The sequence below is a fragment of the Coturnix japonica genome, chromosome 17, assembly GCF_001577835.2.
Source record: "Coturnix japonica isolate 7356 chromosome 17, Coturnix japonica 2.1, whole genome shotgun sequence".
In the NCBI taxonomy this organism is placed as follows: domain Eukaryota; kingdom Metazoa; phylum Chordata; class Aves; order Galliformes; family Phasianidae; genus Coturnix; species Coturnix japonica.
Genome location: NC_029532.1, coordinates 2,495,520 through 2,567,608, shown reverse-complemented (window position 1 = coordinate 2,567,608; position 72,089 = coordinate 2,495,520). Strand labels below are relative to the sequence as shown.

Here is a 72,089-nt window from a genome sequence, read left to right as displayed (position 1 = left end):
TAAGACTCTTTGGCACAAAATAAATATGGCTCTGGTGAACATTTATCACATCTTTAGGGTCCCTTCCAACTTAAGTCAGCGTATGGTTCTATAAGTGTGAATGGCAGAGATTATAAGGGATATACATACATATTTTCCTCAAGTGTATCTATATTACAGATATCAAAAGCAAGAACTTCCACCATTAATAAACAACAAAAGGATGAAAAAAGGGGATTGAGTTGTGCAGAACAATGCAGGATGAACATGTTGTGCAAGGGAGTTGTGGCAGCTCTTCCCATCACTGGGCATCCTGGGCCCGATCCTTTTCAGCTGTGCAACATCTATACCTGTTTATCAAACCTGGAGGGGAAATATGCTGAGGAGACAGACCCATGGGAGAAAAAAACAAAAACAGTAACAGTAACAACAGCAAAAATGTGGCAATGGGTTAATTGCAGAACAAGGCTTGGTTACCCCTGGTTATGTTATGTTATTCCTTCTTGTGGTCATTGAGGTTGTTTGGCTTGGCTAGATATTTATTAGGAGGCATTAACTCAAAGTAAAACGCCAATAACCATCCCACAGTATTAGGAGAAGTTTGCCACCTTGAAGAATTTCCTATCAAAAACATCCATAAGCAGGACACTAAATGTAGTTTATGAGGATAAGAAAAGCCATCTAGGGAGCCAGTACAGGGAAGCTGCTCCTGTGGCTGGGATGCTGGCTAGGAAGCAGGAGTAATGTGGTTGGTTTGTATGCTCCGCAATGTGTCTTGCTTTTGAACAAGTCCATTTTGCTCAATCAGTAAATTGTAACTAACAGCACTTTCTGTTTTGGGTGTTATTCCTAAAGCCTCCCTGCAGCCTGCTAGGGACTCAGATGCTATGAAATGAGGGTTTGTATAAAATATCTAAGACAGATAAATTCAGATATAAGCCTGTAAGCATTCTTACATGGACAAGGCATATACCTAGACTGCCTGTCTGCCTTTGAACAGCTGCTAAGTAAAATGATTTTTTTTTGCAATGATTGATTATAGGAACCCCATTCCTGTATCCCTAACATATTTTACAATCACATCTTCTTTTCATTTGCAAGGGCTGAAAAGAATTTTCATCTCTTTTCTGCTCCCCCCCCACCCCCCTCCCCGTGATTCATCATTTCTGAGGCTGAGCCTGTTATCAACATGGGTTCACACTAGAGCTCCCAGAAGTCATAACACATTAGCATGTCTTATTAAAGCTAGGCTGTGGTTAGAGCTGCAGAAATAGCAGCATTCTTTCAGAAGAAAAGGAAATAATAAAGGATCAAATTCTGCATTTATTAGTTCTCCTGGCAAAGATCTCTATGGATATCGATTGCTTTCTGCTGTACTGTCAAGGGCCACATAAAACAATTTAGGTGGGATTGAACTAATCATATTCAGCCCATCTAAAAGTTCGGTACTTAGTCTAAGGAAGCTGGATTCTTCCTGTAGCCAGTGGAGAGTTAGATGGTTCATCCCACCATGCTACCAAACAGAACATGTTCAGTGCAGATCAGAATGCTCCCAGAAGTGCCCCTCCTTTGCAGCTGCTTTGCCACGAGTCCAGCTGCTCAGCCTGTATCTAAGCTGACCAGATTCTAAGCAGCTCATGTCGAGTCTGATTAAATTCTGTCTTACAGTTTGACTCAGAGCACATTGGCACAAACAGGAATTGACCAGAGTGAGCCCTGGGACAGCTTTTGATGTTTTGAAAATAGGCAAATCCAGCCCCTTCCCTGCTGAGCTGATCAGGGTGCCAAGATCTTGTTCTCTTGTACCTGCACTGACTTTGGAAATGACAAAAAGGCCCAATGACCTGAATGGGATGCTCCTCTGAGGAAGAGCAGCAGGACTGTGATCCCAAAGAGGACCATTTCTGAATTAATACAATGCTAAGTGGCAGAACCCCATCAAAAGCATCTGAAAGATTCCCAATGGGAGTTAGTTCAGATATCACATTAGGTAACAGAGGTGTTCCTTTTGCTTTTGCAGATGAATCATGGTTCCTGTGGGTCTAATTTTACAAACTCCCTACAGAGATCAAAACCAACCTATCTGCAATGTGATCTTCCACATGCTACTAACTGTGTCAGTTTGCTCCGATGGGATATAGCTTCCTGTTCATTATAAGGGTCCTTCTTCTAATCCATCTCTACAGAGGTATCTTAAAGAGCTCAAATGAGTGATTAGAGGCATTCCTGCTGTCACTTTAACACACTTCTAACAGAAAAACTCAGTCCCAGGCTCCCATCTTCTAACACAGACCCTTGGTGCCATGGCAGTGGGTAGGCTCCAGAGCCCCCTGGGAGGTGGCCCATACCTGTGCTCTCCTTGGTCTTTGTTTGATTTTATTTATAGATCAATTGCAAGTTAGTTTAGTCTTCTGGCTGCATCTAGAAAGTGCCTGCATGTCCATGGAGGTGTTGGAGCCAGGAGGGTCAAAAGGTGTGAATGTCTCCAGTGCCTGCAGTCGTGCTCTGCTGCCCAACAGCATGGTGTTATCTCTTGGTCTTATCACGATGTGATTGTTGCCTAGAAGTGAGCCCACTTCAGGACTTCAAGACAGTGGAAAAGACAGCAGTTGAGAATCTCAGAAACAGCCTGATCTTGTAAAAGCAGCATCTCACACACCATAAATCTGTGGCCTCCAGTGTGACCTCTCCCATCCTAATGGTGGTTATTAAGAGGAGTTTGTTTGTGCCAGGAAATCAAAGCAGAGGTGGAAAGGATGTGCTTCAGTGATCCACCATAGTGAGGGGATGGATAGGGAAAACAACTGGGCAAAAAGCTGATCTCCCATGGGAGGATCCAGCTCCATCACCTGCAAAGTTTAAGATGGCTGATGCAGAAACATTTATAACCATCATGACATGGAGGAAGATGAAAGGCTGGAAGAGATCCTGGCTTATTTGCCTTCCATTTCTCAGAATGGAAAAATACAGGGGGATGAGGGGGAGGGAAAAAAGGGTGGTGAGACTGGGTGTGTAACATGAAAACAGAGCTGGTCACCCCTGGGTGTTCTTTGCACTTGCTGGAGCCAGAGCTTTGCCTGCAGAAGGGCACCAGCTTATTTTGCTGGGTGAAGTGGGAACATGAATGTCAAGATGCTGCTGACTTCAGGACCAACCAAACTCCAGAGCAGGGCAGGTGAGATCTCAAACACACAGCTGGGCTCCAGATGCCACAGTTCTTAAATTTGCTTAAATCTCTGCAGTGCAGTAGCACATCCTCCTGCCTCGTGCCCAGCCAAAGAACATGGGAAGCTTTAAAAATTGAACCAGGCCGTGTAAATCTCAAGGTAAACAAGCCTAGCAGTTATTGGATTCTAACTTTGTCTCTGGTCAAGGACATTAAGATGCACCTCTTTTGTGCAGCATCTCCTTCCCCCTGTGTAGACGGAGTGCTGGCGGCTGCCAGGGATCCTACAGCCGATCAGAGCCTGGAAGCTGCTGACGTACTTTGTTATTGTAATTTCTCGTTCATTGTTTCCTGCTGAGCACAACCATGCTGTCCAATTGCCTGTGGCAGCAAGCAGGTGAAATGAGGCATCAAGGTGAGAGCGAATAGTACAGCTACAAAAAATCCCAACAGCCGAAAATACATTAGTACTTCTATGTTCCCCCTTCCCCATACTCTCTATTCATGTCCATCTTCCCCCTACTGCTGTCTGGGTTTTTTGTAAATGTGATGTGAATAGCAAACAGCCCCACAGGTAGCTGTGCTCTTCTGGACACAACTGTTCAGATGCTCCAGCTAATCCTCTGTAATTAAGCACAACCTCCTCCATCTCAGAAAATCAAGGGATGCATTAGAAACCCGGAAAAACTTGGAACCTGGAATAATCAATGTTAAAAGACTGAGCTTCCTAAGCAACAACTTCCCGTGTTTGGAAACTAATGTATGGACTCTGATGACTAATGAGAGTAGCAATTGCTCCAGTCCCTCAGCAGCCAATTGTTCCCTTAATTGCTCTCCCAACTCAATGTAAAGCTCAGCTTCCTTTTGACTCCTCCAAAAGAAAAGTTTAGGTGCAAAATCTAAACATATATGACTGAAATAAACTCTATAAATAAAGATCCCTAAAGTATTTGTTTAATGTTTCTCCAGTTCTGAATCCTTTCCTTGGCAGCCTGTTCTCTCTGTGAAGTGAAAGGGCTGGGACTGCCTGCCAAGTATTTGAAGACTTCAGAACAGTACATGGGAGATTGCATCTTAAGGATGGAAGCAGTGCAAAAGCCTTCTCCCTGCATCCCACGTCACGGGTGAAAGATGTTCCCATTCAGCTAATGAAAAATAAGGGTTTCTGCATGTGCTTTCATGTGAGTGCGTCATGCATCTGTACTTTTCTTGAAAGAAAAGCTTCCTGGGAACTGTCTGCAAGGTCCCCACTGTTCTGCACCTTGACATCTTTTATTCCTGTATTACTATTATTATTATCATTTGCTCCCCGTAGAGTCGCTGCTAAAGTGCTGGCTTTGAGATTTGAAGTCCTCATTTCTTGGATGGGAAACTCTTTGTGGTTTTGAGCTAAGAGTCATCAACTGGGATTTATTTAACAGATAAGTTCTTTTGTACTTTATTAAGAAACAGAGGCACTGGGTATTTGGATTTAAGAATGCTATATCTCTAATAAAAAACACCCTGTGTATACCTGTATTCTGTAGATACATGTACTTCAATAGACAGTGATGTATCTATGAGGGCTGGTCTTACCCTAAAGCCTTTCTCTAAAGTAAAAACCAAGAGAAGAAAAACATACCAAAAAGAAAGAAATAGTTCTTACTTTCCTGAGAGTTGGTTTAGAAGTTAACAGTGACAATTCTCTCAGGTTAGGATCCTTTGCACTCAAACGTGTAAAGAAAAACTAACTTCTGCAAGGAAATAACTGAAGATAAGGGGGCTGGTCTAGCTCTCAGGCACCACAGACCTTCTGAGAAGTTGCTTTTCAGACAGAGTAGAGCTTAAGTCACATTTTTTAATGGTAAACATCTATTTTTGCTGAGCCCTGTAAAGTTGAATTCATGACACTTAAGTCTCAGTGTTGCTGAGCTGTTTCCATTGCCAAATATTCCAGTTATTTCTGTACACTCAGTGTACATCCTACTGACAGGAGAGTTGTATTTAATAGCTTTGCTATCCATGACACCAAGGCACCTGGGCCATGAGCAGGGGTTGGGCAAGTACCTATAAGTTTCTTCTTTCCCCTGCAAGCTGATATTCTTCCAGGCAGTGTGGCTGCAAACATGGGCTGTGACCCATCCCTTAAAACCCCTTGGAGTCCTCTGTGAACAGCAAGAAGCTCCATTAGCAATGTCAGGGCTCTTCGGCATGCTCTGTGTCATCTCCTTTTCCATCCTTCCCCTATTTCTCCCTCTCCAGACCTCCTAATTAGGTCATTAACTCCTAAATCAGGCACACCATAGTGTCCCTCCATGGGGGATAAGCAGACCCAGGGAACCAGAACCAGTTGCATCTCAACCACTGTGCGCAAACACAGCGGTGCTCTACAGAACCTCCTGGCTGGGGAATGGAAACCCAGTGTTTGCCACTTGTTGAGAATACTTTTTCTCTCCGTAAGCCACCTGGGTTCTATATATACATGTATATATTTATTCCTGTTTTCCCCTCGCTTTCCTCCCCCTGCTAACTTGCACGCTGCAATTATTTTAAGTGAGCCGTCTACAGTGTGCAGAGCAGGAGAGCTGCCCGCAGAGGCGAGGCTGGGCCTGTGATTGGAGATGTGGAGCTGATAGCACTCTTCTTGGCACTCAACCATTTCTTTTGACTTCAAAGCAAGAAACAAAAGATGTTTCAAGGGCTTCTTTGGAAAATCACCATTAGATATGATGAGGCTTAGGGCCGTTTCCATGGAGATGGAGCCTTTTTACATTGTGATCATTGCTGCAAAATGGAAATGTTCTTTTGTCTCTGCAAGTCTGTTCACTTATTTATATGTGTGTATGTGTGTGTGTGTGTGTGTGTGTGTATTTCATTCAGCAACAAAAAATAACTGAGGTAATTAGATCTCATGGCAGGTTCCCTAAACTGAGTCACCTTCTCACCCTCGGAAGTTTCTCTTCATTCTCCAGACTCCTGTATCAAAGTGAAGGCTTCACAAGGGTTTGATTTAAGTGAATATTGGTTATGTAGGCCAACAAATTAACAACCTTTTAACAGGGGGGATAACATGCTGTTGTCCCAGTAGACTGGGAACATGACAAACAGTGAGTGATCTGGTGACCCAAAAGAGCAAATCAAAATCTCTGTGTGACTGCATCACCTTTCCCATCCTGCGGTTCATGATGACTTTGCATCTGTTGCTTCATCCTATTACTGTCTCACCACAGATCATAAGGGGCTTGGGGATGGAGCATGTAATCAAAACCCTAGGCTCCCCCCAGATTGTACGGTATTCCAGGACAGTAAATGTCTTTATTCAGACATGGGGTGGCCATTTGAACACACTGTAAGTGGACCCTGCCCTTTTGCTCAAAGTATCTCAATTTTCTCTTTCCGATGAGCAAATTATTGTTGGGCAGGATAAAAGTACAGCTGTGGGCAGGTGAGAAGTATGGCTCAGAGTCTAAAGAGTATTCAGTTCTCATTCTTACAGTATTCATTCTGTTTCCAGTGCAACCAAATGCCACATCAGGCTATTCAGAAAACCTGAGATAGCATTTGTATATACTTCCCCATCTCATAATGGCCCATTCTGGATCTTGCCCAGGTCATTACTTAGAACTCTGCATGAATGGCACTGTCCTGCGGTATTGACAGCCAGCTCTGTGATCCCAGGGATCCATACAGTGTGGGGTGCAGATCTGCAGTGTATGATGGACACATCCATCCCAGAGCCTTTGCACTCTCACAGCATCACTGCTCTTCCTCACCACCCATAAGTGCGCTCAATAGCCTTCCACTCATGATAGCAGCTGAGGAAGCTGCCCATAAAAACAAAGGTTTATCTCCTGCCAGTTTCCCCGTTTGTTGTTTTATTGTCATTTCACTGCCAGTTAAACGGGGTTTTCTTCCACTCTCGCCTCACGCTCCTTTTGCTTGCATAAAACATGATGCTGTATTGTGAACAGTGCAGGAATACATTACATAAATTTCTCTTTGATATCCAGCGTGTTTCCTGCTGTAATGGAATCAGAACAGAGCAACCTCTCCTCCCCGACATGTCAGATAACTCTCTATCCTCTCTCCATTAGGACAAATGTCTGCAAGCCTTTGAAGAGCTAAAGCACCATAAAGGAAAAAGAAAATGTTAAGGGTGCTCCAGTGGGTATCGCTGGAAATAATTGGGTTGAATTAAGTGAAGGGAAGATTTAGGCCAACTAACAGAAATAAAAGAGCAAAGACTGTTAGGCTGAGAAGTTGTCTCCAAAGCTATTAGCCTCGGGAATAGGCTCAAAGGGAGATGGTGTAAACTTTAAAGAGCAAAATGTATGATTTAGGGAGACAGTCTCTGAAGACAGTTGGTGAAAAATGTATGGCTTTGAGTCATTTCAAGCTAGACTGAAATGAAGCACTTCAGTCCATAATAGAGCAAAGAACATCTTGTTAGGCTGCACAGAAGATGCTGACCTGTTGAAACTCTTCCACATTGACTCCTTGTGCCTTGATAATTTGGAGAATAATTCTGTGTTCTCTCGTACAGTATATACTGGCTGTTAGCTGAGATGTGCCAAAGCAGGCTACAAATCCTGCCTGGAACACAACATAAGCCCAGGGAAATTATGTGTGTCACTATTTCCCTGGTCTGGTTGCTTATTCCTAGTTGGAAAGCACACACCCTGTCAAGTTGTTTGTCAGCAGAAACCTGAAGGCAAAATTCTGCTCTTTGACTTATGCTCCCTTAGCGCTCTCTCCCACGCTGCTCTGGGCGATGGCACGAAGCAGCCTGTTAGATGTCATTGAGATATGCCTGAGCAGGTTGGCATCCCACATGCTCTAATCCACGCAGATTCAATGAGATACTGGAAGAAAAATGCTCAAGTGCCACCCACACTTTCTGATTCTGACTAGCAACTGATATTGGAAATGCTACAGATACCTTTGGAAAGTGATGGAAGCAAGATTCCTCCTTTCATTTAAAGGTTTCTTCTTTGAATCTTCTCACTATTTCTTGTGATATAACATGTAATTGAGTTTTTATGTTAAAAAGCCTTCCTTTTTTTTTGTTTTTTTTTTTTCTTTCAAACTAGAAAACTAATTCTTCTCCCTACATTACTAGGCTTACTGATGCTGTCTCCGCAGATCCCGTGTCTAATTTCTCATCTCCATCTGGTGAAGTTCCAGTTCACAGTTCTTACCTCCGTATCTTTGTCCTTCACTGCCAACCTCTCCTTATGTTTTTCTTACATTTCTTATTCTGAAGACACTTCCAAAATCACAGCTGCAGATCAAGACCAGAAAATGAAAGGCAGGCTGGGCTCATTCCGTATCTCACATTGCCCATGACTCGGACCTGGCTGATGGGATGTAACTCTCAGCTCTGCATTTCTCTCTAATCATGTGGAATCCATGATTCTATTCCCAGCTATTCATAGGAGTGAGTTACACCCAAGCTTTGCTATCTGGGACTCTTATGTCTGGATATTTTTGGCTGGTAACTGCATTCATTCATCTGTAGCGTCATGCATCTAAAGCTATTAGTAGACATGCTCTTTCAAAACTCCTGTGTTCTGGGACTCTCTGTCCCCTTTACCATAATAAGCACTCAAAAATTCTTCCAGTTTACTGCTTTCATCCTGTCTCCTGGGTGCTTGCTGATCAGATCTTCTCAATGACATGCTAAGTTGTTTTACTGACGTTGATGCATTATGCTGGACTCCATCAGCCTCACAACCTTTGGGACCAGTCCTAGGAGTCAGGCAGCCAGACAGCTCAACTTGTCTCCATCAATCAGGAAGTGAGACTTTATTGGCCAGAATGAGGGCTACAGGTGTCACAGTTTTAAATAAACACGATCAGTTTGCCCAGTGCTAAGCAACTCTTTCTGAGAGCGTGTTGGTAAATGTGTTTATAAAGCATGAGAGTCCAATCCATCAGCCCTCAAAGAGCCTAATCAATATATTCCAATTTGATCTTAGAGAAGTTTCGCCTCTGGGAAGTTTAATTTATTTCAACTCATGACCATGAAAAAATGAACAGCCACGGCACTTTGACAAAATAGAAAAAGCGGATGATGTTGTATCCAGCACCCGTTCCATTTCAATTTTCCATTTTACCTGAACAAATCACCCCTACGACTTGAATGACCATGAAAACTGATCGAGTGATGGAGAGAGACTGCGGGCCAAAGGGGAGGCTGAAGGAATAAAATATGGGCAGGAAACATGAGATGCAGGGACTTCTAAGGAGCTTGGCTGCATGAGCTTGCTGTGTGCAGAGTAGCCAAAGCAGAATAACTTAAAGTACAAGGTCAAATCATTTGCAGTTGCAGTCGCACAAGGCTGCTTATCTAGATTCTGTGACTAGGCTAGTATATAGACATCCTTTCCCCGGAATTTATAAGAAACTATTCTTGCATGCTCTTTTAACATTTCCAGTTATGACCCTACTGCCCATTTCTCATGATCCCGCATTTAGGAACCAACTCTAAATCCTCCTTTGAAACATAAGTGCAGTGGCTAAATGAATGACCATCTGGAGTTCCTCCCCTGAGCCACATCCAAGTGCTGCAGTATCTGTGCAAATGAGTGCCAGCAATAGGCAGCTGAAGGGCATCTCTCCCGGGAGCCCACCTGAGCACTGCAGCTGTAAATCCTGTGCTTATGCCTCCCCCTGTGAGAAAACATTTGTATAGGACCTGGTTTTCATGTCTTCTGTTCCAACAAGTTGACTGTCCCTTTAGCAGGAATGCTGGATGAAACCTTGCTGACATGAATGGGCATTTCAGGTAATCCTGTTTTTATTGACAGTCAGTCACCTCTGTTCCAGAGGTTAAGATCACAGTGCTCTGGTTAGATCAATGTACAAGACACTTCAAAGAGCGTTTAACAAAAATATCATGTAAAACAAATGAAACATTCACTTCACCAGCCCTCTAAGGAGTTACACCAAACAAGATACTTGACATGCTTGTTATTTTACAGTATGCCTTGTTTTATTTTCAACCCAAGCTGGGTTCCTACAAGGATTTTGTCCAGAGCAGTCCATAGGACTGCATTAAAAAGGCCCCTTTCTGCATCTCAGTCAAGATGGAGGCTGCAGGAGGAAAACAGGCACCATCTCAATGCCAGAGATACTCTTTCCTTCCTGGGAATGAATACGGTGTAAGGAACAAATATTTTCCTGGCCTTGCCTTATGCTGTTGGAAGGGATCTGGGGGAGGAGGCTCTGCTTAATGCTAATTTGTTAAGAATTGAATCTAGTGTCCTCAGCAAATGTAAATCAGTTGTTTATACCAATGCCAGAAAATGTAAAATCAGAAATGAGTGTGTTGATTTTCTTTTCTCCAACTGCATTTCATTCTAATGCTTTCTGCTTTGATGCTTCCTCCCCAATCTTATTTGATATAGCATCAGACCATCTTTTTTATGTCAAACATTTGCTTCAAAGCTTCTCATAGCCTGTGCTAGTTGTCAAAAGTTGGAAGCAACACGTTTTAAGCATTCAGCAAGCATTCTTCCGAAAAGAAAACCACTATTTCTAATGAGCATTTGAGAGTGTAGTCCATTGCAGAAACTGTTTTCTAAGATCTGTCACAAATGATTTACTTTTATTAGTTTTAATGGCCCTTAGCTACAGGCATGGAATATAAGTGAAAATTAAGATATTCTTCACAAGGCGAAAATAGATTTAAATCAGAGACAGTGGGCATTTCCCTACCCTAAATGATCCCCACTTTATTTTTGTTTCTGAACAGACAGCCCTGCTCCAAGGAAATGACTTCAGAGCGTTATGGCAGACACATATCCCCCTACCAAGCACGATCTCTATTGACATCAGACTGCTCATCAACAGCGTTTGTCTCATTCCCATCGAAACAACTTACACATGCTTTACCAGGATTCTGTTGTATGCAGGACCATAGCAAGATGTTTCTACTGAGAACCGTAGGTTTGTCTTTTCTGCTATTGAACTGAAGAACTCATTTGAAACCAACATTTATTAATTCTCAGTCATAATCTCTCTGTCTCCTTTCATTTCTCCCCATTGCTCACAAGCACTTTCTCAGACATGTTCTTCCTGTTTGCATTCTGGCCATGTTCTTCATCGATTTTGGGTGTTTTGTTTTTTTTTTATCGCAGTTTTTAAGAATGTACTTCTATAATATCTCATTTTGTCTCCTTTTCAGTGGAGAAGCAGTGGTATAGGTATGCTCAGGCTCTTACACTGGTGGCAAACACCAGCTAAGCTCCAAGAGAAAACTGGTTCTGCAAGAGCATCTCTCACTTCCATTCCAAAACCCCTGCTTCATTTCCATAACATGTTACTCCTACTCCACAATAGATTTTTACGTCATTTGCAACCCATGAAAGTGAAGCAGAAGTCTGTATTTCCTAGTACAGCTGCACTGTATCAAAGGCAGGTGTCTTATTATGGCTGTCACTGTGTGGAATTCTTTCTATTGCTTCAGCAGTACAGAAACTCATTGTTTTAGTCTTAATAGTTCCAGATTCAAACCTTCCTAAAACACCTGAATTAATCACCTTCATCTCTCTTTCTAATCTTCAGCAGTTTAAGATCTCCCCTCTGGATGAGTTACAATCTCCTGTAGTAAAGACCTGTGATATCCAAGGAAAGCCACTGAAGAACCTTGATGCCAGGAGCTCTCCCTACATAGTCTTTGGACACAATTTCCAAGCTAAAAGTATCATTGTTGTTTTTTTTTCCCCTTAGGTCCAGAACTGCACTCTCCATCTGGAATGTGCACTCTTTCATCATGCTCAGTAATTAAGCTTTTACAGCTAGAATATAATTGATAACTTTGTTGTTGATTAAAAAGATAAACTGACTCCAGCTCTGCTCACAAACTCATCAGCCATGTGGGACTAAGAGAACAACCTCTTGTTTTCATTGGGAAGGCAAGCATTTGGGATCTGAAGGCATGGAATGGCCAGAGAGGGTTACCCCAATGAACAAGTAGACTAATTTCACTAAATCATAGTAATTACTCTGGATTTACTCAACAGGCTTGGAAACACAGCTTGGTCAAGACTGCAGATCAGTGCAATAAAACTGAACTAATTTAGCAAGGTTTCTCCTCAGAGTGCAGCCACAATTTAATGGTCACCTATAATTAGTTAATTCGTTTACTACTTTAATAAATGCTTCGCAGCCCTTGTAAGTGTCCATTAAATGTGTCAGATCTCTTCCTCCTTTCATCCACATGCATGCAATTTCCTTGGCAAGTGAGAAAGTGGAACCAAATCAAAAGGTGAAAAGAGAGATGTTGTACGAAGAGGGCATGCTTTCCCCCATCATTCAAATTCTCATGCTTGAATGAGGAAGGTGTACTCAGTAATGATGTTTTAAACACAGTGAATTCTGTCCCCAGAAGAGGAAATCAAGTCTCAGGAAGTGCTCTGAATCTGGGCACTAGAAGGGGCAAGCCAGAGCAGCCCACAGATTGCTCACCATTCACTTGTGGAGTGCAGCAGCATGAAGTATGGCACCTCTGCCCTGGTAACATCAAATCCTCACTGGTTTAACTGGGCACTGAGGGCTTCTGCTGGAGCTTTGATGCAACCCATGGGTGTGCAACACAATCTGCTCTGAACTCCATGGTTTGCCAAACATCCACACCATAATAGAGCAACCCTTAATCTGTCACTTGCATACATCTCCTAAATCCTACTTTAATCCAAACTGTGTGCTTAGAGCACACTGGATTCATTGACTTGCTTGCTTTTTCTGTTTAAATACACAGAAAAGACAGATCAGTGGCTAACAGGCAGAATCTCAAGTGGTGGGTTGGAAAATGCAACTTAGTCAGGGTTTGGAGCTCTTCATCTCAATGTTGCACACAGTCAACAGACAGTGCTGTGTCCACTGAGATTCTGTTCACAAAAGGGGCTGGTTTCCCCATCTCCTGCCTTCATCATCCAAGTCTTTCTCTCTTTTTGCCTCACCCAGAGGAAGTCAGAACAGAGGGATGACAGGAGAGTAATACAACAAACTATAACACATTGTGTAATTGAAATGGACCATAATCACTAATATTAAAGATAGTGAATCATTCTAATCGAGCCACGCTCAGCAAACAATGAAAAATTATGTGCCAGAAAAGCTAATGCTGGTTTTAAAATGAACAGAAATGAGATGAAATGGAACCTCACTCTTTATTCATGAAGGTCAATTTAACGTGATTATTTTTTTCCTGGCATCACAGCTTCATGATTACTGTTGTATACCTCAGTGATATTTTCTAACCTAATAACAGTAAAAAATAACCAGCTGGTGATGATTCTGTTTGAAGCAGAGACTACATGCTCACAAAAACTTGCCACTGAACAGTTGCACACGCTAATCAGACAAGCTCCGCCAGATTCCCAGTAGAGTCCATATTTTGCACATTTCAACTGGTTGACTACATTGAGAAATTAGATTACGCCTCGGACACTGAAAACTTGGAGTGATCTGCATTCGTTCATTCCTCCTGGGTGAAATCAAACCCTCCGTAGATCCAGCCAGGCGCTTTTAATTCATCCCACTCCATATCTTCCCATAATGTTTACCATCGCGCCGTACAATCGCTTTAGGGACTCAGTGTTGCAGCAGAGACGATGGGGCCTGATTCTCCCTGGGCTTGTTCTCATGTTGTCAGGAGCAACAGCTTTGAGTTCAGTGTGGTAATTCCTGGTGTCACCCAGGGACAGCAGGGAAAGGATCTGTCCCCACGCAGAGTGACGCCAAAGGAGGGCTCTGCTGACGATACTGCAAGGAAAGCTGATACTGCTAATAATTGATCCTTCCCATTCTTGCCAGTGAGTGCTGTGACATTTGAGGAGATGGGCAGAAGGAGGGGGTAAAAAAAAAAAAAGTTAATTAATAATAATAATAAAAAAGCCAAAATGTTTCTCTCTGCTTGGAGGAAAGAGTTGTTTGTACTGGAACAAAGCAGTGCCTTTTGTTTGGTTTGTTTCTCAGCTCTCTGTAGATCTTAGGCAGAAGCATCACTGAGGTTTATACTGTACAAACACAGATATTTTTAATAGATAAGAAGTAAATACTTTTTTTAACACTTAGCTCCTTTCTTTAATTTTGCTAAAATCCCAGAGAGACAAATTAGTAAAGAGGCAGAGCTTTGCCAGGGAGCCTTCATTAGATCAGCACTAATAACTTCTTTCAGCAGCCATGGATAGCTTCTGACATCACAGCTCAAGCTTGTCCGAAAGCTAATTATTTTCCCTGTTATAAAACAAAGGTTCTGTATCAAAGGCCCATAATGTGACACGGCACATGCTCCAGATGCACTGATTTGCAAAATAAATCAACTGTGTCAGAGAGGAATTTGGGGGAGAAATTACAACAAATTGCAATTATACTTGCATTGGTACACCATTTAAGTGCAATTTGTTAAATGCAAGACACCGTGTTTATCTTTTTCCAGGTTGCTTCTGAAGGAACAGAGGAGGAAAAATTCTTAGCCATCAAAAAGAGAAAAATCTTCTCCTCCCCTTCACCCCCATCCAGCTCCTTCCAGCCTACCAGTGCTATCATGGCAGGCTTTATAAAAATGCTAAGTGCTGTCACAAGAAGGCAGATGCAACTAGCAGAAGCACGTCGTTGGAGCTCATCCCTGGCAGAACGAATGAAGAGATGTGCTTAATAACAGAAAGATTCCAAAGCCCCTCAGATTTTGTTGTCTTGTTTAGATTGCCGTTGAACCGTGGCACCGAACTACACAGCAGTGAGACGTGTTCTGCTTTGTGTTCCTCTCCCACGGGGAGATTTTCTTTCGTTGTTGCCTTTTCAGCTCCTAAGAGTCTCCCACAGACCTACACATCCCAGAGACCTCAGGCACCTCATCTGCATGGCACCAGCACCTGCAGCCACAGCAGCATTGATTACACAGCTCTCTCCTCCTCCTCTGTGGATGCATTTTCTATTTATTTACACTTTTCCCCTTCCTATCCGCTCCTTAATTTATTTTCTCAGTTCCATCTGCTTTTATCTCCTTCAGCCTGTGTGTCTCCAGCCTCTAATTTCTGCCACATTTCCTGTTTGAACTTCTCCTGTTCAATCTCCTTTCCCACCTTAATGTTGTCTGCTTACTTTGCTCTTTGCAAACACTTTTCCTTTCATTTCCAGGGCTTGTTTCCCTCGGATTTGTGTCTGTTGCGTGGAGATCCACACATACATATCCACATATACACACGTACATAAATCTTGAAGCCTCAACCCTTTGTGTTTCAAAACCAGTCTGTGCCAGGAGTCAGTTTGTTATTCTGGTCTCATTCGTGTTATTGAGTTATTTTCTTTGCTGCTATCAGTCTCTAAATACAAGCCAGTAAAGATACAGCAATGATTTTTGACAACCTGACCTTTCTCTGCTTTCTTACACTTGTTTAATTAGGTACCGCATGCAGCTGTGACTTGATCTTTACAGTTTTCCAACCTCCCCACCCCCTACCTGGAGGGGGGGAATAAAAAAGAGAGAGATGTTATTGAAAGAAGGTCATTTTTGACAGCTCTGCCAGTTATTTTGGGCGTCAGAAGGCCAGCAAGTTCTGCAGGAATGGGAGGCCGAGCTGTCTGTGTTGTGCTTAACAAGTTAGAGAAAACTTTTGGCAGGAGGAGGAGGGGAATTAGGGGGATTTACCCATTTGAGGTAGGTCTGCCGTGGTTGAACCTTCAGACATCCAGATTAAACCCAAATCTGACATGCAAGGATGGCAACAAGATGAAGATCAGCTGGGGTCTTTGCTTTAGTAAGTTGGGCTCCCCAGCTTGGGGGCAGGAAGGCTCCTCACTGATCCTCAGGTATGGGGAATTTCCTGGTGCCAGCTATCAGTAAGTCCCAGCCATGACAGCCAAAAGCCAAGGCAGCCATCATCCCACAAACAGCTTCTTGGGCAATAAGAAGGTAGCGAGTGATGATTGTGGGTCCCCATGCCTGCAAAACCCCTCTGTCTCCATCAGAAGAGTTGTGCTCCATGGTACTGCAATGCCTGCAGGCTGCGGTCTTGTCTTCAAGTGAGCTTTTTATGGGTTTATTGTTCAAAGCTTCCTCCTTATTGTCCATAATGGTCCTGTGTCAGTGGTGATGGTTGGTAGGTTCACCTGTTTTGATACAGGTGCTAAGTCAGTCTGTTGTGGTACCCACTCACATCCTACGGAGGACAGTTGGAGTCCTTCAGCTTTTCTGTGCCCTCCAGTACTGATCCTTCTGTCCTGACACAGGCAGATCTCCCGCTGTCTTCCAGGTGCATACATTACTGGTATTTTGGTATGGATATTATTTAAGCAAAAGGACATGACAAACTGCCTAGTAACGCTGATTAATGGGTGCCCCTGGGGAACAGTGAGGCATGAGATGAAGTTAAATATCTCCAGTGTGCATTACTCAACACTGCCACACCACCTGAAGTGTCTCATTGTGCCTTAAAAATGGATTTCCTTTTAAAAAGGAACATTTTTAATGTTTCACATTAATTTTCTCAAAAGTCCTTACTCTGTGAAAAATATTCCCTATGGAAAACCACCTCTCCCCCACCTGTCCCATCACTACCTCCCACCAAGTCTTGCCCTACAGGCGTCCAATGCATCTTTGACAAGGTGAAATACCTCAGCACATGTCCTGATAACTCACCTGCCTACCCTGATTTATATTGCACACATATGTGGTGATGCTTTGAAAGCCAATGGGTTTCTCTTTGGTGCAAAGCAGACTGGAATACTGCTCACTGTACAGATCAGAACAGTCCTAAGCTTTCGAGCTGCATCCTCAACTGTTCCGAAACACTGTGGACATCAATTCACACCAGCAGAAGCTCTGACCATCCGAAGTTTACTTTCTCCATTTGTTTGCTAAGCTGGCCCTCATGGACACAAAATCTGCACTCAGTTTGGAGTGAGCACTCATGCATGAGTGGGCAGCTTCCCTTGTCCATGGGTTTCATGGGAGTTCATGGCAAAAGGGCTTTGCAGCTTTTTTCCAGTGAGCTGGAGTGCTGGCTGCAATGCCACTGCGTACAGTTTTTAAGTTATGCATGTGCCTTTCCCAGATCTAGCAGAGAATTTAAGTCTGTGTATTGAAAAATCTTCCTGACGCTTAGTTAAACATACCATGTGCAACTAGTAGGACACGGTTCTTCTCCTTCTGATTTCATTTTTATGAAAATTTATGGGTACCGAAGATCAGAGATTTAATACATGGATATAAAACAGCATTCTCTGATGGTATGCACAGCAGATAGCAGAAACTGCTATCACAGCTCATTCTTCCAACCAAAAGTTCCACGCACAGATAAGAAGCACTTGGTCATTCATCACACACTCAATAGAACACATAGATAAATAGAGAAAACAACATTTTTCTGTAAGAAAAAAACTCTTCCTTGAAATATATTCACCTAAAATATTAATACCTGTGGCATAATAAGGACTGATAATGTGTCCTCTTAAAAAATAAAAGGGTTGACTTTTAGGGGCACTAACATCACTGAGGGTAGGAGGGAGCACTGACAGGGGAAGGGTTGGATACCTGGGGTTGAGTTTTGAAGTGGCTGATCTTTGGCTCCTTCAGTCATGGCAATAACTTTGTGTTACAACAGTGTAGGGACTCGCAGTCTCTTAGACTGAAAATTGGGAGTTATTCACCACAAAGTATGTGGGCTTTTTTCGGTTTACATATGATGCTATGAAAGAATGGTGGTTCATTTGTTTTCACTGACTTGGTTTTTAACCTCTGTCAAACTTGGTGGGAAAAAAAAAAAAGAAAAAAGAAAAAGAAGAGTATTTAAATAACCCTTGTTTGATGGCAGAGAGCCCAGTGCAGGTGTGAATTCTGCACCAGCAAAGTAAGCTTTCCAAGGGAGACTGGCCTTCTCCTGCAATGCCCTTGGGCAGGCTGTGAAGTGCTGCAGATAACCAGATCCCTGGCCTTGTCCTAAGGCTAATTGCTGGGTGATGAATTTCAAGACAGAGCAAATTTTGACAGTCCTGTGATGAGGAACTGGAATTTGCACTGCAAATTGTGGTGCAGGTGTGAAGGGCGCGTGCATGCAGGTGGTGGGGATGGCTCATGGGCAGCTCTCACTGCTCCCAGAGATGCAGTGAGCTTCACAGCAACCTCACTGGGTCCCTGGGTTAGAGGATACAGAGTCCTCAGGATGCTCTATTTTATTCTAGGGTAGGAAGAGTTCTGAAAAGACTGTGCTTGGGGTCTAATTACCCACTTTGCTTGCTCAGCTTAAAGTCAGCTTGCTAACTGAGTGGAAGGTTCCTTAGGTGGTGAATGGACAGCCCGCCCAGGCCAGCAAGGATGTTCTGGTAGGCTCTGATTGTTGCTCATCTTAGAGACAAGGCAAAAAAAAAAACAATCATTGAATCTTACTTTGCTTTTGCTTTTGCTCAGCACAGCCTTGTTGAAAACAAACTTAAGGATGAATACTGGAGGAGAACTATTTCCAGTGCCCATCAAGAAATAGCTTGGACCTTGAAACATCTGGGAGTTAAGTTGTGTAGTTGCTGGCATTAGTGGGGGTTTTAAATGAATTATTTATCAGAGCACAGCAGCAGGCTTTTCTCATAACTGGCCAGAGGGGAGGGCTCCAAAGATGAGAAAGTGCAGGTGCATGGCCTTTGTGCATCCTTCTCCACATCCAAGTTGACACAAATAGTCCAAAGTTGAACAAACTCTTCATGAAGTTTTGAGACATGCCTGAGTTATGTGCAGCCTGGGAAGGATGGGTTTAGCAACTGAACAGTAAAAAATGCTGTTTGCCCAATGCTCCAAGCAGGTCCTCAAGGTCTACAGACACTGAAGCCACATATCTGAAAATGATTGAGTTACTCAAGTAATTATTAAATTGGATACCAGTCAAATCTGTTCTGCTCTTTATTATACACAATAATTCACCATTTATAGGGCCATAAATTTATTGGAAAGAAGTGCATCAAACCCAGGCTGGGTTTGCTGAGGTCTGGCACTTCCAGACTGCAGAGGTCTGCAAGTGAAACTGAAGCTCCAGAGAGTGGCTCTTCTCCAGGGGTGAGAAGAGATGCCCTCCAACCTGGGGATGGCAGCAGGTGATTTACAGCCTGTCCTGCTGCTCTGCAAGACAGATACACATGGAAATATGAACCCTGCCATGTGCCAAAGGTCTCTTTTCCTTTTCATGTTGGTTCGGCCATCTTATTAACTATGCATCCACCAAGCCAGCTTCCCATATGACAGTGTACTTTACTTTCTTAAAGCAGTTCTTTACCAAGGATTCGTGTGAGCAGTTGTTTGCTTGTTTTGCTGTATGGGAAATGGTTTAAATTACCATGCTTTGATCACCTTTTTTTTCCCCCTCTGTGCACACATGCAGGTGAGAAAAGTAAAAATAGTTCCACAGAAAAAAAGGGTCTGTTTTGCAAACAATCCATTCTTTGGGGGTTGGCAGGGAAATGGTGGGGAAAAATGCTTTATTGCCAAGAATTTGGCCATCCTCTTGTTTCCTCCTGCTCTTTTTCCCTTGGCAGGCACTGTCCAGGGGAAATACTGCTGTTGTTATTTTCGACTAAAGTCTTCACCTCCACAAGCACCTTCACTTGTTCTTATGGAAGCGAAAAGCTTTGCTATTCTTGAGGCCTGAGTTATTCAGGTACCAGCCAGCTGATAACAAGGAAGTGAAGTCGCTTCACACCTGCTAAAGCTGATGAATCCACTCCATTTCTCAGTAATGACTCTTGTAATTTCTGTCTGGTTCTAGATGTTCTTTCAGGACTCAGATTCTTCTCCTTGCACAAAGGAATCCCATTTCTTTGAAGAGATCATTTATCAGGAGAAAAAGCACATTTCCTCGCCTCTCCCCTCTTCTGAGCAAGACAGCGGGAAGAAAAACCCACCAAAATCCCATGGATTACTTTATCTTTCTAATTGTGGAATCTTTGTTTTTCCATCTGTTGGTGACAAGGACTCAGATTTGCAAAACTGTTGAAAAAAAAAGAATTGGGCTTTATTTTTTTTTTGCCAATCTGAATGTGAAAAGCATTAGCGAGTCTGCAAACTTGGATGAAATTCAGTTTCATTTTGCACTGTGAACTTGAAAACCTCAGTTTGGCTAAGAAAATATGTTAGGAAGTGAAAAAGCAGATGCTGCTTTCCAGGTCTGTCATTCACTTTTTAAATGTATTGCTCAATAATCAGTAAAACACAGATTTCTCAGGTGTTGAAACATCTGGGATTCGACATCTCTCTTAACCCAGATCACTGGGAATTCAGAGCTGACTCACCAAGCTGTAGGGAACACTAGAGGTAACTTGGCTGAATTGAATCCCGTTAGCGGAACGTCCACATCTCATGAGCCTTAATAGATCCAAGCTGTCAGCAAGCATCTCAGCTGTGAGCAAGTTGGTGTTTTTTAGGAACATACCACAAAACAGACGGGATATCCAAACAAACTGTGGTTGCATGCTTGTCTATGGTAGTGTAAGGAAAATCTGTGTGGGCAATTAAGGAATTGGCACTCCCTGGTGGTCGACTGTAGCATCTGTGCCTGTGTGCCAAACAAAAGCTGCGTGAGAGTTTGACCCACTGGAGTGTATCTCTGAGACACATGGTGGTCTAGCACTGGGGAGGGGTTTTTTTACAGCTCATTTTACTGCAGTTCTCCCAAGATACTTGCCAAGAAATATTATCTTCAGAGATACCCATGATGTCTTCCAAGATTCCAAGATATCCTTCCAGGAAATGCTGGGTACTGATGCTTGCAGCAGACTTGCAGGGACATTGCAGCAGCCACCAGCCTGACTGCAGAAGGACCTTGCCCATCTCTTCTATCTCCTCCTCGCTATTCCTCTTAAACACTGCCAGCACTGTTGCAGCTTGCTCAGAAGCAGGTAGGGATATCATGCAAATAAGGATTAGGCTTTAAAAACAAGTAATTTGCTGGTCACTGATTGTGTCTTAATTAGTATGTTTCTGTCCCTGCTTCAAGTAAAATGGTCCACAGATGGCTTCAGCCTGAGAAAAAAAATGCAGTTTTTGTTTTAGCAATCCTGTTTGTTTCCACCACCGCCCCTCCAGCTACCCTCTAATTGAACAAAGTGGACTTAATTTGAATTAAACTGTCAAAAATCTTCCACTTAAATTGATTTATCAGCCTTCCTGGCTGAAATGGATTCATTTCTGCACAATATATATGAAGTGTGTGTTGATGGATTGCATTTCAGAGAATGGAAACATTTTTTATGCATCTTCATTAGATTCAGCTCAGGTATGCAAGAGAACGGGAGAGATAAAGCAGGGAGGAGAGAGGAGGAAGAATGAGTGTGCAAGAGCAAGGAAGGGAGGGAGCATGTGAGAGGGAGCTCCCACCTGAGATTTACAACTATTACTTTCCATGCATGACTTCATGCATGCAGAGCCAATGCAGCATTCCATTGCTCCATATAGCTGCAGCTGTCCTGGGTGGCACTTCAAACAAATGCCACAGAATCACAGAGTCATTATAGTTGGGAAAGACCTCTAAGATCTCCAAGTCCAACAGCCAACCCATCCCCACCACGCAGACTAAGTAAGTCAAGTGACAGTCTGCTGGGCTGGCTGAGCTGGATCTGCAGCCCACTACAGCTGCCTGTCCATGTACCTGTGACAGGCAAATCAAAGCTGTCTCCAGCAAGATGCATTTCAAATGGAGGCTTATACGGAAGGGCATTAGAGAGAGGAAAATCAAAAGCTTCAGCCAGCTTTGCTAAAAGCCTTTCAATTATAAAAGATTGTTATTGTCTTTATTTCTCTTCTTTTCCTGACCTAGAGTGTGTTTAATGCAGTAGGAAGCATTCGACAAACTCAATTAATTTCCACTTAGAATAAGGTATTTAATCTGAAGAGTTTCAGATGAACTGGGGCAGGTGCAGTTTGACTCTCTGATTGATTGAATTAAACTTCTATTCATTTCCAGCCGTACCAGATCCAAAATGTTTTCAACAGTTTGTGTCTTCTCTTCCTGCTCCGACATTTTCCTTCCCTCCTAGACAAAAGAATGGCCTCAGAAAGTGTCTGGTGTGGAGAAAGCAAAGGAAGAATTGCACTATGTATGGGGAAGGGAGGAAATGATAGGGAGACTTACTTGAAAGCCTGATGATTGTGGGAAGTGAGTGGATATCTGTTAGCGAATGGAGGATGGCAAAAATGGTTGTTTTTTTCTTTTTTCCTGAATGATTTAGCACACAGTGCTGAGCATCAAGGCCTTCCACAGGTAACAAACTGCTGATAACGAGACCTGTAGTTCTACTGAAAATCTATCTCCATTGGCCTTGTGCAAACTCGATCGAAATCATTGGGAATGTTTCCCATGGTTTCTATGGGCTTTGAAAGGGTCTTATGTCAGCGGGTGAGGGATTTTGTACTGTGAAACCTGCCTGCAGGAGAGCAGAACTCTGCCTGATGACTGCATCTGTAACATTCAGTCCCATATCTGGAACCCACATCTTTTCTGTTGAAGGTTGCCACAAGGAGATGGCAAAAAGTTTGCTCCTTTTACACCCTCTCCTTCATGCTCTTGGACCAGCAAGAATATGAATCAAGCCCTGAAGAGAGTTGTCAGTGAGGGATGATTTTCCTGTGATTATTGCCTGGGTGAGAGATTATGCCTTGTTTTTTTGCAGACTGCCTTATTTGCAGAGCAGAACACATTGGGCTCATGTCCAATTGATACATTCCTCTTCAAACAGCAGATCCAACTACAGAGTGAGATGCAAATTTAATTATTCCACATGTAGGAAACAGAAACGGAATCTCATTGTTAAATTTGTTCTCCTACGTTGGAAAGATAAAAAACAAAAAAAGATGCTGAAGTGGCCTGTGTGAGCAGAATACATTTCACTCCCCAGGGCTGAAGAGAAATGAACTCTGTTCATGCTACTGAAGCTTCAGTGGATCGAGTCTTTTCTTTTCCACATTCGGTATTATGATGAGCTGCTGAAACTTCTTTCTTGTATGCATGTATATGAGCAATTCCATCCTCATTTCCAGGGAGTGATTTGGGACCACATTGCTTCCCTTTGAAAGGGGTCTACTGGGATAGGAACCAAGCTGTTTGGACCAAGGTGGGTGAAATTTAAATCAGAGCAAAGACACCCAGCTTAGGCTTAGCTCAATTAAAACTGTCATCTCTTTTTGCTGCCTTGCAATGGGATGGTTCTATTTTTTGTGATGATGCCTACAGTCACTGGGAAAGGCGCATATTTGGAAGGTCTTGCCCTTCTCCTTTGTCTCTTTCTCTCTGCTAATTGTTGCATATTTCTTCACACCTCACTTAGACAGTTCTAGTTGTAATGAAGCACACATGTACTATGGGTGTTCCAAATGGAGAGATGGTTCATAGTATGAAACAATATCCCCTTGGTACTGAATTGCTTAGTCACTCTCAGTATATGCTTTTATTTGGGCAGAAGTGACTCCTGAAGACAAGCTGTTCCATCCATCCATCCATCCATCCATCCATCCATCCATCCATCCATCCATCCATCCATCCATCCATCCATCCATCCATCTGTCTATCCTTTCTTCCTTTAATCTGTCTGTCCACTCATCTATCCTTTCAGCCAGCCAGCCAGCTATCTCATAGCATCTGGTTCCAGAAACTGGGGCTTCATAAAGAGAATGAAGAAGGTCCCAAGCATCACCTGTTGCAATAAGTGATGTGATTTCAGAGCAACCTGAGCTCAGAGTCTGGTCTGCTTACAAAAAGGGCAGCCTGAGATTCAGATCCGTCCCCTTGAACTTGCAATCTGGGGACTGTGGCTTTTGTGGAACGAGGACAGTTTGGCCTCAGCTGTGGACATTACTGGTAATCTCCCATTCCCAAGCTGAACATAACTGATGAGGCCTGTCCCAGTGGGCAGCAACAGGGCCCAGAGCCACACAGACTCCCCTGCGTCAGACTGACTGCTGCCCCAGAGCTAGTGTCACACTCTGCCCAGTGATGGATCAGCCAAGCCAAACCCATTCATTATAGCTCCTATCTTATGAAAGGAGGAATAGATCCTGTACATCATCACCTGGAGGAAAACTCCATCTTTTATCAGCCAGTGCATCCCTCGTAGCCATAAGCTACCGAGTAACATCAACACTGTATGTGGATGGGGAAAATGTCCATGAAAGAAGCCTGTGTAATGGATTACATATCACCCCGCAAAGCAGAGGCACTCCTGGGGCATTCATCTCCTGCTGTTCATTTGCAGATGCCTGCAGGAACTTCTTTTTGCATGAGCAGTCTGAAATTTACTTCTGGAGGCACGCTGCCTATCTGCACACAAATATCAAGAAGATCTGCTTTGTCTGGGCACATTTCCCAACCAGGAGCAGAACAAGGGACAGGCAGGACTCTAAACAAGAGCATTTAGATCCATGCTGTGCATTGGCAATGTCCTTTTACATACCCCTTTTACAAAGGGTTTCTTTCCTGAAACAACCAGAGTGTGAGTGACTGAGGTTTGGTGGTTTTTAAGCAGGGATCGTTTCTGTGAAGTGGTTTGCAGCATAACCCCCAGATAAATGTACAGGTGAGGGGGTGAAGAGTTGCAACCAGAGGGCAGCAAGAGGCAAGAGTTTTTTAATTAGCTTTTACACTGGAGAAAGTGTTTGTGTGGCCACACTTTTGGCTCAGGGGAATCCTTAACCCAGCCTTGCATAGCCTGAGCCTGCTTACTGCTAAAAAGGAAAGGAGGGGAATAGACATTGGGTCACAGCTAAAAGAACATCATTTTCTACCAAACTCATCCTGTGTTTACCATATTAAATGATCAACACATTTGCACCGCATCATACTGTGCAGATGTAGCATTAAAAGGTCAGCCGTTAACCTGCAGGAGCAGAGGGATTCCACATCACTCTCTTAAAGATGGTACTCTGATCTGAACTGGTCCCCCTGGTATTCCAATAACAACATTAAGGCTCTGAGTGGCCATATAGTGATTCTCATTTGCGGGGTATGGAACCTTTTCATTAAGGCTCAGACTCCCACTGAGAAGATGGGAGATGATTTTCTGACAGCACGTGAACAACTGGGGAAACTGAGACACATGGAGATTGAACTCCTTCTGCAAGAGAAATCCATCTCAGATTCCTCATCCTCAGCCCCTTGTTTAAATCTCAGTCAGGTTTCCCCCACAGTGGAGTTTGTGGGATTAAACCTTCAAGAAGAAAAAAACAAACACAAAAAACCAAAGCAACAACGCAGAATTGGGAAACTTTAAAGAACTCAGATCTCTTCCAGCCAAACTGTTAATCTGTATGGTCAATAATTCTAGAACAAATAAAATGAGAGTATCTTCTGATGCAATGATATCTGGAGTTGCAGGAAAATCAGAGGCAATGAAAGAGCAAGGCATTGCTCATGTCTTGTATTCATGTAATATTGGCTGGCCTACCCTTGGGAGCAGCTTATAATATAAGAGCTGTATTATTACTTAGACCGTTTGGGACAGATAAGAACTAATCTCCCTCAAACCTCTCTGCCAGACCTGATCCTTAGAGCCTGGAGGTCCACGCATTTGTTTACGCTTTAGTTCAGCAAAGGATTTAAGGCCCTGTTTATCTTTAAGGCTCCTGGTAGATGTGCTAACTTTCAGGTATTTTTCATTGGAGAACGAGCCCTTCAGTGAATCAAAGCCTTGTTATGTCCCTGTAGCAGATGGGAGAGGGTGAAAGCCTGGCCCCACCTGCCCAGCTTGCTAATGGAAGCAGCTGAGCCAGAATACAGATGTTGCCATGCTTACCTTTATTTCACAGAGGAAACCTGGAGGAGAAGGAGGTTTGAGATTTAGAGCAGATCTACACTCACAAGGCTATGCAAATTACTTATTACTCTGGCTCCAAGCCTGTGCTTAGAGGTACAATATAGGTTAATTAAAGACACAAGAGAGTAGGTGGAAGATGCACAGATTGGATGAAGCAAGAGTGGTGTGGCAAATGCTGAGGAAAGATGTCCCAGGTGGATGTGGGGAGAGAAAACTGACTCCATGCACCAGTTTGGCTGTTTTATTTCTGAGAGGAAAAGCACAGCATCCAAATATTGAGCAGAGCAAGTTGATGTGGGGCTGTGTGTCCCTGCCTGTGATGGGTGCTCCTTCAAAGTCCCTTCCAGCCCAAAGCTCTCTGTGATTCTAGGAGCCTGTGAAATTGGAATGGACACTGTCGATGCTCCCACAGCTTCCTCAACATGGCACAAATTTGACAAACTCTTTGTGTGTTCATTCCCAAAGAAAGGGTGTCGATGAGTCACAAAGGGCAAAACAGCCTCATTCTCCACAAATGGTGTGGCAGATTTTCAGGTCTTTGGGCATACTGAAATCATGAAGGCATGGGATGAGTTTCAGGAAGAGCAGTTTTGGTCACATACTTTATAGGGTCACAGCAGGGACAGTCATGAGCAATTTGGCAATGATGTGTATTCTGAAGTGGCTAAATGACCCAGTAACCTGTCCCTGCCTCACATCCACTAAGGATCTCTGTGTGCCAGGGTTGTTACGCTTGTTTTATCTGCACATTAGGGGCTCAGGAAAGAAAATGATCAGAAATCGTCGTTCCTGCAACTCCCAATGCACCCAATCTTGCTTTGCATTCCTATTTTCTTCATGTTGTTTTGTTTTTTAATAGCTTTCTGAGTTTCTTTACTGAAGCCATAAAAATACAAGGTATGAAAAGCCAAATATTCTTTATAGGCAGAGGACTGTGTCTTTGTATATGCTTGTATAGCAAGTAGCACAAGAGGGGACCCGATCCTCAATATGTTTGTAGGATGTGTCACACACTGGGGACCTGAATCTGATTGAGCCCTCCAGGCACAACCGTAATGTAAATATTAATTAACATTAATGGTCTGTGGCCTTGCTTGTCAGCTGGAAGCCAGCAAGGCAGTACACAGCAGAATGGTATTCATTTGTTGTTGGAGTCCTGAAAGCTGTATGAGAGGTGGTATGGGAGCCCAGCAGTTTCACTCCCTCATGCTTACTCCTCTTTGCTCCAGTATCCTTCACAGGGAGGGAAGTCACAGCAGGAAGGAGGTGCCAGGGCTGAGAACACAGGAGGAGACAGGCGCATCGTGGAGCTCTGTCCTGCTGTGAGCTCCCCATGTTGCAAGCTCCAGACATGGTGCCATATATTCCACAGGCTGAGAGCACTGCAAGTTTTGGGTCACACTTCCCCAAGCCTGTCACACTCTCCTGGGCTGATATTTGCTAACTGATCCCCAGTTTTCTTGCAAGCAAGCACACAGCAGTCACTCTGGGAACTGCAAGTAGAATATCTCCGCTTCTCACTTGCTCCCAGGCCCAACTTTCAGCAACAGCATCTTCCTCATTTTCCCTCCCTCCTTCCCTCTACAAGCACCTCCAATAAATTATTAATAACAGCTCATCCAATTAAAGGGCTCCTGCATGTTAATAATTCATGGCTGCTCGTCAGAGCTGTTGGCGGGCAGGCGAGGCAGCACCAGGGTTGGGGCTTCGGTGAACTGAGAGGAGTGAAGTGCAATAAAGAAAAGAAGAAATCAATAGCGTAGCACAGGCTGTACGCATCCAGGAGACTCTTTATTATATCTGAAAATTGCTTTCTGTGATTGCTACCATCATTACTTCTGTATTTATTTTTTAACGACTCGTCCATCATGGAGGCTGTATACATAACGAAAAAGGCCAATTGCACTAAAACAGTTAAATTCTTTTAATGCCTAGCACTGGTGAAAGCAGTAATGAGTTCATTTTGCCTCTGCTCCCTCTTACGGTGAAACCTGCCTCATATAGAAGCCAGTTTCATTGCTATCTCTGTAAGTTAGAACAGACCTACTGCTTTTCCCTCTAGAAACAGACACATCAATGACGTCCATGAGTGTAACTTGGAGCTTAGCAGGTTTTACCTTAGTATATAAAGGCAGATTCCATACCATGAGAGTGCCAGCAGGGTATCCAGCAGAAGAGTGAGTGTGGTGCTATTGCAGAAACAGGGAAGAAAGGAAATGGGCAACCTTTCCCAATGTTTGAGATGAGTTGGCATTAGAGGAAAGGTAGACAAATAGCCTGGGATGAGGGCCATAAAAGCTGTACACATTAGAGGGGATTTGGCCTCCCACGAGGATGATCTGAAACATGAAGGAAGTGGAATTGTAGATTTTAGTGTGTGAGCGTTGTCATAGGGAGCAAATTCAGACTGGTAACTGGCCAACCTCCTTGTTGTCTCAGAAAAAGGTACATAGAGAACAAAGGGTTAGGAGACAGAGCCAGAGAAACTCAAAGTAGAAATAAGATCCACTTTATTTGCCGGTGATGTCAGCCCACTGAAAGGAAATACTCAGTGGCTTCCAATGAAGGGATGTGTAGGTGGAAATCACAGCAGGACTCAGAGCCTCATGGAAGATAGGCATCAAACACCAGGTGATGGTTTACTGCCGGTAAATAACCCAGGAAAATGGTGAGGACTGCCCTGAACAGGAAGCAAGCTTAAATCAAATTGCCTTGTCCTCCAAAGCCTTTTGTCTCTGGAATGATGTGTCTTTAATAGGGGTCATTCCCTCCTTTTATAAGCTTGGGGACTACGAGGAGGAGGTCAGATGTACTAGAAGCTACACAACTCTTTTTGTGGCCTTGCACACCGGGAGCATTTTGCTTTAAACCAAATCTGATGGAAACCATGAAAAGTAAAAAAGAAACACCGCTGATGCGTGGTGCAGTTGGTTCTGTGTGTGGGCTGTGAGCTTATTTGGAAAGAAATGATGACTTTGTACAGCACCTACTTCAGTGAGACTTCAGGCTGGGGCTTTCCACCACACTGCAGATGCATAATATTGATGAAACACCATTCCCTACATGGGGGTGTGATATGACTGCCTCTCAGATTCTAAAATATGTAAGAACTTGGAGAGAAGAGTTACTCTCTTTTTAATGTAAGTGCTGATTTGAGAGCCCTGAGGAGAATGTGGAGTACGGTCTTCATGCCCCATTCAGTCCTTGGTCTCTCAGCTGCAATTTACAATTAGTGCTAATTTGATTGTGGTTTCTGTGGCATGGATCATGATGACTTTTTATACCCCACTGATCCTGCACTGCAATTTGATGGATCTTGCCCAGTGGGCAGAAACACCACCATATTTCCCCTGTTGTTTTGTTTGGACCCAGCTCCAGGATAGCCTAGTTCTTAAGGTGCTCAGGTTGACATCTCTTCCCTCTTTGCTTCTGTTTCCAGACCCTGAAATCACATTGTTCTTCCTGGTTTTGCACACTAACCAAGTCTCCTGCCATGGGAACCAGCCCTTCTGCTCAGAGCCACAGAAGGAGATGTCTGCAAGAAGCAAAAGATGGGAATTTCCTTAGGTGTTTGTCAGCACAGGAGTTTATCTCCTAGCCCTCATGCCACCCTTGTTTGATACATAAGAAGCAGGGGTGGATGAGAGAAGAACATGGGTAGGCTAAAACAAGGCTGGCACTATGTGATACTGTCAGCTTTCCTGTGCCATAGTTCCAAACCACTTTCTTCTTCAAAAAGCAAAGAGCAGTGGATGGATGTCTTTTTTTCCCCCCCCAGATTTTTGCAATATCTCAATTTGTCCACTGTGTACGCACAGATCAATTCCACAGAATGAAACCAACGTGAACTCGTAACATTGCCGGGCTTTTAAACAACAACAAGACCACAATGAACAGCAAATCTGAGCAGAGCACCACATTTCTGATAGTTTGTTATTGGCGTTTTCATGAAGGAGGAATTGATCATATCTCAGCTCTGGAGTTGAGGTCTTTGAAAAATCTTGCCATTACTCTGCAATAAAAAGGTGGGGATATGGACACAGATGATGCCCCACTTGCAAACACCTCCCTGGAATCTCCTGCCTAAATGCAGTTCTCTTCCAGCATTGCTTTGTATAAAATGATTTTTCACTCGGTTCTCTCTCTGCTGTTTGCTTTATGTGTCTGTTAATACATAATCCTGCTCTTTTTCATCTGGCTTGTATTTTTGGCTTTTTTTCCCCCCCTTTTCTTTCCCTGCTTAGTACTAAACTGCAGCACACAGATCGTGCTTTCAGCTGCCTGTGATCTGTCAGTGGGCCCAGGAGCTTAGCCTTAACAGTCTATGTAAATATTGTCTCAAAATTACAAATATTCGGAATGGCAGCAATATATGGGGCTTTTGTTAAAGCATCTTGTTTTATGGGTTTAACTACTGGCTGGGAAGCATGGAGATGTTGACGTGTTATTTGTACAAGGGACACACACTCACGTGTACACAGAAGCTGACACTGTACAAATAGCAGTTCAGGCCATAAATATCACAGCAAAATTGCTCCCAGATCAAAACAACCCCCAAAAGAGACATGATGGAAATGAAGTCAGACTGTATTACTTTTGGGGCACACACCCTATTATTTTTTTCTCTGAAGGTGGGTGGAAAACTTCAGTGCTGAGGAGCCTATTTTGGATGAATGCATTTAGAAACAAAATGTACCTTATATCTAAAAATCTGAGTGCCATGAATATTTAACGCAGGGAGGAAAGAATGATTTTGTCAGTGTGTAAAGCAGTCCCGGGGAGGCTCGAATTCTGCCTGGTTTCTATTAGCTTTCCTGCTCTGTAAACAGACTGAGTTGCCTGCTGCAGGAGAGATGTGCATGAGCAGGGAGGAAAAGAGGTGAAAGGGGAAAAGCCCAGTGCCATGGGAATGAGTGGTGATGGATTTGCTGGCCAAAGAACTGCCTCCATCCCCACATGTCACGAGGCATTGCCTGCTGGGGTACATGGGCACAGATATCAGGCTAGGCATGAGCTGCATCCATCCCCTCCCTCTGTACCAGCACGGTTTTCAATAGCATTTTGCTCCTTCTATCTTTCCATTACTCCAGTTTTCACGTGAGAAAGACCATAGGACTGATACAGCCTACCTGGACCCAGTCCTGCTGTTCTGCAAATGGAGCTAGTTTAGCATCAGCAAGCAGCAAAGATTTCTATCTCTTCCTTTCTAAGTTGCTTTATCCCCTCCTGCTTTTACCAAGCAGGTGCTCAGCACAACCATGAGTCAGAGCCTTTGCAGAGGGCTGCTGGTACCAGGCTGCCATCCAGAGGGGAAAGATGCGGAGCTGGGAGCACCAGGCACTCGCTGGATGGGGCAGAACACAGAAGGGACAGCCCAGGTCAGGAAATCAGAGCAGGAATTCGCAGCTAAGGCAATAAGTGGTTCTGAAGGGAGTCAGATGTTTACAGCTGTTTTCCAGGCCCTGCCAAACCCTTCCTCCAGAATCCTTTCTGATCAAATTCTGGATCATGAGCATCAGCAAAATTTGCAAATGAAAAGGAATAATCACAATTTCTGTACGTGACATTTGTCACGGGAAGATTTCAAGCACCTCACTTTCTGACTCTCTGCAGCTCTGCTCTCCCTGACTCTGGGTTCACAGCAGCCCTAAGCCCACACTGTGCCACTTGGTCTTTTTAGGAGGCAGAGGTGGCTGAAAGAGCAAGAAGGACAGTAAGCAGTAGAAAGCTGATGGTTTCCAGGCTGTCTGATGCCTGCAGGTACCTTCAGTCCTCAGATTATCAGCCCATGTTATTAATTGCTGACTGTGAATAAGATGAATATATCCCAATAGGACAGACACATCAATATAATCAATACCTACTAGATTTTTCAACCCACAGTATGTATGTATGTATGTATGTGCATATAGAGCTAGGTATATCTGTGCACACATTCAGGTCATTTCCAGTGACTATATATAAATACACACTGGTATACCTCTCATCTATATAGAGAGCATGCTTCTCTCTCTGTGATTTTTCACTAGGTCTTCCTTTTGCAGTGTGATCAATAACAGTTCTATTGCAGAAGGTGAGCAAAGTGCCTTGTTAAACTAATAATTGCACAGGAACCAAATCCCTTCTAATAAAACCTTTTAAAACCTTTATGAAATTTCCACTCTCAGGCCAGTTTTCCTGGGAGACCTATAATTACTGACAGCAGAAAGAGAGGAGCATAACTAGTCTCTCTTACCAGCTGCCCGATTGAGACACTAAAATGGGGCTGCACCGAGAAGGTGGCCCCTGTGGAGTCTCTTGATTGAGACACAAACCTGGACGCTTGTGCTGTCCATCTCCTGGCAGGGTTTATAATTAAAGTTGTATTGCTGTTGATATTCCAGCAGCACCTGTAAGACCCGCTGCACAAGGTGCTGTGCAAACAGAGAGACAGCGGGGCTGGCTGCAAAGGATTTACAGCCGTAATAGATAAGGTGTGCAGAGAAGAGGGGGGGAGGGAGGGGGTGAGAGGGGTGAAGAAGAGGAGGAAGGACAGTGAGTCCTTCAAGATTGGATGTTAACAGAAAGCAGAAGTCAGGGGCCTGCTTGCCAAGCAGCTTCCACTCTGCCAAGCTGCTCCTTCACTCACATTTAGTCGCCAAGAAATGCACACACAGCTCAACCTAGGCACGTCCATGTTGTATTTGTGCATGTGATCATACTGTATGGCAAAGTGATGCTTCTTACCTGCAGATGAGATTTTCATTATCCAATCAGGTCCCACGTGGCTGTAGGAATTCCCAAACCGATGCATTTCTAGGATGAACTCCGCAACCAAAATCACACCATGCATGGCTCCAAAGAAGGTCTGTCTGCAGGGTGCTGGGGCTGGGGATGGCAGCTGCTCTGCACAGTGGTTACATGCCAGGATGGACTTGTTCCTTGTTCCTTGCCAGTAGGCCAAAAGGGAAGGACAGCACTTGCAGGATGCTGATGGAAGCTGGGAGTGGGGAGGAGGAACGCAGGCTTGAAGTGAGGGATGGGCACTGCAATTCCCATCACAGTGGGTGCAGTGAGGGCTGCCACAAGATGGAGCAGCCAGAAGAGTGTGCTGTGTCTTGTTCTCTGCAGCCTAGCACCAGTACTGTGGGGGAAAGGCTGATCACTTGTCCATGAGGAGATATCTTCCCAGAAGTGGCTGCTGTTTCTGTGATCTTTTCACTAGCTTCAGCCCCATCCATCTATGCAGCATTGGTAACATAGGGAAGAGGGGGAGGAAACCAGAAAGTTAGTAAGTCATGGGCTGTGTTTGGTTAAACAGTGTCTCCAGGCTTCAAAACTAATGCATATGGAAGGGGGTGTTATGTAGGGACACTCAGCTTCCTTTCTCTGAGTTAATTAACCTCCTTCACCTCTGTGCTGTTATAGACACAAGCAGTTCTGCTGCATATGTCAAGGGCGTAATTAGCACAGACTGAGCAAACCACACACCCGGCATGGAAGTGTGCCTGCAAGATGGACTAGAGTGAATGCCAGGCATAGGCAAGATCAGTGAGACACAGCACTGCTGGCTGAGTGTGGCTGAAGGGAATCTGAGCTCCTGTCAGGGGAGAAACAGGCTGCCCCTTTCTGTTCCCCCATCTACTGTCCATGGTTACAGTACATTGATGGCAGATGTGGCCATCTAAGAGAGTTAAATCACCACCTCTGTGGCTCTGCCCAGCCCTGAGCACCCAGTACCTCTGCAGCCTGCACACAGACCCTGTCTGCCCCCAGTAAACAAGTTCCCAATTCCCATCTCTTAGGATGATGCCATTACTTCTCTGCTCTCTTAGGAGAATGAAATCCCTTGGCAGGGAAGGTTGACATGGAATCCAGAAGTTCACAAGGAAAACTTGAGGGTAAGCCCGCATGGATGAGTTGTGTGTCCAACACTGCTGACCCAACTAATTTCATGAGACCTTGTCCCTCACTTCACAGCCATGATGGACCCTTCCATGACTGTTGATCAACTCCATTCATATTGGAGCTTCCTCTTCTTCCTTCCAGTTGATCTATTCAATTCTCCTGTTGTATTTCACCTGTCATACAGACTGCAAACAGCCTGGGCTCACCCAGTTCTGCAGCCAAAGATTCCCAGCGCTACTGTAGTGCAGTTCACAGTGAACTGAGTCTGTGAGAGGAGCAAAGCAGTGAAGGCTAATGGTTTCTTGCAAGGCCTCACCTCTTCTGCAGCCCACAGCCTCAGACATCACCTCCTCCCTTCTCCACAGAATCACAAAACACACATGCAGAACATTCCCAGTTTTTAAATGCTGCTGTTTTAGAGAAACATAGTGCTTGTTCCAGCTGCAGGCACTAAATCATCCCTCTTCCCTGGACATGTGCTGAGGAAGTAAGGCCAGTGATGAATGGGGCTGTCCGTATTTACATTGGGAGCAGAACAGCTGTGTGCATCTCACTGTGCAATGAGTACTCTGTGCAAACTCGGCATCCCCCTTGCTTCCTCCCACACCGCTTGCTGACAGTGACGGATTGTCCACTTTTGCAGAGCACTGCCTGGCAGTGTGCGTGACTCCCAACACCTCTTGAAAGCGAGAAGGGGGGAGAAGCTAACCCTCAAGTCATCAGAGTTGCTGTATTTCTTTGGCAAGTCTTATTTCCTGCGGTGACTTTGCAAACAAGCAGGCCACAGAAATAAAAGAGAAGAAGTGGTGAATTGGAGAGGGAAAGGGGAGGAGAAAGAGCAGCACGTCTGTTTCTTGCAAGGGAATGCATCATGATGTGAAATGTCTGTAGCACTTTTCATCCTCCAGGTAAATATTGATATATATATGCTCTGCATAATCAGATTACAATACCCTGCATAGGGATCTTGGGCTTTGGGATTTAAGAAGTGCTTGAAACATTGGCAAGAGCTAAGCAGTGTATGGACAACAAATAGAGGATTCTCACCCCTAGAGCCACTGATCCATCTCCCCTTGATCTATATTGTGTGCTGCTGACTTCTCCTGGTGGCCTCATCTCAGTGGAAGAGAACATCTTGTTCTACACACAGTCCTGGCAGTGAACTTCACACCTCCCTCACTTATGGGTCTATGTGTTTTCCTCATAACAGTGCCCATGTAACCCTGCAGGAAAGTTTCCAGTGATAATAACGATCTTTGAGGGGCTTCATCACAATCAATATGTCTCAGGAGAATGCTTTGCTTTCCCCAGATCAGCATGTCTGAGAGGAATAATATATGTCCCACAGCATTTTAGCTCTCCATCATATTCCTCAGCTAATGGAGATGTCCTGGGAACAAGCCTTATGTGCCTTAAGCAGCCCAAGATGATAAGAACTGTCTCCTTCTGTGCAGCCTTCTGCTGCAGCAGGCCAACAGAAGGCCCACCTTGAGATCCCAAATGTGGCTGAGGTTCCCTTGAGGCAGAGTTTAGCCCCCAGCTTCTATCCACATCTGGAGCCAGTCCAGCCCCACACAAGATGGAGGTGATGTGAGATTCCTGGCTCCTGAGCCCACATTCTGTGGGCTGAAATGCATTTCCTCCCCACACCACGGAAGTGCTAATCTCTAAAGGAGGGAAAGAATGAACTGCAAATGGAAAATAGCATTTTCAATCTGCTGGAGCGTCAGGGGAGGGGGAACAAAGCTAGATTCGGGGAAAGGCAAAGAGAAGAATGGCAGGGAGCTGGAAAAGGCTCCTTGCCTTATTCCTATGCTGCTCCACTCCACACTCAGATAAAGTGGTCCCTTTTCTCCAGCCTTCTCCTTTCTAGTCACACACTCTGTTGGTTAATTCTCTCCTCGTCGAGATCAGAGATTAGATAGAGCCTGGATTTATAGCTAGTGAAAATAAAAAGAGCTGCTCCTATCAAGGATTCAAATGATTAAATATCCCACCATAGAAATACTTTTAACTTCACTTACAGTACAATTTCACTTACACACTGATGCAGTTGACAGCGCTAACAAAAGCTGCTTGAGTAATAAGGGGCCTGAAGAGAGAGAGAAAGAAGCTGGAGGAGAGAAGGAGAACAAGGGATAGGGACAGAAATGGAGAGAGAAAGAGAAATGGGATTAGATTGTGAGATGCAAAGAGAGGAAAGGAAAATCACAAAAAGGGGAGGAAAAGAGGAGGTTGGCTCTTTCTGCCGGCAGCATTAAAAGTACAAGAGCTAAACCAATTAAACAATGACAGGAAAGCAAAGGATTAAATGAAGGGCTATGTAAAACAGCTCCTCTAATCCAGCTCATTTACTGCTCTTTATTCTTCATTTCCCTCTCATGTTGATCCTCAGATTCAACAATGCCAGAGCCCAGTGCTTCATGCACATGGGGCTTTGCTGGCACTGTGCTGTGCTGTCCCTCCCCTTCTGCCCTTGCTCTGGCCCTGCTTGTGGTGGGGACAGTAGTGTGAGATCCAGGCAGTGGATCCTCATCCAGGGGATGCTTCAGAACAGATCCAGCTCCAGTGAATGCAAGAGATAGGCACCTCTCCCCATATGCCCATCATGCTGAGGGATGACAGTGGGAAGGGGCATTTCCAGCCCCTACATCCTGCCTCCTCTGGGGCCCATTGAAGCATCCCAAATCTGCTGCACGGGTCAGGGTCTCCTGCAGAAATCTCTCAGTTATGAGAACACAGAAGGAGACTGATGTGGACTAATGTCACTTATCCACCTTCTACTTTTCCTCTTTCTCCGTTTGCCCAATGTCCAAGAATCACTGTTTCCTTTCTGGTTCAATCATGCAGTTTTGATCTCAGCCCCAGGGACAGCAGAAGGAAAGCAAAGCAAGTCATTTGAGGAAGGACTTAGACATTGGGGGATGCAGTGCCCTGGAGGAGTTTATTTGTGCTTGGTCACTGTCTGCAGGGATACAGTGCTGTTTGGAAACGACTTTTTTTCCCCTTCAGCACTCCAGAGCTGAAGATCATTTGAATTCACCCTCTCCTCCTCTTGCAGGAGACAGAAAGGCCCCAGCCGTACTTGAAATGAGACAGATGCTTATGGAATTGTGGTTTTAAAAGCATTTTTCAGCTGAGTTCTTTCCTTTTCTACACAGAACAGTCCAATGTGAGCTGACTAATAAATGCATTATCTTTTTTTTCCCCCTTTCCTAGGAGGGTTTGATATGGCAGCTTCATAGATCAGCCTGGACTCCAGGGATATTTCTGCCCTAAACAAAATGGAAATCGTCTGCCCCCTCACAAGCCCTCAGTGATTCATACAATAAAGAGAACCCATAAATATTTGGGTAATTACAGTCCATTCACCTAAATTCCATAAGCACTTTCTCACTTCCTGTCCTTAAACAGCTGCTGTGTGTTGTTGTTTGCTGCTCATGCAGCTCCATACACATCTGCTTTCCCCTTCAGGGTCAGGTAACGTGGTTCCACTTGCAATGTAGTTAGCAACAGTTGGGGATGTTTCATAACAGAAGCATGAGATGTTGTGTAATGTATAGCAAGTTAAAGAAGTTAAACATTTCCTTCTGTATGGTCTGCATTGAGCAAGTGCTTCTTGCTCCTTAATGTTCCAACCACCCTGCATCTCCTTCACATGAAGGCCAGCAGCTGCGGGCAGGCTCAGCTCAGCCCAGTGACAGCCCCAGAGATGAATGTGTTTTATAATGTTATTATCACCGTGTTGTTGTTAATATTTTACTGCTTGTTGTCACCGCTCTGTGAGGCAGACCCAGTTATACATCTGTCTGATCAGGGTGGTCGGCAGCTCTTCGTACATTGCTTGGAATGCTCTCTGGTGGCCTCTTGCATGCAGCTGGTGGCTGCAGCAGCAGGTGAGCCACAGGTTTCCTCCCATGCATCCACATAGGCAGGTGGATTTGCACAAAGCGTGTTTCTTTGCAACTCTCCCAGAGTACTTCCAATGGGCACTGAGCAGTGCGTGCTCACTGGAGGCCAGGGTCACCATGCCTAGCTGCCTCCTGAGTGCCTGGGATGCCTACAGTCTGACATCAGGCCTTGTCACTCACCAAAGTTTACATTGGAACCTGCTGCTTCATCAAACATTTCATTTTATCTGTGTTGGTTTTTTTTTTCACTCCCCACCTCTCCCTCCTGTTTCTTCCTGCTACTTAAAATTTGTTTCTTGCCTTGCTATGGGTGACAGTGCTTCTAATCAGCACTTTCCTTGTCTAATTGCCTCATTGCAAGTTTCTCCCTGAACCTGTCAGACATAAACTCACACTTCTTGCCTTGCTTGTCACAAGAAAAATTGTTCTTTTCAATGTATCTGGGTAGAGGCACAAGGACACCGAATACTCTGGGGAGAGAGAGAGAGAGAGAGAGAAGTGAATGGCTGCAGGTACTCATTACGTGGTGTTTCTAAAGGCTTCCCCAGCTTACCTGGGGACACACAAACATGGGGGAAAAAAAAGAAAATTCTCCATCTCAAAAACATCACAGTCCAAAATATGTTGACACTGAAAATTCCCTGCGGAAGTTATACCTGCTGTGTCTGAAGCAGAGAATGAGTGAATTACTTGGGGAAACAGAGCACCCATGGCAGCAGAGATTATTTTGCCTGTTAAAGGAAGATCTGGTGACAAGGAATACTAATGCCCAATTTTGATATAAGTATCTGTTGCATAGGAACCTGCTTGCTGACCTAGTCCCTCCGTGTTTTTACCACATCAGATGTGCTTATAGAGAAGCAGGTTGCATGCTTTTTCCATCCTAACACTGCATTCATGTAAGAAATTTCTGTCCTGTTCACACCTGAACAGAGCGTTGAGTTTTCCTCCCACATTCAAATCCTGTTATTCACCTAAATTAGATTATTTGTGAATCACATTGATGCTCACCCCTGGTGATAGCGGAGTATTTCAGGCTAAGATATTTGTGGTTGTCATCTTATCTCCTGATAAGAAGATAACAGTGTTCTTCCACGCCACTGACATGTTAGTTTTAGAGCTGGGAGATTTGCCTATCAAAGGCTGGCAGGAAGACAGAGTGAGGTTGGACATTTTTGCAGCTCAGCTTAGCGTTTCCTTGCTGAGATAAATGATGACCTTGGGCTTACCTCCACCTGCTTTGCCTTGGACTAAGCAGGGGATGAGGTTGATGCCACAACTTCAGAACTTACCTGAAGTAATTTGGAAGATTCCAACCTTATGGCTGCTGGATTCTGTTGATGACATACTGGTCCTGTCATTCACATTTCATCTCACAAGAGCAGATTCCTTCTGTGGCCCAGGACAAGCCACTTTCTCTCTTCCCCTTGTTTCCTTGTCTCACATTCCCCTTGTTTTAATCTTTTGCATTGAGGTGTTCTCTACAGAAACGACCATGGGAATGAATTTAAAGAGGATTATTAATCTTATCCTTTTTTTTTTTTTGGAGTTTGACTTTTAGCTTAAGTCGAAAATATTTCAGGTCTTTAGAGCCATAATTAGACATATTGTCCTTAGCCAAATGCCAGATAATTTGTACGCACTTGAGGTAAATCTTTTGCTGGAAAGGTAGGCAAATATTGAAACATGTAATGAAAACAGGAAAAGGCACGAATAAAATAACCACACAACTGTTTTAAATCTTTTAAATTACTTTCTCTTCTGCCTCTCATTAGTAAATATTTTAGTTATTCTTTCATTGAACAAATCGTCCTTCCAGGACATGAGTCTTTCTCTCTCATTAACTTCCTCTTTTTTTCTAAACCAAGTTATAAAGGTCTCCTTATTTCTTTAACTCACCTGCTGTCTAAGATCCAGATGTAGAACCAAAGAGAGAAAGAACTGGCAGCGTGTTCATTCATTCCAGGCAGGGATTATTTTTTGTTCCTACTTTGGGCTGAAAACATTCAAAGTAAGTGCAGCACTTTGGGAAATGGCACATAAAGAGACTTTTCTTGCGGGAGAGGAGAATGAAAAAGGAAGGAAAAGTCTCACGGTGACAGAAGTAATCAGAGAATTTACAAATTATGTTTTTTGACAACGTAGACAGCTCTAGGAGGCTGCCTTCCCTTTCAAGATAAAGTCACTTGTCATTCTGTTAGGAAAAGACAAGGAACGTGTCAAGAGTTATTTGAAATGTAAAGTATTGTTTTTAGCTTCTTTTTCTCTCGTTATTGTAGTAGCAAAGTACTTGCTGTGCTGATGAAGAGATTGAAACTGCAGCAGGACTGAGGGGCTGGGAGATTCCCAGGGCTGGGAAAGACTGATGGAGGAAAGAGCAACATGGGGACCCACAGTACTGATGATATGGGGCAAAGGATTGGGTTTGCAGCATAGAAGGGAAGAAGAAACAGTGACCTTTTCAGAGGAACCCCAACATCAGAAAACAAATCCAGAACTCTTTCTCTGGGCACCTCAGATATCCAACCCACACACCCAATGCAAAGTTTCACATCAGCTTTACATTCAGTGCCAGCTATTGCAAGCCCCAGCATTCTAGAAATGCTCCTAAGCCCAATGGGATGCAGCACAAGGAACCCCAGTCTCTGGTAAAATAGGTTTCCAGTTCTCCCAGTGGAAAGCAGTCCCAGCTACTATATGTTTTCCAGCAGAGGTTACCCAGGCAGGCAGCTCTGATGGGCACTCATCCCAGCTTTCCTCCTTTCTCCTCTCCCCGTGTTGGCTGCAGTAAGCAAAATTGCACTGGTGGTTGATAAGCATCGGTGTAACCCGTGGCAACCAAGTTCTGTTCTAGAATGTTTTACTGGTAATTTCATAAACGAGGGGGCATTTTTGTTTTTATTTTGGTTGGAAATAGGGGAAAAAAAAAAAGAAAGAAAAAAGAAATAAAAGAGAGGAAAAGACTAAAGAAAGGCACAGGTGTGTGGATAGGCACAAGTCATGAGTGTCTGCATTGGGCCATGGACACCCATATGCTGCAGGGATTAACTCTCAAGTCAGGCAACATGGGTATACACATCTATCTTCCCCCCCTGCTCCTCCACCCAGAACCTGGGGAAAGTGGGGTATCCAGCAGCCATTTCTTCCAAATGTCACCCTAGCAATGCATTTGGCTGCTAAATACGGCTTACAGCACAAGGCTGGCAGATGAGATTAGATAGACGTACAGACAGGCTGGCAGACAGGGAGACAGATACTTGTGCAAGTTGCTGTTACAAGATGAGGCTGATTATATTCCATTCTAGATTTGATTAGATTGCATAAGTAGACAGGCCAGCAGAAATGAGCTGCCTGGTAGAGCAGGACATTTAACTAAAGGTCAGACAAAATTGCCCTGGAAACTGGTACATACAGCAAAGTGTGGAGGTGGAGCTCTCAGGGCCTGTTTCTTTTAGAGAGACAGAAGAAATTTTAATTGCTAGAATTTCTGAGAGCTTTGCATGCCTGTAAGCACGTCCATACTGCAGCACGTGTAGTGCCTTACAGCACACGCATCCCTCACCAGCACCTCGAATCCTCATCACCAACACCCTAAATCCTCCCTGCATGGCCTCAGCCATCCCCTGCTGTCCTGCAGCACTGGAATGGAGAACATCAGGTAAATACTCTCCATGGTTGTAACTGAAAGCCACAAAGCCAGAACTGCAGGAAGCTGCCACTCACAGCCTGTGTTGACAGCATCTGTATTATTTTTTCATATATACTTTTTCCTCCCTTAATTAACTTTTCCTTTAAATACATTATTTTTTTTTTTTTTCCAACAGGCCAAATAATTGGATTTTTCATTGTTAGAAGAAGGGAACATAAATTACTCCTGTTGGGTGCAGATTAGGTTACGGGATTTCTTTTCTTCTGTCACCGTCAATGCCCCAGTGTCAGAGAGCTTTAATATTTAATGCATTCCTAATTAGTCTCCATTGGCCCAGGGCACTTAACAAAACCTGACACCAACCATAGAGTCAAGTTCATTTAGAGAACACAATTACCCAACCATCATTTCCATGCAGCGGCTGGATTACCCATAAAATTCCCTTCCCAACCCCCATCCCTACTCCCACCTTCCCATAGTCACAAGTTAATTACAAAAAGAAAAAATAGCATTTGATTCCAGTGACAGAAGATACAAATTATCTCATTTGGTCAGGGCAATGACATTTCCAAGACTCCTTTAATCGCTCGGAAGCCCTGCTGCATTGAGCGGCATTTACCGAAGGATATTACTGCTTGTGTCACTGCTGCCTTGATGCCTTGTTGCTTTGCATGCTCAGAAGATCTGATGTTCATTCTTTCTTAAAGCACTGGCTGGTCATCTGGGAAAGGAGGAATAAAAGGATCTGGAAAGGAAAATAAAACACAACTTCATAGAACAGGTGTTTGCTTAGGGGGCCTCCAATCTGCAGGCATGGTAGGGTAGAGGGAATGGGTTGTTAGGGGGCAGAGCAGTGATGGGAGGGGATGTGGTGAACAGTGAAACCAGGGCTGAAGGGAAAATGCCTTCTCTGAGCTGGAAGCTGAGCCCATGCATGGGGTGTCCTCATGCTCAGCTTTTAGGACCTAACCCCTATGCCATCCAGGTGCACTTCTTAAATCCAAGAGAAGCAAGCTCTGAGCTGCTGTCTGGAAGCACTGATCTTATGCTGTTGGCTCTAGGGACACTAGCAATGCAAAGTTCATCCTCATGTGTTCCCATCTAGAGAAAGACTCCAAAAACTTCTCCAACCAAGCACTAGAAAAGCCCATTCCGAGGAATGATGGCATTTCAATGAGTGAGGAATCACCACTTTCCTCATTATTAGTGCTATGCATGTAGCTTCATCCTCTGCGTGTTAGGAGGCAGCAGCTGAAGGGTTAATGGGGAATATTAACTTGTTAGACTGTTGATCTGCCCCGGGGCCATCGGGAGCTTAAATAGGCAACAGTTAATTAAAAATAAACTGACACTTTACTTTAAGGATAGTTTTAATAACCATTTATAAATGTTACATTAAAAATTCATGCACTGTTATCAACTCCTGCTAAGGATTTACAGCACAATGGAGGTGTTATGAATGTTTTATAGCTCCTGTGGAAAACCTCTTTCTGCACAGATATTTTCAGAGGTCCGTGTGTCTTTCCTGGGTTGCATCATACATACCCACAACAACAGCAGCACAGCAAATACCAGCAGCTTCCCAAGATGTTCAGGCCTAAATTTAGACTTAGAGATGGCTCGTCTATAAGCTGACCTATCAGAAGCCTCAAATATCTCAGGAAAGTGTTAAAAATAAACCACAAAACCCCAAAGCAGCACATATCTGGATTCCTAACCAAAATTCTACCCTGGTGTTTAGGACAGCCCTATCAGCTTTGCATGCGCTGTGCAGAGGATTGGATTTCTGCACTGGTACATCACAGCCCCAGGAGGGTCACAGTAAACAGCTGGGGGCCTCCGAAAGTGCAGCAAATATGATTACAATCTAGAGCAGAGAAAACAACCTAATGCTCCAGAGTAATCTTCATCAGCCTCTCCAAATGTATACACACACAAGCAAACACACTCACAAACACATCCGCCTGAACACAAACACCTCCTCGCTGTGCATCTCTGTAAGCTCAGCACGGTGTGGTTTTTGTTTCGCAAGTCACTGCTTGCAGCAAAACCGTTGTGCTTTGGCTGAGCAGAGCTTGTCCTGGAAGGAGCTCTAAGCTGAGCACTCACTAATAGCTCTCTTAGAGCTGCTCCCCCTCCCCGTGCTGCTCCTCTGCCCTGCTCCCAACTGGGAGCTACATGCTGGTCCTCCAATGTCACGGATAGACCCACGATCAGGCAGGAGGTGGCAGGAGGATGCGATGAGTGCAGCTAGAGAGACGGTACATAAATGGAACGCCTGATCATCGTCATTAGCCATTTGGAAACGCGCTCCCTCTGACAATGGCGCTGCCCCTTTTTGTTTCAGCTCTCCGCAAACGCGATGTGATTGAAGCTGGCTGGCTGCACGCTTAGAGAAAACAGATTGGAGCTTACGCTTACCTGCTTCTCTGTGCCGTCTTGCAGCTCACATGGCAATAGTACCTCGGGGGGATGCTGCATGCTGGGGCTGGGCTGCCAGGACCTCAATGACACCCATTCACAGGAGTGATTAAATGTGCGAGGTGAGGCCTGAGCACCTCCTTTGTGCTTCGTGCTGCCCATGCAAAACAACGGTCCTCGCTGTGCAAGCTCTGATGGAGAACAGCCTTCAGAATCTGCAGCCTGCCACCAATCAAACTGGCATTCACCTTGCTTGCTTTTTCTTTCTTTTTTTCTTTCTTTTTTTTTGTTTTGGCTTTGCTTTAAAGGAAGGGTTCAGAGTGTAGACTGTGGAGCCTGGCAAGAAGAAGTTAAAAATGAGTGAAAAATACATGGTGCCAGGCAGGTTCAGAACTCTAATTAGGGTAATTGATAATACAATGCTCCAAGGTAACAGGAGCCCTTAGGCTTCTGTGCAAGCATCCCTGAAGAGGTGATAAAGATGGAGGAGGTATTTGTCCTGGTTCACCCTTCAAAGCAGCCAAATCCAGCTGGTCTCAGCCTCCTGCCAGCAGCCTGCTTGGGGCTGGCTGTCCTGGCTCTCCATCCAGCAGGGTTGGGTCTAACACCCCACCAAGGGTGAGATGGGTCAGTGAGAGCAGCCACAGAGCACCCATAAAATATCATCTTCACCATCGTCCCTGTACTGTCGCTCTTTCTCTGCTCTATTCCCTGAATTATTCTAATTCAGGGCAACTTCTCTGTTCCCTCCAGTGACGACAGATTTGTTCTGATGGAGTCATGAAGGGCTGCTTCTGCAAGGACTTCAAAACGCTTGTTTCATGCACTTGGTTCCTTTCATCCTTTATTGGCCCTGGGTTCTGTTGGACTTCCAGCTGTTCTCCAGCCTTATCTACTTGCATTTCTGCTGAGAATTTGGAAGCAACACAGTCAAAATCCACATGTGATACCCAGGCTGAGAGCTGCTACTTCCCAGCTGACAGAAGCTCAAAGAGACCCAACATAACACACACACACATACATATAGCTGTGAATGCCACCATCACGAACCCTGAACCAGCATCACCTGAACAAGCAGACAATGTGCATAGATGTACTGATGCACATCCCAGGTGTGTGAGCTTCCAGCTGTTGGTGGGTACCCTCAGCGATGCTCTGAGGTGGCTCCTTTGGGCACACAGCCCATCCACAACCAGAGATCTCTTGGGTGTGCTGCAAAACACTTCTCTCTGCAAGACCCAGAGCCTGGAGATATGGGACTCACTGCCTGGGGATATGGGCATCCCAACCCTCTGTGTTCAAATGCATGCAGTGAACCCTCATGCATCCTCTCTGGTACATCCCAGCCCTCAAATAAGTACCTGTTACCCATCTCCTGTCACACTTACTGCAAGAAGGTGCACCTCCCCAGCACCCTTCCACCCCCTCCCCTTGCTCCATCTGTGCTGTACCCACATGAAAACTTGGAATCTTATGGATCTAATTTGCACTTTTGCACCAGATCCAAAGAAACCTGAGGCATGCACTTTGCCCAGCAAGCCTAGACTAATGGTAAAGCCCCATATGGATGCAAACAGTGATGGAGAGACTGTCAGATGGGGAATGTATGCTATGCAGCGCTCACAGCCCCTACCTGGACCCAATTTGCTGCTTGTGTTCTTGTCACCAGAGGATTGTTGCCATGTGTTCACTCACCCAAATCTCCCTGCAGCATTTTTAATCTAATCTCCTCTATAACTGCAAGGTGAGGGTCATTTATGGCTATTTTTCATAAAAACAATATTTCAAACCAAATAACAATAATGCAGAAGAGGAAAAAAAAAAAGAAAGGCCCTGAAAACATAAGGAAAGCTTCAAGCAGGCAGCAATGAAGCTCAGAGGCTTGTCTCCCTCTGCTGGCTCCCAGGCACAGTATGGATGAGCCAAACCACTTTTTAAGAGGAAAAACACAGCAGAAATCCCAAATACAGCCACCTGCCCACTGCTGGGATTTGAGTCCGTGTTGGTTTGGGTGTTCTGGGTTTGTTTGGTTTTTTGCTACAAAGAGAGGAAAGGAAAGGGAAGGAGCAGTCACACGTGTGGGTCTGATTTCAGGATGAACTCTGAGAGATGCAATCCCTCTGTAATATCTCATTCCCAACTCTGCTAAGCTGTGTAGATCCGAAGCACTTTCTGAATGTCTGTTGATGGTTCCTTTCTGCTTGATAATCTGCTGCGTGAAATCTTCCAGAATGGGCATCTATCATGCAATGAAATCTGTAAGAACGTTCCCTGAGTCCTGTGATCATCCATATTGCAAACAATTAAGGGCTTTCACTGCCTTGATTCTCCAGAAATTACTCTTCTTTTGGGGATGAAATGTTAAAGGAAATCAATGCTGTTAAGAAAAAGACATCATAATTCGCCAGGGGGAAGGGCAAACGTGGTCATTTTTAGCCATCACGAAAACTAAAATTGCTATCCCTGGCTTAAATATCATTGTGATGAAGTTGTTTTTCCAATCAGATTCTCATTTGTGCTTGATACTTTACCAGAATATTGGGTCTAGCCACAAATAAGATCTCACTGGCATTTATACTAATACGCCTTGAGGAAAAGCTGTATAAAGACATGGTATTATCTCTATAACAGTGCAGAAAAAGCAGAGGGATTTGCTGCTTATGTTGCTTTTGCTTTTCAGAAACTTTGCTGTTTGCACACTCTCCAAAAGGAGCCACCCTGGAAAGTTCTCAGCCACTGGAACAGGTTGCTCAAGGAGGCTGTGGATGCCCCATCCCTGCAGGCATTCAAGGCTGGGCTGGATATGGCTCTGGGCAGCCTGGTCCGCTGGTTGGCAACCCTGCACACAGCAGAGATGTTGAAATGAGATGATCATTGTGGTGCTTTTCAACCCAGGCCATTCTATGATTTGATTCTATGATTGCACTGGGAAGAACCAGGAGCAGTGCCAGCCCCACCTGAACAGAGTACCCCAGAAAATAGTGGAGCAGCAGCTAGATCCTGCATAGACATGTGGGAGGGAGGGAGCGGATGACCACACACGGAATGCTGATGGATGGTCTGCCTTAGACCTGAGATTTTCAGCCTGGATCATGAAAGCTCAGGGCTACATGAGCTTTTGCTGAGAGGACTGAGAAAGTTGGCAGAGGAAAGTGAGCCAGCAGAGAAAGCCAGCCAACTGTGAGGGCTTATGTCAGCCTTCCACCTCCAGCAGGCAAAGCTTCAGGAGGCATCAGACCAAAGTAGGGCGGAAATCAGTGTTTCTTCCCAAACAGCCCCATCAGCACCACCAGGTGGGGTTAGTCCAGCATCAATGCGCTGCCGACGAGAGCCAGGTAGTGAATAGTAATTGCGGCCCAATTCCTGCAGCGATCTCTCCATAGAGGTTGCTCATTGACCCAGTGCAGTTTAGCTTGTGAGGTGTGATGAAATCGCAGCCGGAGGGCTTCTGGCAGTGGCTGCAGGCTATTAAAGCTCAGGTGCCATCCTCAGCTTCTGCTGTGGGCTCTTCTTTATTCATGACGTGACAGGCAGAGGATGAGGTGTCAGGCATAACGCTAATGTTTCCGGGCACCCATTGGTTTGTACTGCTCACAAAACTTTGCCTTATTTAGGAGACGATTTGTGTATTTATAATTAATATGGATTAGATATTATTATCTATGCAATATGGCAGGCAAGCAGTTGAGAGAGGCTAACAGCTGTTCAATAATGCAAATGATGCGCACATAAATTACAGTTTAGTAATGGGATATTATTACCAACGCACACAAAAGTTCAGAACCCAGGGGTGGCAAATATAAATAACCATGGCATGGAAACAATCCCAAACTTTCCCTAGGCTTGCAGCTGAGGTGCAGGGAACAGACCCAGGCACTGGTTCCTCCTACATTCACCAACTGGCCTCGCTGTTTGCAGCAGTTATGAATGAATGGGAAAATAGCACAGCTGGCCTCTAAACAACCATCCAAGCTTTGTGTGCTTGCTCCCAGCCAAAAAAATAAAAATACAACAAAAAAAAAATATATGCTCCCAACACTTTTGTTGGCACCTGGAGTTTCTGAAGAAAGGCATCAGCTTTGACAAATGTTTGGTTGGGAAGGTTGGTCTGCTCTGAAAATGAGCCTCCCCAGGGAAGTATGTGTCTGTGTGGCCTCTTTGATTTTTCCATGCTATGTATGGTTTCTTTTCCTTCCCAAAGCAGGCTTTCTTCTCCTGCTTCCCTCGCCTGCAGAGCTGGGGAAGCTGGAAATCCCGATGTGCTCAGCAAGAGTGAGCAGACCTCTATGGGAAGCAGAGGCAGTTGGACCTGGGCCGATGTGCTTGTCCCTCTACATGTGCTACAAATCCAAGGTGCTCCAGACAGGCTGCACACCCTGTCCACGAGCTGCACAAAACAAAGGGAGCATTTCCCTCTGGTAAACTCCAGATGAAAATCTTGGCTCTATTTTTCATAGAGATGCCTGCTTCTAGACCCAGAACTCTGCCAGCAAAGTGCCCAAAAGTAAGGTTTCTTCCCATATTTCTGACTCAAGAATTCCTTCTTAGCAGCATCATGTTAAGACTCCTGGAAGCTTCATCTGGAGCTTGAGCTTTGTTGGACACTGAAGTCCTGCAACCCCCCTAAAACCAGGACACAGCAGTTCTTGCATCTTCAGGACTCCCCATCCCACAGACATTGGGCTCTCTGCACTCCCAGCACCCATCCCAGTAGGGATGAGGATTGCAGGAAATGTCTCTCCTTAACCCAAACCCAAATGAAACAGCACCAGGAGAGGATGGTTGTGGAAGCAACACATCCACCTTCTCACTTGAGAGCAGCAAACAGGCACAGAAAGCACAGAATTCCAGCACTGCCTCTACCCTACAGGTGAGGAATGCAGTGGGACTTGTCACCAGCTCTTCATGATCTTGTTAAGCCTGTCTAGCGATGTAAAATATACTGACAGGAGTCCTGTTAACACAGTGAATCCAAATCAGCTCCTCTGCCAATATCCCCGCAAGGAGCATAGGAACAAGGGAGAAGCAGGGCAGCAAGGAAAGATTTGACATCGTACTCCCAAATCAGCTGTCACATAGAAAAGGGATAGCCGGAGGTACAGAAATGTGGTGGGAGAGAAGAAGGGAGCAAGAGGAATGTAAAAGCAGAAAAAAGTGAGTAAGAATTGCACTTGTCTTCAGGACTGAGTCTGCATAGGACACATCTATGTCAGAAATCTCAGTGACTCAGAAGAATCATTTCCTTCACCACACCATCCTGCAACATGGTGCACCTAAACCACAGCACCCGCTCACTCCTGCTCTGAGCAGCAGCTGAAATCCACAGGTCTCTTCTCCATCCCAGCTTGTAATTTTGCCTGCAATAGCAACACGTGACAGAGGGAAAAGCGCAGCATTTCCCCAGTGTTGTAAATAAGGCTGAGATTACTGACGGCTAGAATAGGACTGACTATTGCAATATTTAATTTGCTGGGTGGGCAATTCATTAAAACAGATATCTAGGGCTTTAATCACTCTGCCAGGCTGCCATCTGCTTCCCTCATGCTCCCTCCTGGCTTAGGCCGGGTCTCGATATAGGAGGGGACAGCTTGTGAGAGGCTCTTTGGGGCCTGTGTCATAATTCATCTTGTGCACACAGCAGAGCAAACTGCTTGGTGCAATGAATCCTGCCACGTGTGTGCAACAGCACTGCTTCTGCTATGACAGGGACTGCAAGAGAGAGGGGTGTCCCAGGCTTTGGAAACAGGGCTGGGAACAGAAGTTTGGGAACAGGTCGGGGAATTGGATCCCCTCACCTCCCTGCCATGTCAGTGGGGTTTATAGAAAGCATCCGGCAGTATTTACTGAGATGCTATTCACAGATATGAAATAAATTCATCTTATCAACTTGCTTGCTGTGGTTCTCAGTGGCACTGGGCTTTTCCACCAAAGCCTGCGCTCTTTCTGTCTCTTATACAACCTTAGAAACAATAATTCCACCCTCCAGGTCACTTCTTCCAACCACAAAAAGCCAGGACCTCAAAGTGCTCCCATGGAGCTTGACATCAGGTGTAGCTATATTAAGCTGCCTTTCCTTACACTAAAATGCTTGGCTTTTTCTCAATCAGATGTAGAGCTGCCTATGCTCTTGTAAGCAAGGCAAAGGCTGAGCTGCACTAAATGTTTTAACATGTTTAATACTTTTCTCCATTGACACTTCACTGAGAGACAGAGTGAACCCTCCTGGGATAGGTCTCTAAGTCTGGCTTTCGTATACAGCCCAGCAAGGGGACAGAAGCATCCAATGTGTTCAGATTCCCCTTGAAAGACTTCAGGAGGCTCACGGAGCCATATGCCAGCAGGATGGAAAATGTAAATATCTCCTATTGAGATGAGGGACTTGGGTCTCAGGAAGATTAAGAGGGAAATGAAGAGGAAAGAGCGGATGGCAGTGGGGAAGATGGGGAAGAGGAAGTATTTCTGTTGTATTTCTGCCATAAGGATCAAAGGATCCCATGGATGACAAATTAAATATGCTATTATTCCTGGGCAAGATGTTGTCATTTTTTGTTCGCTAAGGCTCCCAATTCTCAATCCACTTTTCTCTAATAGCTGGCCTACACAAAGAGCAATTTTGGCTACGTACAGCTTTGGGAGGAAAAGATTCTCAAGTGGTTTCATGTGTAGCATGCAAGGAATTGGGGTAGACAACTGAAAATGGGCAGATGGCCCTGGAGTCTTGTCTCTATGGAGACAAGAAGAAGGATAAATAGGAGACCCCTCTTCCCTCAAAGAGAGGGGTTTATGAATCATGCAAGGAGTTGTGGGGCATGATGAGTAAAGCATCACTGGACAAAGCTCTTGTATCATGGTGAGCAGGGCAGTGCGATAATGGGGCAGAGCACAGGATTCTGCCTTTATTGGAAGAAAATGGCTCATGGTACGTGAAAATCGTGATGTTTTTAGTTACAGGATTGCTGGGACCCACCTGGTGCCAGGGAGCAGCACCTGAAGAAACTCCAAAGTCGTGCAGATTAAGGAAGCATTTAACCAGCCAGGCAGGAGCCTGTCCCAGTCAGAAGTCCATCTTAACCGATAGGGGTTCAAAACTAATTTGTCTGTTTGATTTCCAAGAAGTTGATGCCTTCAGTGCAGTAAATGAGTCTTGTAAATGGAGGTCACAGCAGGGCCTGTTGTTTGCTTTTGCTCCTGTCAGGAGCCAAGCAGAAGGGCTTTCACACACACCACTCTGCATTTCAAACCAGCAGCAGCAACAGCCTGGGAGCCTTTAAGTAGGCCCTAATTAGCACTGATAGATTTCAGGGTGCTCTGAGGCTCGATGCAGAGCTGGGAGGCAGTCTCCTTCATTGCCTGAATGACAAAAAGCTTTTCGCTGGGACTTCTTTGAAAAAGCTCAATAAAAGTGGTTATGGCATGGCCACAGGCTTGAAATTAACAGCCAACCCAACAAAGAAAAGAGGTAAAACAGTAACCAATTAATGCTGCTTCCTGAGCATCCTCCAGACAAACTTCCAGAGAGCTGCAGGTTTGGGCTTCAGCTGCTTCTGAGTGTTCTCCAGTCCTTTGGGTTGGCAAAGTTGGAGATAAGTTCTTAGGAAGAAATGTGTCAAGTCATAAATTCCCGGCAGTTTTTAACTCCCCTTTGTATGTGTTTGATAGTTTATGAACTGTTGCAGAGTTATGATGATTAGGTTAAGCTTCAGCAGCTTGTGCTTTTCACTTGGCATGCCTCCATCTGTGACAAGTCCATGTGTGTCGAAAGGCTCTGCCCTATGTGTCTTTGACTCATAGAACTATAACTCTGCACTGGTTCTATTTTAGCAAGAGGAAAGGGAAGTGATCCTGAAACGGTCAGAAGAGAAAAAAGTATTCCATGAGATTTAATCAATCCTAGTTTCCATGTGTTTGTGTCGCTGTTTCACCCTCAACATTTCCTCCTTGGAGTCACCTTGCTAGAGACGTTTACCATTGTAATCACCCACTCCATTACCTCTGCCATTCCACCTCCACCACCACCAGCTCTGCACTCAGCTGGATCTCTAAGCTGGGATATGCTATGGTAGAGCTGCAATGCAATGTCTGCCTGGCCCATGCATGCTGACCAAAGGGTTGCCCACTACAGTGTATAGTCTCATCTTGTTCAGAGGACTACACCCCTCTTATTATGGTTCTGAATGAAAAGAGGAGTCATCTTGACTCCACTAGTGCAGTGGCAATTGGAAGAACACTGGAGATAGCTTTGTTTTTCTGTCATCTTCACATACCCTCTAGTAGTAGCCTCTGGAACCCAGAGTATACATGAAGTGCCATGTGAAAATATTTGAGTGAGTTCAAGTGTTGCCATTCTGGAGGCTGAGTTCAAATCTCTGCTCCAGCATAGTGGCCTTGGAGACATCCTTGCTCTGGTTTCTCTCTATGAAGAACCAGTGCTGTTCTGTGGGCTATTTTTTGCCTTTTTGCACTCTGTACAACCTACAGGTGTCTGTAGGTGACTAAAAGTCATAGGTCTCAGGCTCATCTGTTGATCAGTGCTATTCTGCTGCTGAATGAGCATCATTTAACCCACCATACTGGTGAACCTCTCTCATACACAACAATACGCCGATGTCTGTGCAAGATCCAGGAGGATGCACTGACACTCACACGTGATATATGCGGAAATATTGTGCTCTTTTCAGATCATTGCAGTGGTATTAAACTAAAACAACAACAAAAAACCCAGCACCAACAGAAAAGTTTCATGTTTGCAAAGTTAATGCAGAAGGGCAAAGAGCTTTGACTACAAGGGAAAGGTATGCAGAAAGGAAGAGGAAAAAAAACAAAAACTTATATAGCTGAAGGGAAAAAAAGGTCAGTTAAGAAGGGATTTAATTGATAATGGTTTAGATAATGTCAAGTGAAGTTTCTATTCTCAGCCCAAGTGCAGATGATGAGGCGAAAGGACTAAATGTAGAAATTAAAGAAATACCCATTCAAAGCTAAACTGAGAAACCTTTTGTCACACAGAGAATCATAAGTGAGTGAGAAGTCCCAGCAGGAGAGGTTCTCAAGGCAAAATAACACTGGGGGCATTCAGGAAATAATTAGCTGGCTTCCTGGAGGGAGCAAGTAGATGTGTGTGAGGGAAGGAGGAGTGTAGAGAAGGGGGGATGACTGGAGTGATATAAGATTCTAATAGAAAGAATAGATGAGGGGCCTTTAACTCATTCTGTGTAGGGGGGGAAGAGAGTAATCAAGTCAGTAAAGGAAGAAGATCTCATATGCTCAATGTAAGGAGCTCCTCAGGAGTGGCAGTCTAGATCAGATGCGTGAAATGAGGCTTCCTGCTCTGCCTGAGATACACCATCCCATCACACAGCACCAGCTCTGCAGGAGGCCATGTGAACAAAGTGACCCATGGGCTGCTCCTGGTCCCTCTATGTGTACTTGTGGATGTCTGCTCTCCTCATTTTGTGGTTCTGTTGTTACTAGGCTGGACCTGAATGGCTCACACTTATACCCATTTTGGTCAGGGATAGATGCGTTTGTTAACAGTGTTATTACTGTTGTTGATGCTGTGGCAAGTCAAAGCATTTTTGTAGGAACAACCCTTCCAGCTTTCATGGGAGGACCTCCTCATCTCTCTCAGACAACACATGCCAACGTAGAGTTGGCCTTCATCATTTCTGCTGTTAACAAATGGAGGGCAGGTAACTTCTGTACCCCCAGCACCTGACTTTTGGGTGTTTCATGCTTAGAGAGACAAATCCCACACTGAAAGCAACACTCCGTGCAGTGGATTTGCAGCAGGGCCTTGGTTTATGTGTCTGGAATTATGATGATCACTTTGATATCGTTACCTCTTTGCATGAACCTTCTGGCAATTCTTGTGGAAGAAGTTTCTGTTACGATTGCTCTCATTTCAGTAGTTTCTCTTCTTTTTTTTTTTACTCTAAAGTGATAAATGATGATGCGTTTAGAATTAATTTCCATTCTAGCAGCTCGTGACAGCCTCTTTGTCTGTGTTACTTGGGACAAAGCAAAAAAATTAAGGAAGGGATTTCATAGGTTTTATCCTGAGTGCTAACACGGAAAAAAAGCCTAAAGCAGAGCCAGAAGGTACAAGAGCCACATAAAGACATTTGTCTGTACCAAATACATCTTCTGATTTTCTCCCTTCACAACTATTCCCAAACTGAAAGATGGTCTTTTTTAGAGCACCAAGGCTCAGACCTTCCAATTTCTATATATTCTTTGGGAAGGCAGCAAGTTGTTCCCCACACCCGCCTGCCAACCCCTAATTGGAGCAGTCACCTTCAAGGAGAAGAGTTCAAACTTTGGGCTTATTCAACAAGTGGATTTTCAGCAGGAACTGCTAACGAGGGCACCAATTAGCACTCACTGTACTAGTGACTTTCGCTATATGAGTAGGAGTCCTCTAGGAACCAAGTGAGACCGCCTTAGGATCTGACCTGACCACTGAGCTCCAGCTCAACATTAGGAAAAGGTCACTGAAGCCTAAATCATTCTCCCAGGCTCTCCCTAAGGAGATGGAGGGGAATTGGGCACTGTGGCTGCAAGCTACAGTTTAAAAGAGACAAACAGGGAAAAAGCTTCCATCCTCCCCCAAGGCTGCTGACAAAGGGGCAAATTAATGGGGAGATACAAAGCCTGGAGATTAGTATTTGAGCTTATTGAAGGAGCAGAGATTGTAGGAGGTCTGAGAGGGGACAACAGAGAGTTTACAAACCCTTTAATCTGGCAGATAGTGGCTGTCGGGGATGCATGTTCCAACCTGCTCCATGACACTGTAGATCATGTTAGCCTTTGTGCTGGTTTAATTGGAGCTTTGCAGTTGCCCTTGGTCACTGCTAATTGCCTTAATTGAAATGGCTTGCGTCTGCGCGAGTGGGAATACATGCTCATGTGGGTTTAAGAGGAAAATACATCCTCAGCGTTCCTTGCCATTGTCCAATGAGCTTGGGCTGAGTGATGTGATTGCATCAGCTGCCTGCTGTGCTTTAGAAAAGCTGGCTGGATTTATTGCAAGCTTATAAAAACCCAGCTTTAGGCTGCATTGGTTGCACTTGGTTACTTAAAGGAGTAGAAGGGAAAAGAAATAGCTGTTTGTGTAACATTCACCCTGACACAGAGGGATTTCCATCCACACCCCTTCTCCATACACTCTGCATCTCCTCTCTGCCCATCTGTGTGCACAGCAAAGCGAATTAGATCAGGAGCCCCAGTTGTAATACTGTAACAGACCTTAGGACAGTGGCAGGTATCTCTTCTCTCTAGCAAGTGCCTCTTACTATAACCAATGCCTTTAATAGTGTGAATTCTCCCAGAAAGCAAAATCAATCACTCCACCACCTCGCTTGAAGGCCCTAATCTCCAAGCAGCCGTATGAAAGCTGTGATTGGAGTTCAGGAAATCCTATACTTAGCTGTGAGAAGCCCAAGAAAAGGGCTGGGTTTCAGAAACATCTCTGTACACATCATTCCCATACTGGCAGCCAAACGCCTGGCATCTTCCAGGGTCTTCTGTTCTCCCTCATTTAAAGTGTTGAACTCAGGGCCATGTACTCCACTCCTGCCAGTAACCTCAGAGCTGGGTGCCATGACACCAGGGCCAAATCCTTCAATTATATCCGAATCTAAGACTCCAAATCGTCTGAAGGACCTGGAAGCTTGCACAGGTTTTGGTATAAGAAAGCTTTGGCAGCCTAAAAAGATGCATCACTTTGAGTTAATTTATAAGAACTTGGACAGGGAGAGAGTTCATTTAATTGAAAGATGTAATTATCAGGTGTTGAAGGCAAAGAGGCTCATTAATTTCTGAGACATGCTGTTGACTGAACTGTTCTCATTTTCATTTTTCACTCCATATCAAGGCTGAATCCACGTGCCAGGGTGGGCTGGAAGAAACCAGATCACTGATGGCCTTTTGCTTGTCTTACTTTCCACAGGACAGAGATTTCTCTGTAGCCCAACGGCGGCCACAGGCTGAGTTGGCCTGCCCTTGTTATATGACAGCTCCTATGCAGACACCTTACCATGGTTTTATAAGAACCTGGACTCAGGAGACTCCCAAAGCTTCTTGTAGCAGGGTAGGCTGGGATAAAGTGAAAGGTGATGGATTGCATGGGCCCCATCTGGTGATGAAAAGGAAAATGTGAACTCCCATCACACCTTTTCTCCTTTCTTCAGCTTTAATGCCTATATCCAGCCTTCAAGCAAAGAGGATGAAGATGCTTGAGTGACAGACACAGGAGGGAAGAAACCTTATGGGGAACACTGAGAAGTTGTGGCTGAAGGCTATCAGTGTCCTTTGCACAGAAATCCAGGTCACAAACCTCTCCATCTGGATTTGCACAGCCATCCCACCTCTCCTATTTCCTCACCTCTGCCCCCAACAGAAAGTGAGGCTGCCTTGCCACCTCCCCCCTTGCATTGGTATTCCCTCTGGCTTGCCATTCTGCACTCAGATTTATGATTTATTTAGAATTGGATTACACTGAGGCTCAAGGCCAGCACTCCCTAATCTGTCACCGTCCCTGCCATGGCCGTACACAAACATTTGTTTTAGCTGCATCAGCATCTCTGGCTCCTGAAGAAGGACGCTCATTGTTAATTGCTATAGCAACCACAATTCAGGGTTTGGGTATTTTTTATTATTATTTTTTTTTTAATTCTCCTATCCCTGCCGAGAAGCTCTGGCATTGTCAAGTGATAGATATTTATAACTCAATATAACAGTGGCACGTTGAAGTTACGCTGCTGAAATGCATCTCAAGCCAGAGTTGTTCTGTTATTTGTGTTTGTGCTGAATAGTAGCAAGCACTTTAAGTTATTGTCCTCACTCCCCCATAAAAAGGGGAAAGAAGGGCTGTATAATTGTTGCTTGTATTTATAGCAATTGGATGCAAAGTGCCAGGGTGCAAGGAAGTCTGCCTTCAGCAATGTCACTCACGATGAGATGGAGGGCTATGTTCCCTTCAAATATGCTGATCATGAATGTCAGTCCGGATTGGGAAATGAGGTTTTTGGGTTTGGATGAACAAACTGATTGTGCCAGGGATATTTTTGGCCCCAGCTGGCTAAAGTTTGATGAGCAAAGACATGGAACCAACATAAAATAATGAGTAAGCCCTCTGAAATTACTGAGCATGAGTGCAAACCAGGAAACAGCAACCCTTCTTTAATGCACCATGACATGAGTGCAAAGAGTTTGAACTCAGCCTTTTTCCTACTGCTATCTAGGCAAGGCCCTGTGCAGATCTGTTCTCCATGACCCCCTGGAGGGAGGCAAGGCCAGCTGACCATACACTTATTGCTCTTTGGGATTGCTCAGAGAGGATGGGCCAGGAACCCAAGGCTGAAGTATGAGGTGTGCCATCAGGTCATGGGTTCACCTTGAAGGGGCTCAAGGGTGTGTCAGAGGGGAAGCCATGGTGTAGGGCTGGAGAAAAGGCTAAGCAAAAAGCTGCTGTTGTGTGGGCTGGAAGAAAAACAGGAAAGCCAGTGTGTAAGAAATAATCTGTAGCCAAAAAAAAGCTGAAAGCCGCATGGGTCAGCTGTTCTAAGAGGAAAGAGTCTTAGAAGAGTGGCTGGGATTGGGCTATGATGTGGAAAATCTAAGTAGCTTGCTACTGCAGTGGGGCCTTTGCATGCCAAGGGAAGCTCTGTGCATGGATGCAACAGCATCATGCCAAAAGGAAAGCTAGAAATCACTGAGGGCCTCTTCTTCCCCAGGTCTCGAAACTTTGTTCCTGTTGTGCTGCTAATGCTCATGTGGTCCTGAGCTGTGGGGCTTCCCTATGCTCTTATGAGTTGGGTTAATGTTTGGAGACCAGGTCACTGTCCGTGTGTTGGAGGGGAAAGCCCCAGGCTCAGCTGCTTCAGTGTGAGGCATCTGATGCTATTTCCCAGCAGCTGTTAGGTTAATGGGGAACTGCATAAGAAGCTGCTTGTGGGGCTGGGATGGAAGGAGGTAGGGCATTTCCTCAAACAGCTTTAAAACTCATCAATGATTTGATTTGCTTTCTGAGAATGCTTTAGCTCAACAAACAATTGCAAGCTACACAGTCGCAAGGTAAAATGAGAAGCCCATGGGCATTAATTATATATATAGATATTAAAAAAGAAGCTACTGCTTAATTATTGTTTGCAAATCTCAGTATTTAAATTGACTTATTTGCAAATGTCTGTTTAGAAATTGACTTTGTAATTATAAAGTCGGTGCAGGCATATCACAGGCCCTGGAGGGGTCTCTAACGAGGAATGATAATGTACTAGGCAAAGTGAACTATCCTGAGCTGCATGTTAATAACCAAGAGGTGCTTGGAAGGGGGAGCGGAGGGTCTGTAAGAAATCCCAAAGCCAACAAATGTAGAAGGAAGAGACGGAGGATGGAGATGGCTCCACAAAGCAAGGGGCTAATGTGTTTGAGAAGGGGTTTCAGGGAAGCAGGCAGCTCTTTCTGAAGCCCCAGCAATTGCAGTGAGTTGGTAGCAACCTCTGTTTCAGCTCCTGAATGAGAATGAGGCAGGCTGTTGGCAGCCAGGCACTGGCTGCTGCAGACCTGGAGCTCCCCACCAGTGGAAATGACACTGCTGGGCTTGCATTCAGCCATCCCCTCACCACACTCTGCTGTAGCAGGTGGGATGGACTCACACTGACAGTCATAAGCCCCTTAGTGGGCATGTCTACATGCAGTGGGAGGGCAGCTCACACTGCTTGCTCTCCAGGCTGTCAAAAGTAAGGTGGTTCCCATATCTAATGTCCCTTTCTTGCACTTGAAGCCTTGCTAACCAGACTTGGTGGTAGAGGGCAATCTCTGTGACTGGACAGCCTGTATCTCCAGGTACCCGTGGCTGTGCTCTGCCATGTGAAGCAGTTGACCTCTGATGGGTTGCAAGGTCTTCTGGGTGAAGAGTGGTATATTTTCCAGGCCACAAATCTTTGTCAGTGCCACAGCATGTGCAATAACTCTTAAGATTTAACTTCTGCACGTGTCCAAGTTGTATAACTACATCAAAGGTGGAACAAGAGTGCTCTATCACCTTTTCCTCTACATCATCCTTGACAAAAGCACTTCCAGTCTCCAAATCTAGTGGTCTATGGTATTTCTTCTTTATGGACCATCACCATTAGCTTTATAGCCAGCCACTGGCCCATGGTTCCTTGCATAGTTCATTAACCAAGGGGGAACAAAGCTTGGCTGCTGAGCTGCACATTAGCAAGATCAACATCTGGCAGGGTGCAAAAATAATAACTAAACAAATTACCATGAGCAAAAGCTCTGGGTTTTTGACTCGTCTGCTATGCATAGTCATGTTATCCCTTATTCGTGAGCATTCAGATGGTGCCAGTATATTCATGAAAATGTGGCAGCTTAAGACAAGGTCTGAAAGTTAAATAGGATCCAGGATCCTGCTGGAACAGAATAATATTACACTTTTGAGTGAAGCCATGAGTGAAAGTGTGGTCCTTGTGAAATTAAAGGCAAACACCCAACACCTTTTTGACATCGCTGGGAAGGCAAAGGAACTGTGTGAATCAAAAAACAACTGTTTCCCTGACCATAGTAGCTGTGTCGGTATAAAGCACAACTGATGGACTCAACATCCTCCTGCTATGTTTTCTAAATGCAAAGCATTGCTCAGTGTTTGCCACTCGTTCCAATGTGCTGCTTCTGCCTATTAAATACAGAATAAATTCTGCTTGGAATAGCAATAAGTGCCTTGCTGGAAGATAAGAAGCCACACCCATTATAACCAGTGACGTGGAAGACCTAAATTCCTTGATGTCTGCTTGAGCTGGCCAGAAATATGCTATCTCCCATCCAAGGGCCAGGTAGTTGTACTGAGGCTGAGCTGAGAACTTAAATAGCCTCTGAGAGCTGTTTGTAGGCACATGGCCCTGGACAATGTGTTAAAAGGTGGAACAAAAAACCCACCTTAGTACCTCAGTATTAGCTCACCTCGCAGAGGGACAATCCTTGTTCAATTGCAATGGCCTCCATGTTGTGAAGGACGTGTGCAGTCCTAGCAGCTCTCCCAGGCTCAGGATTCAGAATGGGATCAGAGCAGCCCTCATCAATGCTCATCTTCCTCCTCAGGTGGGTTCTGCTCAGAGGTCCACACCCTCCTATTCATTTGTATTTTTCCCACAATCCTTCAACCCAAAGGTTGTGCTAGGACAATAACTGTTCAAACAAGAAGCATATCACATCTCCTATTCGTGCATTAATTAAAACCATCCAAGATCTCACCAAGTTTGTCGTTGATTCAGAGTGAATGGGACCTGCAGATAATTAATGACTCTCAATGACAGTTCTTGAAAAATTGGTTTCTGGCAGCAATCAGCATATGTTGGATAGGATTCTATTTTATAAGCCTGTTCTCTTCTTAAAGACACAAGAAGTGGGGAAAGCAGGCTGTTCTTTTCAATATTAATTAGACCATCATTTATTGGGAAAAGAGAGGTTTTTGTTTTAGATACTTATGTGCTAGCTGCTGAGAATTCTACCCCAAGTCACTTAATAGCCCATTAAGAAATTGTTGTGATGACTAATTATTTATTACAAATTCAGAAACCGTTTACTAGATAACTCTGATTTTATTAATTAATAAGATTACTGCTTACACCCCAAACCCACAATGACAATTCTGGCATTGTCTTGAAATACAACATATGTGAAATATGATACAACTTGCATTTTCCTATTAGTGTGTTCTAAATTCTGTCTGTGGAATATGACCGTTCTGTGCTTCACCGTGGACATACCATTATGTCAGATTACAGCTAACTGCTTAAAGCAAACACTAATCAAGGGCTTCATTTTACCTTTAGGAGCAATGGAGCTGTAGAAATCCGTGCCTTTGCATGTATCTGTGCTACCAGGCAAAATAAATGGTGAGAAGCCATGATACAGCATGGCTAGCCTGAGTTAGTCAAATGGTAGGATGAAGGCAGCCTAGGCCTCAACTCAGGCAAGCTGTAAGTGCTCAGATCCACCAATGGACCTGAATTAAAGCTGAATCAAGGCTGATTAAAACTGTACTTCCATTGCAAACCTCTAGAGATCCTCCCGGACAAAAAGTCCCATCCTTCTACCCTTTGTCAAGGAGAAAAGGTATTGCTTGCCTACTTCCACTAAATACGAGCTTCAGATCTGGCTGTTATCTATGCTCAGTTTCCTAGGAGTGTATTCACAAGTTCAAATCCAAATCCTTCTCCATCAACACAACCATTGTAAGGCTCTTTCCAACTTGCATGACTAGGCTGGATAGGGCAGCACCCTGCCCAGGTGCCACAGCTGCCCATATCCTCCACCAAGGAATCCTGCAGCACCACAACACCCAAGGTCTGTGCCCAAAGGAGCTTGCAGTCTATATAGCATCCATCAGTTTCAGAGGGCTGACCTTGAGGAGAGCACCTCGGACTCTCTCCATGTGGAAACAGCACCACGTCTAATGAAAATCCATACTGAGAGGGTATGCAAAGATCAGACTCGATTAATTCTTTCCAGAGGTGCCCCCACAATGTCAACATTGATCTGCTTCCTAGTTGCACAGTTTTCTCTCAGCTGACAACCATATGCCAGTCAGAGCTGTGCTGTGTTGTAAATTGTAACAGATATGGAGATGGGATCATTAAAATACCTAGAGAATACGCAGCAAGTCATTGTTTTGCTGCTTTTGCTGAGAAAACCTCACAGTCATGCTGAAAAAGTAAATGTTATAGGCCAATCTGATGGCAAAGAAGTTAATCCTACAATGAAATTGGATGGAATGCCTGAGGATGGGGATCAGTACATGGGTCTCTGTGCTGCCTGCACTAAAAAGTTTCTGCTTTATGAAGAAGGCTTGTATGACAATCACTGAAACACACAGGGGTTTTATTTCCAGCCATACCTATGGGAAATGATAGCAGCCTGCTCTCTAAGTGGTGGCTCTCAGGGTGCCAGTGTCTCCCTTGGATGGTATTACATTAGACATGGGTTAGGGCTCAATCACTTCATCTTATCAGAAGAAGGCAAACTCAGTATCATCTGTCTTTTTCCATATGCAACCTTGTGGAATCATTTTGAATATCCATGAACCTGAAACCACATGCAACCACAGGCTTTTGGCTCTGGGTGTGTAACTAAGCCATGCACCAGCCACTCAAATCCTCTTCTCATAAACTTGGCCTGAATCTGAGAATGTGGGTTAACTCCGTCACCACTCAGCTGTTACATGCTTGATTGAGTCCAGGGATAACCGCTCCTAATGGCCTATTGCTAATAAGCAGGAACCTTTTTTTCACTGTAAATACAGACCTTGGAGGCTTCTGTTCCAGGAAAGCCTACTTAGCATCTCCAGGTAATGATGACCTATTTTAGGAATGACCATTATTATTTATAAAATCCACCAGTCAGGATTCTGTCATTTTTGCTGTACTTTTTAAGGACAACTTCACTGCTACCCAGAAAACCACTTTGTTTGTTCATCTACCAACCTTTTCGGGCTAAACTTAAGTCAAACCGAAATAAAATATGGGAAAAAAAAAGAAAACAAACAAACAAACAACAGAAACTTCCCAATAAAAGAGTTAGAAGAAGGAAAATCAGAGATGAAGTCACTTATTTTTCCTTAGGGCCCAAACTTTGAAATGAAAGCTTTGCAAATAATCACCACATGGCAAAGACAACGGATGCACTGAAGATATATGGAGGCTCCTGCTGTCCTAAAGGTCATAGGCACACATGAAGGATCTCCTTGCCAGGGTAAGCAGAGCCCAAGAAAAATGTACTGAGGATTACTCACCTTTCAAAGGGGTTGCAGACAAATGAGTACGGCCTTTCAAAGGGGCGGCGTGATTATGAGCACGTGCCTCCCTTAAAATGCCTCTGAAGGCAACAGGAAAGAAAAAACACCAAACCCCAGTTGAATTAAATCATCAATTCAGCAACATCTTTGCTACTCATCGAGCTGGCATTTCAGGAGGAATAGGGGTTGAAAGCAATCCAGAAAGAGATGTCTGTGCAGAACTCAGAGTGCTCCCCACGTGCCAGTCTGCTCTCTTCAGTTCTGGTGTCTCACCTGCACCTCCCATGTGCGTGTTTCCTGCATTGCATTCAACAACATGTGCAGGTTGCTGAGCCCGCTGCTCCAGCACTGGATAGCCGTGACTTCCACAAACAACAAGGCAGCAGCGAAGTACCTGACCTCATCTTGAGAGCAGGAGAGGGAGAATTATGAGAATGAGCTTTAAGGAACAGAAAGAGGGAGAGAGACAGAGAGATTTTATTGCTCAAGGGGAGAAAAAAAAAGATAATTGAACTGCAGAAAATTCTCCACGTCGCAGGTAATGGTGCCTGGGTTACCTCTCTTTATCTGTGCAATAGAGATTAGCAAACGGGGTCATAAAGGGAAATTAAAGTCAAATAAATTCCGGGCCAGCACTTGGTAAGTACTGATTTCCTACCATTTAGAAAAGGGAACATCAGGGCAAATGGAGTGGTGCAGCATAAGGCAGCAGCCAAGGGAGAGCCATGCTGCTGTGAGCACTGCTCCTGCACTGCAAAGAGCCTGGGGAGGTCTGTGAGCTCTCTGCAGAGACAACAAGAATCTTTGGAGGCTCCCAAGATTTCCCAACCCATTCAAGATTCTCCAAACATGGTTGGAAAAAATATATATATATATCTGGAAATTAGGTTTCTGTAGGTGTCTGATACAAGGAATAAATAAAACACATGGGGAGAAGGCAGAAAACAACAAACAAAAGACAGCCCAAAGCAGGCAATACCACAAATCACTTCGGATCTGCTGAAAGCTCCTTTCTGCTCTTCTTAGAAGTGACTGTTGCCTGTTGTGAATGTTTTTCCTTGGATTTCTTAAGTAATTTTTACTGACCTTCACAGAGGTTTTACGGCATTGCCAGCCAGTAAAATATTCAGGGAGCTTTCTGAAAGGAAGCTGATGTCTATATTGAAGCATCTCCATTCTTTTCTTACAGTGTCATATTAAATCAGAACTCACCTTCCTCCCCTGGCCTGGATGGGCTGTACGTGGCCAGGAGGACAACCAGGATGTGTTGGGCTGTCAGAAGCTGTCAGCAGGCAAAGAGCTGGGCAGCACCCACAGCCTGTTCACTGCCCATTGTGCCAATGGAGAACACGCTGCACATCTCCTTGCCAAGTCCTGTTTCTTGCAGTACTGTGGGCAATTGAGCCCAAAGTGCTGGTAAAGCAGCAAATAATGCTTTGCAAGCAGAAGCATTCTTATTGCTATTTTTGCTTATTATTATCCTGAGCAGAAGCTCAGGACTGGGGTGGTCGTATGCACTTGGGTTATTAGATCGTCTTTGGAATGCAAAGAGCCTGCTTTGGTTTAAGTGGGGCAAGAAAAGTGAGTGGGTGTGGGTAGCAAAGATGGACAGAGATCAGAGGGAAATAAGCCCATCTGCACTCTTCTCCACTTACTCCTTTCAAGGGAATGTGTTCCCAACCATCCATTTCTTCACTCCCTCCCTCCTCCCCCGCCACATATTCTCTTGACTTATTTGATGCTGTTTGAAATCAAGTACTTGGTTTACCCTTCTCAAGCAGAGCTGATCTCTCCCAGCATGACTCTGACTGCAGCGGGAGGCACAGCGGGATGCTGGATATGGAAACCTGGCATTAGTATCACTTTCAGATGACAGCAGATCAGAGAGCTGGACCTGGAAGCGAATTAATATAGGGCTTGGATTCACTCGGAGGGTTTGCTGCTGTCACACTCCTCTCAAGATGTGAGAGAGAATTAATGCGAGGGGCTGAGATTCACTGTGAGTGCTGCAGCAGATGCCTGTCATCACAGAGAGCATGGAACCGGGGTGAGGGAGTATGGGGAGCAGGTTAGTTCCATGGCCTGCAGGTGTCCCAGAGGGCAGATAGAGACCAATTTACTTCTGGGGCTGTGGGTTAATGGTTTGATCCAAAATCCACCAGTGAGGATGACTGCGGTTGGGTTAAACTCTTACACACAACTAGTTGGCATGCTGCTCTGTGATCCCAAGGGATTCATACTCCTCATTCAGGGATGATGCAAATAAGAATGACATGGAAAATGGTAACAATGCCCCCTTGTCTCCAGTCAACCCATCACCCAAGGGACAAGGCAGCAGATCCTGGTAGTTCAACAACATGACCCTTTCCACACATCATCCTTAAAAAATGGCATTGCATGTCCTGGACAGCCTAAAGCTTGTGGTTGTGGACCTCCATCCTCTCCTGTTTCAATGAGGTTGTCAAGGACTTGGGCTGGGAGCAACATGTTGCTCTAAATAAGTTCTAGTGGCCACCATGAGCCTGGCTTTATTTGCTGTGGTCCACAGAGCATCTCACTGTGCTCAGTAGCAATACACCCTGTAGGAACACATGCATCATCACTGAAAAGTGGTGCAGGAAAGATGGGGAGAAACACTGCAGCTGCCTGACCCACATTTAGGGGAGTTTGGTTCCTTAGAACAAGGTGTCCCTGAGCCAGTGGCTCTGTGGGACAGAAGGCAAAGGAGAATTTGCTCCCTCTTTTCAAAGGGAGAGAGGTTTGGAGCCTGGAGCATAAACACAACCGAGGTTTCTGAAAACAGACAATATCCTTCAAACGCAGCCTAGGGATGAGATCAAATGATCCCACACACCCGATTTCTTGAGGAGAGAAAACAAAACAAAACAATAAAGGGAGGAAGTGGACCCTTGGAATCAAAATAAAGACAGAACAATGGGAAACTAAGCACTGGAGGAGATAGCTTCAAATAATTACCCTGTGCCAGCCTCCCACTGGGAAGCAGCATATGCTGGAGGAGCCTGGGGTGGGGATGCAGGATGCATGGATGGGAGGAGGGTGAGGAGAGGAGGCTTCAAAACAGCTAATGCCACGCCAAGCTCGGAGCCATTCCAGCTCTGGGGAGGTCAGCAAAGCGATGCCAGAGATGAAAATATCCTCCTGCTTAAAACAAATCCCTTCCTTCCATTGCTGAGAGCACCTGGTAATAAGCAGCAGGAGAGGGACTAATGTTGTAGCAGGTATTTGGGTCACAGGCTGTCACTCAGTATGGGCAAGCACTGCGGGTGCACGTCACTCAGTGCTCCTGCTCAGAACAGCATGGAGCCCCTTGGGGAGCTGGAAAATGGCATTTAAGTATTGGAGATCAGAGGTCAGGCTCAGTGCAGGCAGCACAGGACACGGGGGGGTCGGCCCCTTGGGTTAGGGATCAACAGCACTGCACTGAGGCTGTAATTTCCCAGCATCGATGAGAAGTTAGGAGACAGTGAAAGGGGAGAGAGCTGCAAAGAGCTGAGACAGAAGCACTGCCTGTCACTGCACTCCATTTGGGAAGCAAGGCTTCAGAGTTCTGGCCAGGTTTGTGTTGTTCAGCAGGGGAAAAATGCAGGGAGTCAACACACTGCAAGATGTGAAACCCACTGCTATAGGCAGGCATTGTATGTTCACCATTTACACAATAAAAATACAATTAAACTGCACGAGCACAAACACACTTTTAGCACCCGTGTTTACCAACTCAACCCAGTCATACCTAACCTATCCAACCATCTTTATCTGCCCTGGTTGTTGTGGCAGCTCTTAGAAGCAGAGAAAGCAGCAGAACCCACTGGAGGGCTTGCAAACTGCTCAGAGAGATGCACTGTTAGAAGGAAAAAACATCTCCCCAAGCACGTCAGTGATACACAGCGCAACTTGTTAAGGCTGGATGTTCTGTAAAGTTCTCTGAAGTGGCAAATGCCTGAGCATGCAGCTCTCCTCTGCCTCCCCCCACTTCGATTCATCCTCCGTGCCCACAAAATGAGAATAATGTCATCCCTCCAGAAGGCTCCTCAGCAATTCTGTTATCGATCCCCCGGCAGTTTCATTTCAATATCGACCAGCTCCTTGATGATAATTGATGAGAGATGCAAGTGATGGAAGTGTGAAGGCTGAATGCTGAGCAGGTCCTCCTGTGCACCAGTGGTGGGCATCTCCTCTCCATGCCTCATTCTCATCTCCTTTGGTATTTGGAAAGGGAAAAAAGAAAATGGGGCATGGTGTGTGCCCCATGAGCTGAGGCCAACAGGGGTCAATAGGGCACAACACAGATGTACAAATGCAGACCAAGTCATGGAGGTCACTGGATGCATCAGGCCTATCATACCTGATCTGCTGTGCAATTAAGACCATAAATATGGGAGAACATCCGTATCTAAAATGGTAAAGGAGGGAAAATAAGAGATCAAAGAAAACCTAATTATCTTGTCAGGGAGAGCAGTGAGATGCTTCCTTCCTTAGCCCACATACAGGGCTGAAGTCCCTGGCAGATGGAACAAGAGTTTCCAGGACAGTTTCTGCAAGGAGTGGTTCTCTGTCAGACTCTGAGTGTATGTACCCAGAAGACAAGTCAGTAGACTTTTCCTACATCTATGCCCTAAAATATATAAAACAGGCCTTCTTTAATGCTGCCCCACACAGTGCTATGCAGCCGAATTTACACAGATCTCCATCTCTCCTTCCCCCTATTTTCTTGCTTGGTTCAGAAAGCAGAGATGTATAATGCCAGATTTCACTTATCCCTGGATCCAGCTCCAGCTCTGCCTGAGAACATCTCCCATCCCTTCCCACCCACCATCTCTCAGTCTTCTCAGGTATGAATGCGAGTTTAGGCCATGCCTATGCTGGGCTGTGTTTCCGAGGTGGACTTGAGGATTAAAGAACCCAACTTCCAACATGGATACCCCTCAAAGCAAAAAATCACTCTGGGAGAAGAGTACCAAGCAAAGAATGAGGCTTCATTTAGACGGTTTTACACAAGTGTGCAGGTTGAGCTCCTAGTGGCTGCACACAGAAATTGCTCTTTAACGACCCACAAATAGGAGTAAGGCAATTGCAATGTATATTCTAATAACTGCAGCTATAATAACACCCCCTCCTGCCCACTTTCCTCTTTAGGGGTGATCTGCCAAAATGAGAAACAAAATTACTGTGTCTGTTCAGCAAATTCTTACTGACAAAATCTTTAAGAGTTGACAAGAGTAATATACTGAAAATTAGTTTAGAAGTGTTTCAAGTTTCAAAAAATCAATCAAAATCAAATTAAGTTCTGAAGACGCTGTCTGTAGAGTTTAGGGAAAATAGAGATCAGCTGCAGCAACGTGGGATCGTGGGCTCAACTTCTGAGCAGGAGTAACTTCTGCTGTGCCCCCTCCTCTGGCTCAGGGCAGGGGCTGCAGCTGATGCTCTGGCTCCTGTGGGGGCCAACAAGAAGAAACCCAGTCAGAGCAATCCGCAGTGGGGTCCTCAGCGTGGCACTTCCCCATCCTAATGCTATCCAGGGGGCTCCCAAACACCTCCAGGGACAGTGATCCCAGCACTCTTTCTAAGAAGACATTTCTCCTAATGCCCAACCTGAAGCTCCCTTGGCACAACTCATCATATTGCTGTTACTTGGGATCACAGGCTGACCTCCACATCACCATAATCTCTTTTCAAGGAGTTGTGGAGAGCAATAAGGTCTCTCCTGAGCCTCTTCTTTTCCAGACTGACCCATCCCAGCTCCCTCAGCTGCTCCCCATCAGACTTCTGCTCCAGATCTTTCACAGGCTGCTTCCTTCTTGGCTGTGTGATCTCAGCTATCCCAGTCCTACCCCAGCCCCGATGTCACCAAAGCAGCCTGGGTGAGAACATGAGAAAAACTGCTCAAGAGTTCGTGCTGCTTCTGAGTGATCTTGGGGTGAGCAGAGCGCGCTGCTTGCTCAGACATTCTGTCTTTCTTGCCCTTCATCCATATGGCACTCTGACCCCATCCTGGCCCTGTCGATCCAAGAGCTACTGACCTACAAATCCTCAGCCATCTGCTTTGCAGTTCAGGCTCAGCCCAGCTATTCCTCCTTGCTGTTTCAGCACTCACTCTGTGTGGATGGGGTTTCCAATTATGTCTTTCTTAATTATATTCCTCCTTGGGGTCCTGGAGGCCCTAGAAATTTCCCCCCACTCTGTCTTTCCCCAAAGCTGTGAGTCAACAGTTCAATTATAGTCTCTTTATACAGGCATGAGAATTTGTTTCTTGGGCAAAGTTCCTTGATAAGATGATATGCTACATAAATGTCTCTAGCAAAACACATTTCACAGTGAATTTATCTCTGCACAACTTCCCTGCCTTATAGCACCTTATCATTCCAAGACGTCTCAAGGCACTTTCCAAAAGGTGTGCAATAATAATACTTCACAGTTATACACAGCCTTTCATGGGAATATCTCAGAGTGCTGTATGGAAAGAAGCACTCAGCTCCATCAAACAGCCAGGACTGCTGAGGCAAGGGAGGAGGAAGTCAATTGCCACATGAACTGGGAAAATGCAGGGCTGTGATGGAGCCTAGGACCTACAGAAACCCCCTTCCTTAGGGCGTCTTCCCTAAACCTTGGAACATAAATGTACTTTTGACCACATTTCTTCTCCTGACAATGGAGGTGTAGGCATTTCTGGTGCTCTCCTCCAGTGCTGCGAGCAATTGGCCAAGCACCTTGTGCTGCGGTTCCTTGCCTGGCTGGATGACAAGCAGGAGAGCCATGAATAACGATGAGTATTTGCCTCCTCAGGGGTGAACTTCCAGCCAAATAATCAGTTTTCTTCCAATATTAGATGGGGACCAGGCCAAGATCAATGCACTGGGGTCCTGGCTATTTTTAGGGGTATTTGATGGTTCCTCATGAAACTCCTAAATAACACACTACAGGGGCACAGCATCCTGGACACCTAACCTCTATTTCATCCAGTTCCAGCTCCTGGCACTGACCATTCCCTTCCCAGCCCCAGTGCTGAGCTGCCATGTACCCATCAGCCCAGTGCCCTTGGCTCCAGCTCTGCTTGTCACCTTCCTTCCCGTTTTATCATGTTCAGCAACCCCTCCTCTCCTTTCTCCCTCCCAGCTCAGCTTATATCATCAAAAAATCACTTTGGCACCTTCACTGTCAGCAAGCGGCTGTTTATCTGCTATATCATTGGAAAGATCTCTAAAGCCAGGCTTGGAAAACAGCCCTTCATTTTTTGGTTTGGTTTTTCTTTTTGATGCAGGATCATCTGAAAGGAGGATGAGAAGCAAAAAGAATATGTTATCCTTGTACAGATCAATATGACTTTTGCCTTCCTGCTGCCTTTGCTTACTTATTTTCCCCACTTCTTGTACTTTTGCACTTCCAGCCTTCCTTAAATGTAGCTCTCCTGGCCTGGGGTGCATTGGTGCACCATCCTGCCTGGCCAGAGTGAGTCCATTCAGTCCTTTTCACCCCACTCTCTTTTGCAGCACCATAGAGAACTCCATTTCCAGTCATTGAGAAACACAAAGTCAATTTTCCATCTCTTTTCCCTTTAGGGCAGAAACAATCACATCCTTCTCTCATGCACCCTTCACCTCCGCCAGTGGCAGATTTACTCCTGCCCAGTTTCCTGGCAGCTGCTGCAGCTGCAGCATTCAACAGGACCGCACTGTGCTGTTTGCCTGGAGGTCAGAAGGAAAGCAGCAGTTGTTTGGGTCCTACGGTGCTGCTCTGAAGACCCAAGGTCAAACCAAGATGGGCAGACTCATTCCTGAGTCTTTTTATCTCCAGGAGAGCTTGGTAATAGACCACCGTTATCATGTTATACTCAGGGAAACTGAGGCACTACTTGGTGGAAGGACTGTGGTGGCACAGGGAGGGAGGAAGGGGTCCCTCAGGGCACCCAGTTCAACCATTACTAAAGGAGATGCTGAGATACAGTGGGCAGGCTACTCTCAAACATTCAGCCTGCCATTGGGCACTGGTGCCAAGCTCATTTTCAAAGGAATAAGACAGAGCTCTTCCTCTGATCAAAACCCAGCAGCACACCCCATCCTGTTAATCATACCCAGAGACAGGGAAGCACTTCTCTTCTCAGATGGAGATAGGAGGGGGAGACAGGTTGTTACTGTAATAGCAGTAAAGACGCCCACCACTGTGCTAAATGATATATTTATATGCACGTCTGTAATGAGAGACTGTTCTTGTTCCCAAAGCACCGACAGCCTGAAGGAGAAAGGAAAGTGCTTTTTCCAAGGTCACTGAACAGCACTGACTGTGTCCTGGTTTCAGAAGGTGCAGGGAAAGGTTTACCCACAGCCCCTCTCCCATCAGAAATAACGTGCTCTGAGCAGCTTGGTCAGCCAACCCAGGTTCTGAGGGCTGACATGTCCATATAGATGGATGGGGAATGGGACAGGGAGTGGAACTTTATCCTGCAGAGTGAAGCTGCCAAAGCATCTCACCTCAAAATGAAACAAGGAGCAAACAGGATCCTGAGAGGGGAAAAGCAGGTTGAAACTTCACCTAAAAAAAAAAAAAAAAAAAAAAAAACCAGAAAAAAACCCACAACAAAACCTATAATACAATAAAAAACAACCCCAGAGCTGCTGTGTTCTGTCCACGTCCAGCCAAGCACCAGGTGCTGTCAGAGATTAGACGCCTTAGTAGATAAAAGCAGGTAATAGGGTCCTACCAGATAAGGACAATAGAAGGAGAATAAAAAGGAGGGGGAAAAAATCCAGAGGTGAAAAAGAGGTGAAAGGACAGACAAAAGCATGGATAGCAGCAGATCAGAGACAGAGGGACAGATCCACTGCTGGGCAGGGGGAAAGCAAGGCTCTGGAGCCAGCAGGGGAGCATGGGGACTTGAAACCTGCATGAAAATGCCCTGGGCACTGGGGTCTGTGCTTCTGTGCCTCTCATGGCATCCCATCCAACCAGAGGTTGCTGCTGTCCTGACAAAGAGCTGTGCCACTGTTTCTGCAAGGTCACATGGGCAGTATCCCAGCACTCTGGTCAGGCTGGAGCTGCTGTGTGCTATGGCTGCTGAGAGCATCACTGCTGCTCTCCTACCCAAGGACACCAGCATGAGTGGGAAGGAAGAGCAATCACGCAGCATCACCCTCCCTCTCCTCTCACCACCAAAGCTTCCCCAGAGCTAACTGGGACCAGTCTGTTACAAAGGGGCACTCAGCTTCCTCATTGCAAGGGATGCTCCAGCACAGGTAGCTCATTTCAGTGCCATTAATTATGCTTTGTGAAAAGAAGGGTTGTGTTCAGGTCAGCCATTTTTCTCCCTGTGTTATGTCCCAGCCACCTACTTGGGATGCAGAAGCACATCCTGAATGCTGGGTGCCAGATCCCAGGTTTCAGGGAGGGACCTGAGCAGTCCCATGGGAAGAGCTCAACCCCTCAATGAATCCATCTCACTGTTCTTTCTGCAACAGGCTCCTTGGGACCCCCATTGAGGGATTCGATGGCTTAAACTAT

The 72,089-nt window shown here is 45.0% G+C and overlaps 3 long non-coding RNA genes across 3 annotated transcripts in view; 1 reads left to right on the top strand and 2 right to left on the bottom strand.

The window, feature by feature from the left end:
* The window catches only part of LOC107321576, a 24,728-nt gene extending 13,470 nt beyond the window's left edge, over window positions 1-11,258 (top strand). The window contains exon 3 of the long non-coding RNA XR_001558598.2: window positions 10,881-11,258. This is a non-coding gene — a long non-coding RNA (uncharacterized LOC107321576). The remainder of the gene's footprint in view (window positions 1-10,880) is intronic.
* Window positions 11,259-20,147: 8,889 nt separating this feature from the next.
* LOC107321583 lies at window positions 20,148-33,316 on the bottom strand. Its single transcript, XR_001558602.2, has 2 exons — window positions 32,642-33,316; window positions 20,148-21,134 (listed from the first exon to the last, which is right to left on the bottom strand). It is a non-coding gene; the product is annotated as an uncharacterized LOC107321583 (long non-coding RNA).
* An 8,606-nt stretch (window positions 33,317-41,922) lies between these two features.
* LOC116654189 lies at window positions 41,923-44,115 on the bottom strand. Its single transcript, XR_004309170.1, has 2 exons — window positions 43,784-44,115; window positions 41,923-42,107 (listed from the first exon to the last, which is right to left on the bottom strand). It is a non-coding gene; the product is annotated as an uncharacterized LOC116654189 (long non-coding RNA).
* Window positions 44,116-72,089: the final 27,974 nt, after the last annotated feature.